The 52,820-nt window shown below is 47.3% G+C and overlaps 1 protein-coding gene and 1 long non-coding RNA gene across 4 annotated transcripts; one reads left to right on the forward strand and one right to left on the reverse strand.

Annotated features, from left to right (window-relative positions):
• Window positions 1-15,908: 15,908 nt before the first annotated feature.
• LOC309973799 lies at window positions 15,909-22,533 on the reverse strand. The gene is made up of 3 exons (XR_014326841.1): window positions 22,408-22,533; window positions 20,950-21,098; window positions 15,909-16,943 (listed from the first exon to the last, which is right to left on the reverse strand). It is a non-coding gene; the product is annotated as an uncharacterized lncRNA (long non-coding RNA).
• A 144-nt stretch (window positions 22,534-22,677) lies between these two features.
• Window positions 22,678-49,515, forward strand: MANBAL (mannosidase beta like). 3 transcript variants are annotated; one of them, XM_082858240.1, is made up of 3 exons: window positions 22,678-22,715; window positions 32,732-32,940; window positions 48,559-49,515. In XM_082858240.1, the coding sequence occupies exons 2-3, from the start codon at window positions 32,791-32,793 to the stop codon at window positions 48,664-48,666; spliced, it is 258 nt and encodes an 85-aa protein (XP_082714366.1). In that variant the 5' UTR covers window positions 22,678-22,715; window positions 32,732-32,790; the 3' UTR covers window positions 48,667-49,515. The 3 variants fall into 3 exon arrangements, with proteins under 3 accessions (XP_082714366.1, XP_082714367.1, XP_082714365.1); XM_082858241.1 differs by having other exon boundaries at window positions 22,715-22,779; XM_082858239.1 differs by lacking the exon at window positions 22,678-22,715 and adding an exon at window positions 26,145-26,232.
• Window positions 49,516-52,820: the final 3,305 nt, after the last annotated feature.

Raw genomic sequence — 52,820 nt, forward strand, 5'->3', positions numbered from 1 at the left:
AAGGCTACTCTGCTGACCTCACAGGGTTGAACATAAAATGAATGATAATGGTGAAACTGCCCCTCCTTGTAAGGCCTTATACATGGGATTCAGGCCTCAGCAAGGAATAGGGGAGGAGCAAGCACCTTCCCCCAGTCACCTAAGTCACCCACCAGCCCAGTGTGGCACTGACGGTATTGAACAGGGCTAACAGCTCAGGCTCTGAGTCAGACAAATCTGAGTTCACATCTGGGCTCTGCCATCAGTAGCTGTGCATCCAGGACTAGTGGCTTCTCCTTTCTGGACCTCAGTTTCTCTATCCATCAAATGGAGTCAATAACTACACCTACTGCATAGGGTCCTTGTGAGTATGAGGTGAGATGAGGCACCTGAAGTGAGCGCATGGCACGTGGGCAATTCTCCACACACCTCTGCTCCGACAGCCTAATGCTCAGGGAGCAGGCTGTCCTGATTTTGTGAGGAGTTGGAGGAAAGGGAGGAAGGCTATACATCTTGCTCCAGATGCTTAGATTTTGCCCTGGAAGAGACCAGGGAGCCTAGGGAGCCCGTGAGGCAGAATCATCTCATAGATCATGTAATTGTTCTTCATTGGGGCCTGCTGACACCGTGCTCGGCAATTAGGGGAAGAACAGTCTACAGGGAGAGAGCTGCCTCGGCTGGGGCGGGGCCCCTACTGTCAGACCACAGTGTGGAAATGGCTGGCCTCGGAGTGACTCAGCCATCTCAGATTTGGGTCTTCTCATCTCCCAGCGGCACCCCCTCTCAGCAGGATGTGCACTCCATGGGGATACAGACCCCTCCGGAGGCTCAGCCAGCCCCTGGGAGGGCAGGACCCCTCATGTTCCACCATCTCCCCGCATCACTCCATGTCCAGCTGGTCCTGCTGAGGAGGGGTTTCCGGCAGGCAGGGCCAGCCCTGAGGGGATCCACTTCCTTTCCCGGGCTCACTTGCCCTCTCGGGGCATCACCCCTCTTCTCCCAGACACTGGGGTCTCGACTAACCCAGGGGTGCCCTGAGACTCCAGGAAGCACCCTGGGGACTGCTCAATGCTGCCCGAGACCCCTGCACCTCCAGAGCTGGAGGGAGCAGCCAGCCAGGCCTCAATCATCAGCCCCTCTTTGACGTGCACCCCTTCATCCTCCCCGTCCAAAGACAATGCTCCAGTTTCAGCTCAAACACTTGCTGCTGCTGAGTGACAGGGAGCTCACTAGCTCTAAGCCAGTCTGTCTTATTTCCAGGCAGCTCTTCCTTTTAGGAAGTTTTTCTCGTTGCACCAAGTCCAAGTCCCCTTATCCTGCAAATACTTGTTAAGCGTTTACTATTCTGCTAAGGATTGGGGCTAGAGAAAAGATGAGACGGCGGTGTCGGCCCCACGGGCTGCCCCTTTGACATCCACCTGCCGTGCCTCCCAGACCTTCTGCGCCTTCATCAACACGACAAGCCCTTTAGGTGCGTTTTGCATCTGACTTAGAACTTGACACCCCAGACCAAGGATCTTTAGTCTTCTGTCCTCATCACACACTATCACACCTGGCCCCCCTTTCCCGACCTCCACTGCTGGAGTTTCCTAAGTAAGGAGATCTTTGGAGGGGTCTCCTTGACATGACCACTGTTCTTCTGTCTCCCAGCTGCATCCTGGGATTTCTCGCGTTCTTTCCTGCTGATCTTGTAATGACCTGAGCACATCCAGGCCCCCAGTCACCTCACTCACCCCTCCGAAGCCCGTGACACCTCACCCCCTCCAGAGCGAAGCCCTAACCCCTGTTTTTGGCCTAAGCTCCACGTCAGCCTCCCCACCCGCTGCCCCTTCTCCCAGGGCTGGCACAAGTGATTCCCAGCCCCTGTGCCCAGCCGGCCCGCACAGCCCACCCTCACACTCGCCCTCGGGAGCAGGTATCACGACCTCCAATTTTACAGCCAAGGAAATGAGCCCAGAGAGGAGAAGGGCCTTTCTCCATGGTCCTCCATCAAATTAGTTTCGGACTGGGCACTTCAGAACGGGCCTCCTGATCCGCGCGGCGGCCTCTCAGAAACAAGCCCTTATTCACAAGACTCCCTATTCATGGGGTGCTTCAGAATTCATCACCTGCACGTGGGAAACGGTTCTGAGAAGACTGAAAGCTTTTGCTCTTTGTTACTGGGTCTCTGGGGAAGAAACAAGGGGGACAGACAGGAACACCTGCTTGGTTGGCGTGTCCCTGTGCACATCCGATGGTTTTAGGGAGTTGAAAATAACCCGATAGTGGCAGACTTTGGGGGGCAAGTCATAGTAAATCCAGTAACCCGTGGTCATGCAGAAGGAGACTGGGCAACCGCATAATCTGGCCAACCAAGAGGCACAAGATTTGCCATAAACCTCTTGCCCCAGGGATGGGTCAAGCCACCACTGTAACCTCTGGGGTATGAGAACCTAATCCATGGAGTGGCAAAAATCCCATTAGACACAGAGGGAAAGCAGCAAGAATTACTCAGTTTCTGGTGTGATGAGAATAGAGGTTGTGTCACTAGGACTAAAATAGCTGTTGGCAGGCATCTTCCACCTGGCCAGTCTAAGGAGCTAGAAGTCACTGAATTAAATCGAGCATGAGTCCAAGAGCACCACTAACACCCCCTTGATGGCTCCGAAGGCATTTTAGGGTTTATCATCTATCATGATGAGTATCAGTTAGCTCTCCGCGGTGCTTACAAACTAATTCTGTGATGAGATATATTTGAGGTCGTCTGGATTCAGGATAAATGGGCATTTGATTTACATCAGTTGACACTTCTTGCCAGACTTCATGCCAGGATTGCTAAAGGAATTGTGCAGACGAACCTTCAGCTAACAGCAGAGGTCAGGTCTCAAGTGCCAAACTAGCAAGGCCATGTTTGAGCTCCTGGAAAAAAATCTTTTACCTTTCTTAAATATTCTGCTGTGTAATTGAAGAACCCCAAAGCATTGGCGTCCTGATTCAGTTTGTAAACTGTTTCACTGATAGGGTTCCGAGTCGAAGGAGATCTAAGTTTTTCATGAGGAAGCATCTTGAATGGTCATTCAAAAGAGTGACACCCCATCTCCTTCCAGAAAGGGTTTGAGATGGTTTATGGTAAAAGATACAAATACTTCAGGACCATTAAAGCCCGGGTCGAGAGACAAGCGTGGGGGTAATGGAGTGCTCCAAGGGTAGATAGTTGTGTCTAAACCCTAGAGTAAGGAGCGCGGCTGCAATTGAGCAAGAAAGCAAAACGTTATCAATTTCCAGGCAATTATGCTGAATCGGTTCTGAGCGATCGGTACGCGGTATTGATTTGCACAGCCACTTGATTCCTTTCTGGTCCATGGCAGAATCCCGTGCTTGACCGGAGAATCTAGCCAGGTGATGTCTTGCCCCAGAAGCCCACCTGCACACCCTCGAAGGAGCACTGCACGAGACCTCATCTGCCCCAGACAGACACCTGGCACGTGTCTGCTGCCACCTCTCCAGGGACTGAGGTTCACGCATTCGAGATAACCTCAAAATGACACCCACCGTCAAAAGCATATTCCAGAGCCCCTAGCGAGGGGCCTAAAATGTACTCACCAGTCCACGGGCAAAGAGGATGGCAGTGGCCTCTTGGATGTGGTGTCTCTGAGTTGCTCTCAACTTTCGCACCCCCATCCAGCCCAGCCCCCGGGGCCGCCCCCCTCTCACCTCCGAGGTGGTGGGTCTCCCTCTGCTCTGAGACGTTGCTCCAGCTCCACGGGCCCCCGCGCTCGGCGTTTGCTCCAGCGGCTGCGTGGCGCTCCCATCATTTATACCTTCATTTTCCCCAGCGTTGTCAGCGTCAGAGAATCAATTACTCACAAGTCCACCAAAGGATCATTTTTAGCATCACACTGACGAACCCTAATAGGGGAAAGAGGTTTTGCCCCTTGCAAATTAAGGCTTGTAATGAACTTTCCCTTTATCTTTGATAGAACAGACAGAGCGGAAAGTTATATTATTCCAAGAGGAATAGAGAGTCTAATACTGCTCCTCTAATAATCGGAGTACTCCTCACAGTGAAACACCAAGGGTTCATTTACTCTCTGAGATAAATGAGCCTTTTTAAAAGTTCATATAATCTTGTTTTGTCCGTGTGCAACTTTATTTCACTTCAGGGCAGTCAACTTTACAGACTAAGTGTTTTGTGTTTTTCTCCCCTTAGTGAGGAGAGTTGTTTGCAATTTCCCTTATCCAATTATCAGGATTTTCCTCTATTTGACTTAACCCACTGTGGTCACAGACTGGTGTAGGCAGCTAGCCCGGGGGGCATCCGTAGTCGCGTGTCGGAGCAGCCAAACGTAGATAGTTGCCTCAGAGGTGTGTGAAGTGAGAGGGAAGAGATGGAAATCTTGGGACAGCGGTGTTTCCAGATTTCTCTAGCCTATAGCTAAAGAACCTTCAAGAACGGCATGAAAGTGCGCGAGGCAGAAGCTCTGGTTTCCCATACGGCTGTTGTCGAGGAGTGGAAATAGCCCTAAGGTAAGAGTCCAGACACCTGCTGTCCCTCCTATGCCTGTCCATCACGACCTCGGTGACCCTCAGCAAGCTACTTCTACCCTCCAAGCCTCAGCTTCTATACCCTCAATTCCCACTTGCACCCCCAGCGAAACAGCAGAGAACAGTAGCTTTCAAACTTTTAAAAGAGTTTGAAACGTGGATTTTCTTCAGAAATCTTCTATGAAAGTGCAGTATATAAAACAGATTTTTTTTAAACAGGGCTGCTCTGGTCGAAGAATGGAGACTGGAAACTGTCTTTGCCTGCCCCTGGACAACTCTACCGTTCACATTTAGAACCAGTAATGTCTGAAGGAACCTCCTAGCAGTGACATTTGTGATCCAGTTTCTTAGCTTGCACTGAGCCATGTTCTTGACAAACATGGGTTGTTCCCCAGAGAAGCAGGGACTGAGTGTCATGTCGCCCTGAAGGCCCGGACACAAAGTGGTCAGGTCAGGCCAGATCCCCAGGGACTAAGAATAGGCTGACAGGTCACAGCAGCAGGTGGTAGATGGAGGAGTTGGGAGCCCCCAGGGCGATGGGCTCTCATACAGTCAGAAGGTGTGGGGTTATCTCAGCCAGCACAAGGTGGGGACCACAGAGAGCTGGGCGCCCAGAATGGACACAAGGTCAGGGGACAGATATAGGACACACAGAATTGGCTGAAGAAACCATGGGACTCAGAATTCAACCCCAGCTGAAGCTCTGCGCCAGAGATTGAGCTAAAGACTTCATGCTTGATCTCAGTTTCCTAATCTGTAAAGTGGGAGTGAAGCTCATGAGGCTGTTGGGTGAGGATTAAATGTGACAGTGGATAAGGTACAGGCCTGGAATAGAGTAAGTCTCATAAATTAGCTCTTACCACTGCTGTCGTTGTTGTTGTTATAAATGAGGAAACAGGCACAAAGAGGCTGCCCACTTTCCCACAGTCACACAGCTGGGCAGTGGTAGAGCCAGGACTCAAAGATTTCTGACTTGCAAATTCAGTGCTCCACAACAAGCTAATGTTTCATGGTCCACCAATTCTTATTTTCCTACTTTTTTTTTTTTTAAAGAACTTTAATGGTTTTACTGAAGTACAATTCACACATCATAAAAGTCATCTGTTTGAAGTCTACGGTTCAATGAGTTTTCATAAGTTTATCCAGTTGTGCCACCATCTCCTCAGGCAGGTAGACCTAGAGAGGGACACACTAAGTGTTTAACTGCTCTGAGCCTCAGTTACCACATCTGTACAATGGGCACCATAATACCTGCCTCCCCAGGTTGTTGTGAGGATCAGAAATATGCTTGTAAAGTGTCTGGTACACTTGGCCAGTGTCAGCTGTTACTGTAGTTCTTATGATCAGAGCTGAGCTCTGAAAGCCGGGCAGGGAGAGCTGGGAGCCATCCTGGGTGATGAGCTTAACTTGCTGTAAATTCTTAAACCCATCAAGGAAGAGGCTGAAGGGAGGAAGCCAGGACGAGCCTTGAGACTGAGAGCCCAGCCCCCTCCACCAGTTCCGTCCTCATCCTCCGAGAGGGGTGGGAACAGCTCGCTCACCACCGGCTCTCTTCCCAGGACGGGTTTTCATCCAGCGTTAATTAGCGAGATCGGGCCTGTGTGTAAGGGTTGGGGGCTTGAGCTGTGGAAAGAAAGCGCCCCAGAGAAAGGCTGGCTTTAAAAGGCTCCAAAAGGCTGGGGCAGTGAGGCTCCACTGAGAGACAAGCCGTGCATTTGTGTTGCAAATTTGCAGTGTGCTGGAGCCAGCCATTCAAAGAGGGTGATGCTGAAGGCGAGGGGCTTGGGGGTGGGGAGGACAGAGGAAGTCGACAAAGGGGGCCTGTCCGAGGGCCTCAGACCCTGCTTTGTAAAAGCTGCTTTCATTGCCCTCCCTGGATGATGGCAGCGTTCCCAGCCCGAGGCCACCGTGCAGGGACGGAAGGCCTGGACCCCAGACCCCCAGATTCCCTTGACGCCCCCTGCCCCCCACTCCGCGCCTTCTGGGACTGTTTTTATGGAGTCAGCGGCAGCAGATGGCACAGGAGTGCTCATGAATGCTATGTCAGAGTGAGGGGCTAGTGGTTGGCGTTGCTGGGTGGCCTCAGGCAACGTGACGCGACTTCCCTGAGCCTCAGTTTCCCCTTCTGTGAAACAGGGCCAGTGGGGTCCTTTCTCCTACTTCACGTCCTACCCAAGCAGAAGGGCCTGTGATTGGAGGGTGATCCAATCACCGTTAGAAGTTCATCTCTTTCTGGAAAAGTCTGCATTTGGCAAGGTCATTGGAAGAGTTCTTTTTAAGAGGTAAAGTTGATTATACTTAGCAAATCAGTTAAGTGACTCTGGGTTGCTCAGAAATGTTACTCGCATGAGTATTTTAAACAGTCACCTTGCTTGGAATCTTTGGGCCTGCCCAAGTCAGTTATTATGGCTGTTAGGTTGGTTTTCTGGGTTGGTAGACACAGTGCAGGTGCCAGGCATGAGGCACAGGAAGGCTGTTCCCAGCTGATCCTTCAGGCAAGCTCTCCCTGGTGAAGATCTATGTGACCACCCTTCAAAGCACCCTTTGGATCCCGCCTCTGCAAGAAGCATTCCCTACTGGTCTTGCCTTGTGATTCATAGATTTTTTATGTGGTAAAGCAACTCCTTCTCTGAGACCCTTGGGATGTCTGGGACCAGATCTGATTCATATCTGAACCCCCCCAAAGCTTTTAATTTCTTCCAGCTTTATTGAGATATAGTTGACATATATAAAACTTTCTAATCAAAGTGCCGTCCCTAGACCAGGGGTATCAGCAGCTTGTTAGAAATGCAGAATCTTAGGCTCCACCATAGACGACTGAATCAGAGGCCAAATTCCCTTTTGTTCCAGGATTCTAAAGGCATCTGGCACCTAAGATGGTCTCGGAACGCCCTGGGGTTCTCCAACCAGGGAGGAGGGCCATGGCCTCAGGCAACCAGGAGATGTCGCTCTTCCCTAGTCATTGGCCGTGTCGGGCTTTGCGAAGAAAGCCAGAGGCCCCAAAGCCAGGGCTTTGTCCGTTTTGAAAGCCTGGGAGAACCGAGGGGTCCAGGTCAATTACATCCACCAGGCCATCCTCTCCTCAGCCACCCAGGCTCCCCATCTTTCTCTGCCCAGTTCCTGCCCTGGGTTCTCACCTGTGTTTCCAGTTAGGAGAGGCTGTGTGATGCCCAAGCCCAGCCCCTGCCCCAGGATCCCCAGGAGGAAGCCCAAAGGAGCAAACGCAGCCCTTGGAGCCTCCCTAGGGCCTGGCTCATCAGGCAAGAACGTGGCCGGGTGAGGACGAAGACATCTTTTGGGAGGCCCCTTCTCACTTGGAGTCTGAGTTGCTGCATCTCAGTGACAACAGGACTTGCAGACACAGAGAGAGAAAGTCGAGTGTCTATAGGAAAAACCCAAGGCCCGCCTGGCACTCTAGTTTCCAGTTTCCCATCTGAAATCGGTGCCCAGTACCAGGGGCGGGGTTATGGCTTCACTTCCCCTCTGTGGTTATAGTGCAGTTAAGGGAGCTCCATTAGCCGTGGATGCAGCAAACCTGGCCAAAGAGCCCTTACTCCAGACTGGAAGCAGAATTGCTGGGGTTTCCCTCTGGGGCCAAACCTCCCCATCTGGCCATATCCTCCTGGCCTTCCCTCATCCTGCATCATTTTTCTCTGAGCATCCAGGCTACAGAGCAGAAGGAAGATCTGTATCCATACTCAGCATCACCCTTGGAGCTGGAATTCTCCTCTAACCTGGGAATCCATCCCTAATGGATGGCGGAGACTTGGCTTCCTAACGCCTGTCATTCCAGCCTCTGGGTCAGCCCCACTCAGCGCCACCCAATCGTTTACAGGAATCTAGTTGTCCTGGGTCACAGCAGCATAGGAGTATCATCTCTTGATGCTCACTATGTGCTAGTCATGTAACAGACGTGATCTTCAATAACCTTAAGGATTAGGAAGATAAAGTGATCTCATTTTATGGTGGAAGAAGCCATTGGGCTTGGAGCCATTGGGTAAATTGTCCAACCTCACACAGACAGTAAATGGGGAAGCCAGGGCTAGAAGCGGCACCCGTCTCCCTCCAGACAAGCCTTACCGCCCTCGCTCCAGCAGTGCTACCGGCTACCCCAGCCTCAGCATTTTTTTGGGACCATGCTGTGTGGCTTGTGGGAATCTTAGTTCCCCGACCAGGGATCGAACCCGGGTCCTTGGCAGTGAAAATGCAGAGTCCTAACCACTGGACCTCCAGGGAATTTTCCAGACTCAGCATCTGAAGGCTGATTTCTGCCAGCTCCTCGTGACAGATATCAGATTTCCTTTGAGCAGTATCAGTAGGCTCTCTGTGGACCCTGTGAGGTGGAATGATAAGTGTGATAAGTGAGGATTTCCTATGGCTGATGCCAGGGAAGTTGTGATGGGAGATGGCCCTGTACTTTTCACATGGCACTCATCATGGTGACAGTGACATTTCTGATTAATATCAGAACTTTGGTGATTTCAGCAGTGAACCTGGAACCAAAAGTCCTGGGCTCACATCGGACCCGATTCACACGTCCTTTAGGTTAGAGATGGTCTCAGGCACACACAGGCTTTCCAGAATACTAATCAACGATGAAAATTCATCATTAGTTTATTTACATATTTCATCATTCATTTCAGGCTCTCATCTTTCCTTTGATAATTCATCCATCAGACATCATTGTAGTAAAACCTTGCCGGGAGCTAAGCATTATGTTTGAGATCCAGGAGCCAAGAAATAGTAAGATACAATTTAAATTAATTAATATTTATCAAGTGCCTGCTGGGTGCCATTCACTGTGCCGGGGGCTCCAGGCATTCTGGGGACTTGCTTTGGTGGAGATTTCATTCTAGCTGGGAAGGCAGGCAGGCAGCAAACACGTAATTACATACAGTGTGATACACACGGTCTACAACAGAGGTGTGTGCCTGGTGCTATAGGAGCAGAGTGGGTGGGGAATTCACTCTGCTGGGGAGGAGGAGAGGCTTTGCAGAGGAGATGACATTTAGGCTAGGCCTTGGAGAGACGGGAAGCGTTGATACAGCATGAACAGAGGCCTGGAGGCACGATCCAGGCAAGCAGCTTGCTGTGGCTAGAGTGAGGTTGCTCAGCTTTTGTGTGCTTTGGGCCTAGACCCCCCGATGCAGTTGTCTGGGGTAGGGCCCAGGGTTCTGCATTTTCCACCAAGGCCCCAGATGATTATGGTGCAGAGGTAAGAGATGGCAGTCTGAGAAACCCAGGCCTAGTGCTTCCTCTGCAGGGAATGCAGAGGACGATTCTGGAACCATAAGTGGAGGCCAAGCTGTGCAGGGTGTCAAATACCTTGCTAAGGAATTTGGGCCTTTTCTCTTCTCAGCGGAGAGAGCCCATGGGAGGCCTTCAAGCCCAAGAGTGGTGGTTTTGGAAGGAGCATCTTGCCAGCAGCCTGAATGGGGGACTGAAAGCAGAGAGGCCCCGGGGAAGGAGCCCGGGTAGGAAGCTTTTAGAGCTGGCCAGGTCTGCGGGCCTGAGGCCCTGAGCCAAGGCCCACCGAGGAGGTGGGTGGGGCACCTGAGGTAGATTTGAGAGGGCTCTCTGGAAGATGGGACCACGGGCCTGAGGTAGACGGGATGAGGGAGGGGGAGGAGGGGGAGGGGCTGGGGGCCTTGAGGGCTGATCGGATGCTTTGGGGGGCAGATTGGGAGGAAGAGCAATGAGTTCCAATTTACAAATGTTGAGTTTTTCCGGACTCAAGGCGCCTCCAGGAGGAAGTGGGTAACAGGCTCTTGGATCCAGTCTGGAGCTCCATCTGGGCTGGGGGTGCGGGGAGCCAGCACAGAGGAGGCAGTGGGGGTGGTGGGAGGAACCGCTAAGCACCAAGGGGGGTTCCTGGAGAGAAGACACATTTTCAGGGCAGGTGGAGGCAGAATTGGAAACAGTGGAGGAAAAGAACAAATTAGAAAAGTAGGCTCTTTGTTGTCAATGTATTATCTCCACTTTGCAGATGGAAAAACTAGAACTAAGACAGACACTTAAATGCCTTGTCCTTGGTCCCTGTGCTCATCAGGGTGGGGCTGGGATTTGAATCTAAGCCTCTTTGGCTCCAGCACCTATATATTCTCTTCTCTGCTGCGACCCCAGGAGGCAAATCCCATCCCCAGATATGAGATAAACAGATTCATAGATTGGGGGAGGGGCAGATGCAGCAAAAAACCAACTTGCGAGAGAAAGGCAGTGGAGAACAGTGTATTAAGGGAGCGTGTTTTTCTTGACCTCTCCCCACAAGAGTATTTTGAAGCAAATCCCAGACTTCATATCACGTAATCCATAAATATTTCAGTCTGTATCTCAACAAGATAAGGGCTCTTTCTTTAACAGCGTCACAATACCATTATCACACTCAAAGAAAAATCTAACGGTAATTCCTATTAAGTGAACCTACTGAGGGCAATTTGACAAGACCTCAGAATGTGCTTATCCTGAGCCAGTATTGTCACAAAGCCACGATAAGGAATTTAAATTTTCCCAAGATAATTACAGTGAGGGCTGAACAGGGGGTTGGAAACGCAGGAGATTTGAGAAGCTTTGGGGGCCCTGGAAAGGAAATGTTATAAAGGAAAAAAAAAAAAAAGTCTGGAAAGGTTTGCAGAATACAAACGAAAAGAATCTTCTTCCTGACTTCCTTTTCCTCACCCAAGGGCCTGTAGTCTTAAATGTGAAATAGAAACCGGGTCTAAAGTTAAACCAAACGGATAAAAATAATACAACAAGTAGCTGTTAAACGTAAGGAGACAGATTCATTGGGCCGGTTTCCCACCTAGCCTCTCCAGACCGCTCACTTCTTAGATAAGGACTGTCTTGCTGCTGCTGTAAGAACGTTAGCTTCCTGGGAGGTCACGTATATTGTTTATTACCTGGTGCATTAACTGGACTCTGCCTTTCCACTGAGCTTCAGGAAACCTGGTTTATAGGCCCAGCTCCTCTACAAACTTGCTCTGTAACCTTGGCCAAGTTACTTCACCTCTCTGAGCTGATGTGCATCATGAGAGCGTTAGACCCCAGGATCTCAAAATTGCCTTTTAAGTTCTTAATTCTGTGATTCAATGAACAACTAATAAATGGCGCTCATCCCCTGGAGTTTAGAAAGTGCTACCAGGGTTTGGTTCCATGTTACCTCATGTCTGCAAAATGCTTGGCTAACCTAGATGAAGGATGCCATGGAGACACCACGCTTTTATCATACAGGTTCATGCTCCAGAATCACCTGGGGCTGCACTTGGCTGAGCCCCTGGAGGAAATCCAAAAGGCACCTCCATATGAGCTCTCAGGAAACCAGCGGTGGATGGAGACCAGATAGAAACTGCACAGAGCCATCCACAGATGGAGCTGGTTGCCTGAGACCCAGGAAGCAAATTGTAGAAATAAGTTTAAATGACAGCCCAGTGGGTTTTTTTTATGGCAGGTAAAGGGGTTGATGGATGGCAACCAGGGATTTGGGGCTGAGATGGAGCTAAAGGGAAGGGGCCAGTGAGAAGCTGTCAGCTCACATTGCCATATGTTGCTGGGATTCTGGACCTTGGCCTGGGGAACTGCATTCAAGCAGAATCTTAAGACCTGGGGTCGGAGGGGAGCCAAAGTAAGATACATGAGGACGTGAGCCGGAAAGGGTAGGGGAGAAACAAAACAGACCTCATCCTGGGCCCGAATAGCAGCCCTTTCCAGAAACCCTGCCCCCGACCCAGCTCCTTGCCATTCTGCTGGGAAGGAGAGGATGTGTAGCGCTCAGCTCCAGCTGCCCTGATTTCTTTCCTTTGGTTCCTCCAGTGTGCTCTGCTCTTTCCCATGAAGACCTTCTGCCGGAGCTGTGTCCTCTGCCTGGAAGGCAACTCTCCTCCTCTGGTCAACTTTCACTTAGACCTCAGTTCAAACCTGCCGCCTCCAGGAAGCCCTCCTTGACCTCCCTATCTAAGACAAACCACTCTGTCTTTAGGTCCTTACACCACTACATACTTAAAAAAAAAAAAGCACTCTTCACTGTTTATAATTTGTCATGTATTTATGTGAGCCTTTAAAAATTTTTTTGTTTATTCACTTATTTATAATGAAATTATGGTCTAAATATTTACGACATATAGGAAAACAGAGGATACGTTTATACAAAGCCAGCCTGCAAAGTATTCAAAGGTGCAAAAATGACAGTTCAGTATCTCAAACTACTACTGGTTCAGCAGACCAGCTCCTTCACTTCCACACATCAATATTCGACACAAAAAAGTTCTTTTGGAAAAATCTGTAATGCTAAGAGAAAGGACAAGTTGCAATTTCAGAATGTGATCCTTTTTTAAATTTCTAATTTTGAAATAATTTCAAGCTTTCAGAAAAATAAGAATGATACAAAGAACTCCCTCCCGTATACTTTTTGGCCCAGAGTAAACAATTAACATTTTGTCACATTTGCTGTATCATTTTCTGTGTGTGTGTGTGTGTGTGTGTGTGTGTGTGTGTGTTAAATATAATCATACATGTATAGATAATATATTGATTGTTATTTTTTTCTGAGCTTCTTGAGAATAAGTTGCAGACATCTTGCCCCTTTACCCTTATATACTTAAGCATTATTTCCTAAGTACAAAATCATTCACTTATGTAACCACAGCACAATTAAACCATCTGATTCTCTGAACCGTCTGTTTCCTTTTACTTAAATGTAGGCTCCATGAGGGCAGGGGCCACTCTTGCCCACCGCCCATGTGTGCAGCGCCCAGCAGAGTGTCTGGTGCTCTAAAAATATTTGTTGAATGTACAAGAAATCCTGAATTTGAAGGGACTTGTCACAAGTATTGCATCCTGCCCCAGCCGTGAACTTTCTCACTTGGGATGCCGTGTGCGTTGGATGGGGTTGGGTGTTTGGATTTGTCTACTTGCCTCCATTTCTGTGGGGAATCAGAATCCCACTGCGGTAAATTATAGTGCCTGAAGATTTGGCTTCTGTCATTTTCAAATCCTCTCCCACCAGCTCTGGCCCTTGCTCAGCCACAGTCTTGACTGACTCCTCTGGCTCAGTGGCACCTGTTGGCCATCACACCCAGTTAACTGGCCCCACGAGAGAGTTCTGGCAAAGACAGCCGGAGTGCTGGCCCATCTTCCCAAGCAATTGCTCGTATGCGGTGCTGGCTTCGGCTTTGGAAACTGCCCTCTAAGCCCTTGGCCCACCAGGTGCTTTGGGCTACCTTACAACCCACGTGGGTCCTCTGTCAGGATGTTGTAACTCCTTAGTTAATAGAGGAGCTGATAGAGGGGCTGGATGTGCTTTACCCCTAAATACTTAAGCAGTATCCATTTCAGGGCGAGCGGGAGCTGGAGCCCGCAGCTCATGGAATCTTGAGTTGGACAGGCCTTTAGAGATCATTAGGGTGGTGGTCCCCAAACGTCGGTTTCCATACCTCCTGGGAACTTGTTCGAAATGCCCCAGCCCAGACCTATTGAATCTGAATCTCCGGGGATGGGTGGAGCATTTTAACCGGCCTTCCAGATGATTTGGCTACACGCTCAGGTTTGCAACCCACTGCTCTAGGCTGACCCCGCCAGTTTTCAAGGGGGGACCTCAAGCTCCAGGAAGGTCACCTTGACACCTCCTCTCATGCAGGTACCTTCTCTGCTCACTGCTGCATATCTGCAGCTTGCTGGTGGGTTTTTTTTTTTTTAATGTTTTCAGAATCATAAATAAGCTTACCACTGGCTATTACATTACCATGGCAACCTGGCAGCTGGCTAGAAAGAAGCAGGTAGCACAGCTGCCTTGGGGTCTCGGCGGCACTAAAGTAATTGTGGATTTTTTTCTCTGTTGGCCTCTGCCTGGCCTCTTCGTTTTTCTCCTCATTTCCTCCTCCTTTCTTCTCCGTTTGGCCCTTATTCCTCCCTCATCTCATTAGGAACAACATGTGCTCTAATTGTTTTAGATTTTCCAAGGGCTGCCAAATCTAACCTCTCCTTTGAAACTAACAATAATACCACCAATGGGCCCATGTGAGCCTGGCTATTTGACTGCTTTTTTATCCCCATCAAAATGTTGTATTAAAATGTCCTTGAATTTGTTTTGATAAGGTACATGCACAGAGTGCAAAATTCTAAAGGTACAAAGTGGCACACATTAAGAGTAAGTTGGACTTCCCTGGTGGTCCAGTGGTTAAGACTTCATGCTTCCAATGCAGGGGCCATGGGTTCGATCCCTGGTCAGGGAACTAAGAACCCACATGTGGCGCGACCAAAAAAAAAAAAGACAAAAAAAAGTAAGTCACCCGACTCCCTGGGGTCTAGGTCTTAGCGATCCTTCTCCAGCATTTAGAGTTGCCTCATGCCTTTTAATAGCTGCATATTCCAGGGTGTAGATGTACCACCACTTCTTTAAGTGGTCCCCTGTTGATGGATATTTGGGTTACTTCCAGTCTTTTGCTATTTTTCATCCCCATTTTACAGCTGGGAAAGCTGTGATTCAGAGAGGGAAGTGGTTTCTGGAAACTCCCAACGCAATTGTGGGCCTCTGTAGGCATTGCTTAGCTACAGAATCTAAGAAAAAAGGAAGAGATGACTGACTCCTGAATTGCAGACAAGAAAGAACCATCCAGAGACCTGATTTCTTTTCTTGCCCTGCTGAGGTCTTAGCTAGTTCAGTTAAATTCTGCTAACATTGACTGATGCCTGGTATGTAATTAAATGATTGTGGAAGTGTTTCACATCTGTCTTCCCTGCTAGATGATAATCTTTGTTAGGGCAAAGATCATGTTTCCTTCCCTACTGCATCCCTAGCAAGTACTATACTCCTGGCAAGCACTGGGTGTACCATAGGTGCTCAATTAATACTTGTTGAATGAATGAATGAATGTGCCAGGATTGTGTGTGGTTAAGACAATGGGCTTAGAGGCCTGGGTTTGAATCCTGACTAATTAGTTGTGTAATCCAAGACCCATTACTCAGCTTCTCCGTGCCTGAGTTTCCTCAGCTGTGAAATGGGAACACACCCTCAGTGCTGTTAGATCCAGTGAGTGAATGCTGTCAACTCCCCGTCACAGAGCTCTGTACACAGTGAGCGCTCAGCCGTTTCTCTCAGCTTCTTCCACGGTCATGTATGGCAGGGAAATTCTGATGGGGGAACCAAAAGATCTTTTAAGATGAGGTAATTTGAGCTGGGCTCCGCGGGAGGAGTAAGACTCCAGTTTATGCGGCTGGGGCCAGATCTCTTTACTGAGTCCATGCAACTATAAAATGGAGATGACGACACCCAGTTTCTGGCTCCCTCTGGGAAGATGGTCCCACCTAAAGTCCCCCAGGAGGAAGACAGCACGCAATTAAAGGGCAGCATCATTATTCAGCTGGAAAACCACCTTCACAGGACAAGTGAACTGAACCCCACCAAATATGATTCGCTTGTGCTGTGTGTAGCTGAATATTTAGTGTGGATTTAACCCAGGGAGCCAACTATGCTGTTGGTTTGAGTCAAGTTTAATGAGGCACTTCATAAACGTGGAGGTAATTAGTACCATCCAGATGCTGGTTGCGTGTGAAGCTTTTGCTGCTTCCATGGCTGAAGCAGGGAGATGAAGTTCTGGACTCTGGACTCCTCAGGGGGATTTGGAAGTATGAGCTCCGGCCTGGACCTTTGCTTCAGTTGTAATCTCCTCCTATAGATTGAATGTCACCTACTCTGGGAAGCCTTCCATGATTGCCAAAGGCAGAGTCTGATGCTTCTCCCGGGTTCTTATGTCATTCTGCACACACTTCCTTTGTAGAACTCAAAATATCCTACTGTGTTAGTGTCTATGTCTGTCTCTCCCACCAGAGCCCAAGATCTTGTCTCCAGTGTTTCCCTGACATACAGTTGGCACTTAATGGATGTCTGCTGGATAAAGCTTTTCAGATTTCAAAACTGTGGGAAACCTTGGGTCTCAAGAACAAGTTATAGCATTTGAATTTTCCTGGGAAGGGCAAACCCTCTGTGGTGTTGACGTGGAATCTACCTTCTGATGGAAATTCTGTTTGATGACCTCTCTAATGAGCCCAGCATTGAAATGTGAACCGCACCTCCTTTGTAGCAGACCTGCTCCTGGAAGATCCTACAGCACAGGAATAGGACCTGGGTACCATGGGTTTATAGACACCCAAGTGTGGAATCCAGCCCTTAGTTCACACCTTGTAGAAAGCAAGAGGACAGGTCTTGAACTATCAAAGTTGGTTATCTGCTAGAAGGCTCCTGGAGGCCCAGAAAAAGAGTCCAGAATGCGGTGAGCCTCCACTGTTGTTTGGGCTCTGCTGGTTCTGAAATGAATGTATTGCTGGCCTTTCTGGCATGTAGAAGATGTCCTCACCATTTGTAGGAAAGCGGCCCCTCGTTTTGGTCCTGCATTCTGGATTCATCAGGATGTACCATGCTCAGCATTCCTGGTTTCTCCCTGGAGCTGAACCTGAGGGCAGAGAAGGAGTTGATGGAACACTGCAGAACTGGGCTCAGGCAAGAACCCCACCCAAGGCCAGGTGTGGCCAAGATCCCTGCTCTGAACAAGGTCCTGGACTCGGAACTCACCACAGTCTCTGGCTGACCCTTGCAGCTGGCATTGCTGCCTGGGGTGGGGGCTTCTGATGGGTCATGGTTAAGTTCAGCATCTTTGCTCCAGCAGGGACTGAGGAGAGGGTGTGTGCATCCTATCCATCTACCTCTTCCTACCTCTTGGGATTCCCACAAATGGGGGTTCAGATTTCGGGCAGCCGAAGTGACAAATACCAGCTTTTCCCCTATTCTGTGAATTCCATGTTGTCTTCTAGTACTCTTCAGAAAGGCTCCATCTCCTAGTCCCAGTTAGTCACTCAACAAACATTCATTTGAGCCTACATGTACCAGGCAGTGTGCTAGGTGCTGAGAGGCAGGAGTGAACAAAGGAAATAGAGTTTACATTCTAGAGGGGGAGAAACTGATGATAAACAGGCAAATAAGACAATTACAGATTGTGATAATGTTATAAAAGAAACAGGCAGGAAGCTGTGATAAAAAGTAAGGAAGGTCTACTTAGAAAGAGAATTTCTGTAATCTATACCCCAAAACTTAGTGGCTTAAAATACCCATTTATTTAGATCATGATTTTGTGGGTCAGTTATTTGGGAAAGACTGGGCTGGGAGGTTCAACTCTGTTCCATGTGGTATCAGTTGAGGTGTCTGGGGCTGCGGAGTCCACTTCCAAGATGGTTTCTTTTTTGCCCACAACTTTGTAGTGAAAAATTTCAAACATACAAAAAAAGTTGAAAGAATGATACAGCACATGCTATACCTACCACCTAGATTCTACAGTTAACATTCTACCACCTTTGCTTTATCACACACCTGTCCATCTTTCCACCTCTCCAAGATGGCTTCTTCACTCCCGGGTCTGGTATCTGATGCTCCTCTGATTCCCTTCCTCCCCACGCGGCTTGGGGTCCTCCCAGCTCAGCGGTCTCAGGCTGGTCGCACTTCTTACATGGTGACTGACTTCCAGGCCAGTTAAGTGCCATGCCTGAAACGGACACAACATCTCTTCCACTGTACGCTATGGGTCCAAGCAGTCATGGGGCAGAAGAGCCCCTGTGGGATGGGCAATACTGCTGGAGCCATTTCTAGAAAAAGCAATTAGCTAGAAAGGACGATCACGGAAGCCCTTTCTGAAAAGTAGTATTTGGGCAGAGCCCTGAGGTATGAGAATGAGCCTGTCTTGTAAAGAGCTGGGAGAAGACAGCATTCCAGACAAAGACACCAACAAAGGCAAAGGCTAGGAGGTGAAAAAGCAAGTCTTGCGCCTCTACTTTCCTTTGCCCATATCCAAATCCAGCCCATCATCTGGGACCCACATCGAGCCACCTCCCTCATGAAGCCTTCCCAGATACCTCATTCTCTGCTAACGCTTCCCTTCATCCTAGAGCACTCATGCCTGGAGTGCTCATCTGGCTTGAACAGCTTAGCTGGGTAGTACAGTGGTTATGCATGCAGTCTCTGTGGGGACTTGGGGAAGTTGCTTAACTTTTCCGGCCCTAGGTTTCTTCATCTGTAGATGGGAATAATACCTGCCTTACAGGTTTGCTGGGGGAGAATATTGATATATGTAAAGTGCTGCGCGCCTGATGAATACTCAGTAGATGGCAGCTATAATTAATCATTTCAAACTGGTTCACCCTGTCGTGTTAATCTAGTTTAGAAAATTTTCTCAGAGCAGACACCATGCCTTTTTCAACTTTTTCTCTTTCATCGTGCAAGCAGTGTGCCTCGCATAGATATTATGGATAGGAACAAGCACGCCACAGAGCGCTCCACCATGCTGTGGTGCTAATGAAGCCATGCAGGGCACAGAGATGAGTAAGACTCAGCTGGATCCCTCCAGAAGCTTCCAGAGAGTAAGAAAGTAGCTGTGCTTGCAGCAGCCATGCTGGGGATTTTTCACATTTGGATACAGATAGTAACAGGTTTCAAAGCACCTGCACATCTGTATTAGTTTGCTATGGCTGCCATAACGCAGTACCACAAACTGGGTGGCTTAAATAACAGATAATTATTTTCCCACAGTTCTGGAGGCTAGGAATCAGAAATCAAGGCTGAGGACTGTGGGGAGGAATCTGTTCCATGTCTCTCCCGTAGCTTCCAGTGGTTTGCTGCAATTTTTGGCTTCCCTGGCTTGTAAAAGCGTCACCCTGAGCTCTGCTTTCATTTTTACATGGCATTCTCCCTTACGTGTGCATCGTGTCCAAATTTCCCTGTTTAATGAAGACACCAGTCATATTGGATTAGGGCCCATCCTAATAACCTCATTTTAATTTGACTACCTCTGCAAAGACCCTGTCTCCATACATGATCACATTCTGAGGTACTCGGGTTAGTTCTCCAACAAATCTTTTTTGGGGGACACAATTCAACATATAAGACATCTCTGTTTCCTATGACCCTCCTCACTCACACCCCACAGTGAGCCCCTCCAGGACAAGTACCAAGTCCTGTCCTAAATATCTGTATCTTTCCTTCCTTCTTTCTTTCTCTCTCTCTCCCTCCCACCCTTTCTTCCTTCCTTGCTTCCTTTTTTCTTTCTCTCTCTCTTCCTTTCTTTTTTTCTTTCTTTCCTTTCTTCCTTTTCTTTCTTCCTTTCTTTCACTCTTCCTTCCTTTCTTTCTCTCTCCCTGCCTCCCTTCTTTCCTTGCTTCCTTTCTTTCTTTCTCTGTCTCTCTCTCTTTATTTTTCTTCCTTCCCTTCCTTCCTTCCTTCCTTCCTTTCCTTCCTTCCTTCCTCCCTCCCTTGCTTCCTTCCTCTCTCTCTCTCTTTCCTCCCTCCTTCCTTTCTTTTTTTTTGACTGTGGCGAGTGCAGCTTGTGGGATCTCAGTTCCCCAACCAGGGATGGAACCTGGGCCCGGGCCTACAGCAGTGAAAGCACTGAGTCCTAACCACTGGACTGACAGGGAAGTTGCCTAAATATTTGTACCTCTCAGGCCTCAGCTTCTCCCCACTGTCTTATGCGCCAAGGCTTTCCAACAGCCTTTCCACCTCCCACCATGCTTATTCCTTTTGTGCCTAGCAAATTCCTATTCATTCTTTGTTTCTAAGTTTAAATGTTACCTCCACAGAGAGGCCTTCCCCGATCACCTTTTCTTGATTGTATCTCCCATGTTATTTATTCTCTCATGGTTTCCTCTTATTTCCTCCCTACACACCTCATGGTTCATAAATATACATTTCTTTGTGATTGATTAATGAGGGTGTCAGATAACCCCTGGTCTGTAAACACAGTGAGGGTAGGGACCCAATTACTCACTATTGCCTTCCTGATTCCATAGTGTATGATCCAGAACAGAAACTCCATAAATATTCGTTGAATGAATGAATAAATAATACATCTTTGGATCCTCCATATCATCTCACATAGTATGGGATTAGTGGATGTTGAGTGAATTATAATTATTTCTGTCTGTGTCCTCCAGGAGAGAGTGAGCTCCTTGAGGCTAAGATTAGGTCTCATTCTTTTTTTGTTGTTTTTTTGCGGTACGCGGGCCTCTCACTGTTGTGGCCTCTCCCGTTGCGGAGCACAGGCTCTGGATGCGCAGGCTCAGCGGCCATGGCTCACGGGCCCAGCCGCTCCGCGGCATGTGGGATCTTCGCGGACCGGGGCACGAACCCATGTCCCCTGCATCAGCAGGCAGTCTCTCAACCACTGCGCCACCAGGGAAGCCCTAGGTCTCATTCTTTTTTGAATCTTTAGCATCCAACCCCTCCTCCTTGATCTTCTCTGTACTAGTTATCTATGCTGAAAAAAAATTACCTTGAAACTTAGGAGCTTAAAATAGTAATATTTATTATTTCACAACTTCTATGGGTCAGGAATTCAAGAGTGATTTTGTTGACTGTTTCTGGCTCAAGGTCTCTCATGAGATTATATTCAAGATTTTGGCCAGGGCTGCAGTTACCTGAAGGTTTGACTGAGGCTGGAGGATCCACTCCCAAGATGGCTCACACACATGGCTGGCAAGTTGGAGGTGGTTGTTGGCAAGAGGCTTGGTTATTATTCATGCAAGCCTCTCCCCAGGGCTGCTTAGTGTCCTCACAACATGGATCCCTGATGAATGATCAAGAGAGAGCAATGAGGAAGAACAATGTTTTTTATGTCTTCATCTTGAAACTCATACTCCATGATTTCCACAATATCCTATTGACTATATCTGTCAGCCCTATTCAATGTGGGAAGGGGCTATACAAAGGCATGGATACCAGGAGTCAAGAATCACTCAGGTTCATAGTGAAGGCTGATTACCAAGTCCTATTAGATCTCCTTTCTCCCCATTACTTGCCCCACCAATACTCAGTCAGGAGCTCTGTACTGCCATCCAAACACTTACCACATTATATGATAATATGTTCAAACTTAAGCTCCACAAAGGCAGAGACTCCATCTGTCTGGTTCAACAACCAGCACAAGCCATAGAGTAGGTACTCGGTGAATGTTTTGAATGAATTTTAATAATTTGCTTCTGTCTGAATTACAAAACTGTGCTTGTCTGTCTCCTCTCTGCATTTCATTGTAGGCTCTTAGCTCAGGGCCTGGCATAGAATTAAGTCTTCTATACAATGTAAATCAAAACTACAATGAGGCATCACCTCACACTGGCCAGAATGGCCATCATCAAAAAGTGTACAAATAATAAATGCTGGAGAGGGTGTGGAGAAAAGGGAACCCTCCTACGCTGTTGGTGGGAATGTAAATTGATACAGCCACTATGGAGAACAGTATGGAGGTTCCTTAAAAAACCACAGTTACCATATGATCCAACAATCTCACTCCTGGGCATATGTCCAGAAAAGATGAAAACTCTAATTCAAAAAGACACATGCACTCCAATGTTCACAACAGCACTGTTTACAATACCAAGACATGAAAGCAGCCTAAATGTCCACTGACAGATGAATGGATAAAGAAGATGTGGTACATATATACCATCTACTCTGCCATAAAAAAGAACAAAATAATGCCATTTGCAGCAACATGGATGGACCTACAGATTATACTAAGTGAAGTAAGTCAGAGAAAGACAAATATCATATGATATCACCTCTTTGTTGAATTTAAAAAAGTGATACAAATGAACTTACTTACAAAATAGACTCACAGATATAGAAAATAAATTTATGGTTACCAAAGGGGAAGAGGGGAAGGGATAAGTTAGGAATTGGGGATTAACTGATACACACTACTATATATAAAATAAATAAACAACAAGGACCTACTGTATAGCATAGGAAGCTATATTCAATATCTTATAACCACCTATAATGGAAAAGAATCTGAAAAAGAATATATATATATATACATATATATGTATATATGTATATGTATATAACAGAATCTCTGCCGTACACCTGAAACTTACACAACATTGTAGATCTACTTCAAAACAAAAAAAGGCTTCTATAAATGTGTATAAACATTTGCTGAAATGGGCTGTGATAAAGGGGCTTGAAGAATCGACGGTGTCTGGATCTCACTTCCGTAGTCCTCTCCGTCCAGCTCAAACCCACTGGGTTGGGACAAAGGTCTGACAAAACCCAGCGGCCCGGATCCACCAACCGTAGCAACGAGGGCGGTCGGAGCTGAGCCCGCTGGTTGCTCAGGAGCGTCACTTCCGGGACCGAGGTCGCAAGGAACCACTTCCGGGGGCGCGGTGCGGCGGCGCTGGAGGTGAGTGCGGTGACGCCGTGGCCGGTCCCGGGCTTCGGGGCGGGGTAGAGTAGCAGATGCTGAGGTACGGAGAGGGGCTTAAGCTCGGGCGCCGCGGGCGGCGCTGTTCTGCCGGCCCGGGGGCCACTCCGTGCGCGGCGAAAATAACTTCCTGGGTCGCTCTTTCGGAAGTTACTTGGGAGGGGAGTTTGAGTCCCAGGGGGGCGGAGAGCCTGTCTTGCTGTCCCTCAGTGCTTTAGTTCTGAGCAGGGTCAGAACCCGGTGCTCCTCACAGTTGTGACTTGGCCTTTCTTCCCACTGACGGAGCTTTAGGAGGAGCCAGAGTCTTGGAGTCAGTCTGGCTGGGGTTTGACCCCTGAGTGTCCCCCGATTGCTATGTAACCGTGGGCGAGCTCTGGTTGCCTCTCTGGTGCTCAGTTTCCTCCTCTGTAAAATGGGCGCATAGGGTTAATCTGAGGATTAAATGAGTTGGTGAATGCAAGGCGCTTAGTAAATGCACAGTGCGTGTTCGCTGATTTATTTCTTTTTAAGGGAAGTGGGAAATGAGTATGTGAAACCTCACTTTTTAAGTGGTGGCAACAAATTCGGATTTAATAATTACATTTTGTAGGACATCTGCCCACCAGCTTCAGCCTACTGGCTGCCAGTTTTGACTGCTCTAGGAGATGGCTTATCTTTTCATAGGACAAAATTCTAACCCAGTTTTGAGCAGTTTTGGGGAATTTGTTGTAATGGGGCGGGTCTGGGTATACAGCCCATGGCTGTAAGGCAGTAATTCCTGACACTGATTTTCTGTACCCCAGTCTGTTTCCTTTGAGTTCTCAGGACAGAATTTTGTGTGTGTGTGTGATACGCGGGCCTCTCACTATTGTGGCCTCTCCTGTTGCGGAGCACAGGCTCCGGACGCACAGGCTCAGCGGCCATGGCTCACGGGCCCAGCCGCTCCACGGCATGTGGGATCTTCCTGGATCGGGGCACGAACCCGTGTCCCCTGCATCGGCAGGCGGACTCTCAACCACTGCGCCACCAGGGAAGCCCCAGGACAGAATTTTTGAATCACTTCATTAGAAGCCAATGATCCCCTACCAGCATCCTTGGAATCTGTTTCTTTAAATCTAAGAGAAGACTTAGTTTCTATTTGCTAAGTCTGGACAGCTATACATGTCTCAGGGGTTATTTATTTATTTTGAAATAGTGACTTTTTTTTCTAATAAACTTTTTATTTGAGAACTATTTTATTTATTTATTATTAATTAATTTATTTTTATTTTTGGGGGGGCTGTGTTGAGGCTACGTGTGGGCTTTCTCTAGTTGCGGCGAGTGGGGGCTACTCTTCTTTGTGGTGCGCGGGCATCTCATTGCGGTGGCTTCTCTTGTTGTGGAGCACGGGCTCTAGGCGCGCGGGCTTAGTTGCTCCGCGGCATGTGGGATCTTCCCGGACCAGGGCTCGAACCCATGTTCCCTGCGTTGGCAGGCGGATTCTTAACCTCTGTGCCACCAGGGAAGTCCCGAGAACAATTTTAGATTTACAAAATTATTGTGAAGATGCTGCAGTGAGTTCCCATATATCTCCCACACAGTTTTCCCTATTATTAACATTTTACATTAGTATAATACTTTTGTCACAATTAATGAACTGATATCAGTAAATTATTATTAACTAAAGTCCATGGGCTCTTCAGATTTGCTCAGTTTTCTCCTAATGTCCTTTGTCTGCTCCAGGATCCCACATTACATCTAGTCGTGTCTCCTTGGGCTTCTAGGACTGTGATAGTTCCTCAGACTTATCTCGTTTAGATAAACTTGACAGTTTTGAGTATTACTGGTCAGATATCTTGTAAAATGACCCTCAGCTGGGATTTGTCTGGTGTTTTTCTTATGATGAGATTGGAGTTATAGGTTTGGGGGAGGAAGACCACAGAGGTAAAGTGCCATTCTCATCATATCACATCAAGGGTATATACTTTCAATATAAGTTACCACAGTTGATGTTAACCCAGATCACTAGCTTGAGGTAGTCAAGTTCTTCCACTGTAAAGTTACTCCCCTTCCCCCACTTTTCCATATTGTACTCTTGGAAGGAAGTCATTATGCACAGCCCATGCTTAAGGAGTGTGGAATTATATGTCATACTTTAAGACAGATTATCTACATAAATTATTTGAAATTCTCCATGGGAAATTTGTGTATTTATTAAATCATTTATAGCAGTATAGTCTTGGATATTTCTTTTCATACTTTGGGTTATAATCCAGCACTACTTAATTTATTTTGTTGTCCAAATTGTTCTGGCTTTGGCGATTGGGAGCTCTTTGAAGTGGCTTCTATATCCCTTTGACATACCCCGATCAATGTGTTTTGGGTTTTTTTGAACACTTTCTTACTTTCTGTTACAGGTTTATCTTGTGTATTTCCTGCTTCAGTCCTAGAGTTAACCATTTCTCCCAGGAGCCCTGGTTCCTTTTATTGGAGAATGGTATCAGACACCAAGATCTGGGTGCTAGGTGTGCTCATTGCTACTGGTATGCCCTGTTTCTGGGCTCTCAGCAAAAGAGCAAGAGATGTATGTGTGTAGACTAATCTCCCTCTTCTTCTCCTCTCCCTCTCTACATATATATATATATATATATATATATATATATACACACACACACACACACATTTATATATATAAATATGTAGCCTTCTGTATCTATATTAATCTAAATATGAGTTTATACTGATGTCTGCAACACTCTTCCATTTCACATGGATCATTCTAGCCTCCTCTGTCTTAACTGTAACCTTCTACTCCAACTGTAACAAACCTAGCTCCCACCATCTACCATCCATTTACTTAATTGTTCAATTCCAGTGTACATGTATAGTTGTTTTAGAATTGGTAACCTGTATCCCATGTGGGAAACAACTTTATTAACTAGAGTACAGTGACATATACAGTTCCTTTTGCCTTTAGTCTTACAAACTCCATCCATTTCCAAGTTACTGAGGTCAGCACCTGATTCCCCCTACCCCTTCAGTGAAATCGCTTCATCCATTTCTAATACATTTAGATTCAGAATGTCACATTCTGCATTCCATCCTGGATACCTAAATGATTTTTTTTTAAATTCATGTACATTAAAGTTTACTCTTTGTGCTGTAAAGTTTGCTGGGTCTTAGTTGCAGCACACAGGCTGTTCGTTGTGGTGTACAGGCTTCTCTAGTTGTGGCGCGCAGGCTTAGTTGCCCTGCGGCATGTGGGATCTTAGTTCCCCGACCAGGGATCGAACCCGCGTCCCCTGCATTGGAAGGCAGATTCTTAACCACTGGACCCCAGGGAAGTCCAGTTCTATGGGTTTTGACAAATGCTTAATGTCTTGTATTCACCATTACAGTATCATACAGAATAGTTTCACCTTCAGGTCTTATTTTTAATTTCTCTCTTTCAGATTTCATCTCAGAAATCTTGTTGGCCCTCTCTTCAAAATATATCTACAACCTGAGAATTTACCGCCTCTACTGCTACCTGGTGCAAGTGTGTCTTTTTGACTATTATATAGTAGCCTCCTAACTGGTTTCCCTATTTCCACTCTTGCCCCTCTGCATTCTGTTCTCAACACAGCAGCCACAGGGACCATTTAAAAATGAGTCAGATCATGTCGTTTCTTTGCTAAGAACCTTCCAGTGGCTCCCCTTTGACCCAGCGTTCTACTGATCCTACACAGCTGCTCACTCTACTCTCTTCTCCTTGGTCATAAAGTTCATTCCTGCCTCAGGACCTTATCCTTTGCTGTTTCTTCACCTTGGGGTACCTAACAGGAATTGAATTGACTTGTTCTTTCACTTTTTTCTTGCCTCTGCTGAAATGACACCTTCTCAGAGAGGCCTTTCCCTGACTGCCTCATATAAAATAGCACCCCTTATCTCCCTATTTATATTTCTGATAATACTGCTGCCATTACATATCTATATGTGTGTGTTTGAGTGCCTCCGATTGGATGAAAACTCCATGGCAGGACCTAGAATGATGCTCAGTAAATATGTGTCCAGTGAATGAATGCTTCAGACCACTGGTATCTGGCATTCACAGATGAGCCTCAAGGGGTCTGATAACCTTATGAAATTATTTGCCATGTTTGAGAATAAATGGCTCTGTACTTTTTATGAAATTCTGGTGGGGGTATGAGTTTCCCCCCATGTGTAAAAACCTTTGCTCTTAAGCAGGTCTGGAGCATCACAGGGTTAGAGACCTAGCGGGCTGTTCAGCGTTGCCCTGACTCACTGGTAGAGCCTAAGCAAGCAGCGTGCCTCTCTGCTCCCCCTCCTCCTTGTTAAATGAGGCTGTTGGTTGGGGCATCTGCTCTTACTTTAAAGGTGGGAAACAACCATAGGTTTCATCAGTTACCAAATATCTGAGTCAGGCCCTGGAAGAAACTCAAGATGGACCCTGGGTCCCTGCTGTCCAGGAGCTTATAGTGGAGCAAGTAAAAACATTAGACTGTGTAGTATTTCTCAAACAATAAGAAATACATTTTGAATTTTGACCCAGAACATCCTTGCTTGGATGTAGATGGATATAACTAGTTAAAAAAAAAAAGCTTCAGGACACAATACTCACCCTTACTGATATGATATTTTCTATTGTCATTTACTTAATTAATTAAAGTACTGGTTAATAAAATTAAAGAGGAACAAATGTCAGCTGCAGCCCCCTTAATGGTTTCCATGGCTCACAAATTGGCCACAGCCTGCACTTTGAAAACCATTGACCACCAGCTAAGTTTCAGTCGTACCCACCAGCCAGTTTGAATCCTAACTTTGCCACTTCTCAGCCAAGTAATCCCAGGGTAGGCCATGTAACCTCTCCCAAGCCTCGGTTTCCTCATCCTCATTAGTAATACCCACCTCCCAGAGTGGTTGTGAAATGAATGAGATGCTGACTGTAAAGTGCCGTGCACATCTGGCAAATGATTTGCTTACCGCTACTGCTGTGACAGTGTCGGGGGTGGGGTGGGAGGAGCAAAGCCTGTCAAGGAGTCTGAGGGATAAGAGCCTCCTTGTTGGGAGCTGAAGGATGAGTAGGACTCTTGTGACTTCAGTATTCAGGAAAGGAAAACCCAGAAATCCTGGCAGGCAGACTGGGAAGTAAAGCATAGGGGTACAGAGAAAATTAGACAGGAGTTCTAAAGCAGACACAAGATGTATAGAGCATTTTATGTTTTCCAGAACTTTATTACAACCACCCTCTGGTTGTACCTGTGCTGTCCAATGTGGGAGTCTTCTAGCCACATGCAACTATTTATAAATAAAGTAAAATGAAAATGAAAAATTCAGTTCCTTAAGCCTCATTTAAGTGCTTAATAGCCACATGGGGCTGGTGGCTACCATATTGGAGAACATTTCCATCATTGCAGAAAGTTCTCTTGGGCAGCATTTCATTAGACCCTATAAAAGCCTTGTGAGAGGAGTAGATAGGCATGGATTTTTCTTTTAGATTGTATTCAGTTTTTTCAATGATATTCCCCCCACAATTAAAACTTATGAGCCCTTCACTTTAACAGCAACTATTTACATTTTCTTATGGCCTCTTCTGATCTTTAGCCAGTGAGATCATAGTTTATACATGGCTGCAAGTCAGTGTTTATGTAATTATTTTCTTTTTTCATTTAATATAATTTTGCAAAGATTTTCTGCTGACCTGATACACCACATATGTACTTGCCATTTTAGCCAGCAGGGAATATCCCGGGATGTATCATAATTGGGTTAACTGCTTCTTTAGTGTTGGACACTTTAGTTCCTTCCTGCTTTTCAGTATTATGAATAGCACTGCCATGAACTTGTTTTGTACCTGAAGCCTTTTTCTTCTTTTGAATTGTTTCCTTACTGTAGATTCTAGGAAGTGAGTTATTCAGTCAAAGGATATAATCACTTTTATGGCTCTTGTTATATTGCCTAATTGCCATTAAAAAAAAAAAGCCTAAATGCATTATAGCTTTGAATAGATATTATTGTTGTTGTTTGGCTCCTGAGAACGTCAAGTCTGTAGGAGGTCAAGAGATTGGCCCAAAGTGTAGCTAACTGCTGATAGAAGCAGGGTTTGTGCCCCGCCCCCACTCTTGGCCCCATGTTTTTATTGTACTACAAATATTCTTAACAATGTTGCTGTGAGTAACACTAATAAATCTAAGTATCGATAAGCCCACTCGGCTTGTTACAGCCTTAAATGTAAAGTTTAGGGCCAAGGGCATTTTAAAAAAGTATATATTTATGAGGTGCAACTGTGAAGAAATGAGAGAACATTTTTATACCTTGCTATTCACATGGTGTAAGGATATAGTGTCCTGTCTGGGCTGTACGTTTCCTCCAGTAAAGCTGTTCTTGCAACAGCCTTGGAATTCACTTCAGGGCCAGTTTCTGAGCCACCGCAAACAATCTGCCTAGGGTCTGAGCGTCATAACCTTGTATTTGACCAAAAATGGTATTCCTGGGCTTGAGGCTCCACCTGATTCACCACACTTGGATCCAGATGCTGTTGGGCTCCTTCCAGAAATCACATCCTTCCTGGGAGGATGAAGATCTGCCAGCTCTGAGGATTTTGGGGGGGGAAAAAAAGTGAGCCTCAGGCTTTGAAAGCCATTCACAAAGGAGACAGAAGTGGGAAACAGTGGCCACCTTGTCAGCTCGGGCACATCACCTTCCGAAGTGACTAGGTTGAAAGGTAGACAAATGCGCATTTGCACAAACCCCAGTCTGTTCACTTGGAAGGTTGTTTCTGTCATCCTTTAGTCACTCCTCCTTCATGTTGGGAAAATGTTGCAAAGCAGTGAAGCCGCAGTGCCAAAGTGAAGGAAGGTTTTAGGATAGTCTCTAACCCAGAGCCATCCATAGGAATATAATGCAGGCCGTGTGTGTAATTTAAAACTTTCTAGTAGCCACAATTAGAAAGTAAAAAGAAACAGGTACAATCTGTGTGTGTGCGTGGTAAAATATCCGTAACATAAAATTTACCATTTTAACCATTTTTAAGTGTACAGTGTGTGTAACCATCACCACTGTTTCCAGAACTTTTTCATTATTCCAGACTGAAACTCTGTACTCATTAAACAATGACTCCCTATTGCCCCTCTTCCAGCCCCTGTAACCTATATTCTAGTTTCTGTCTCTACGAATTTACCAATTCTAGGTACCTAATGAGTGGGATCATACAATACTCGTCCTTTTCTGTCAGGCTTATTTCATTTAGCATGTTTTCAAGGTTCATCCATATAGCATGTATCAGAATTTCATTCATTTTAGTAGCTGAATGTCCTTTGTCCTTTGTCTATACCACATTTTGTTTATCCATTCATCTGTTGATAGACTCTTGGTTGTTTCCATCTTCTGGCTATTGTGAATAGTGTAGCTGTGAACATTCGTGTACAAGTATCTGAGTCCATGCTTTCAGTTCTGTTGGGTATATACCTAGGGGTGGAATTGCTGGATCATATGGTAATTCTACGTTTAACTTTTTTAGAAATTGCCAAACTGTTTTCCAGTATGTCTTTTCACTCTCTTGATAGTGCCCTTTGATGCACAAAAGTTTTTAATTCTGACGAAGTCCAATTTATTTTTTCTTTTGTTGCCTGTGGTTTGGTGTCACATCTAAGAAGTCATTGCCAAATTCAATGTCGTGAAGACTCCTCCTATATTTTCTTCTATAAGTTTAATAGTTTTAGCTCTTTAGTTCTTTGATCCATTTTGAGTTAATTTTTGTATACGGTGTAAGCTAAGGGTTCAGTTCATTCTTTTGCGTGTGGATATCCAATTTTCCCAGCACTATTTCTTGACAAGACTATCCTTCCCCATTGGATGGTCTTGGCACCCTTGTTCAGAAATCAGTTGACTATATATGTGAGGATTTACTTCTGGGCTCTTCATTCCGTTCCATTGGCCTAGATCCTTATGCCAGTATCAGACTGTTTTGATTATTGTAGCTTTATAGTAAGTTTTGAAATCAGAAAATGAATCCTCCAGCTTAGTTCTTTTTCAGCATCAGATGAAATTAATAATTTATTTAACCCAGTATATTATTTCAACATGCAGTTAGTATAAAACACTGTTAATGAGATATTTTATTGATATGTTCTTTTTTTTAAAATTAATTTATTTATTTTTGGCTGCATTGGGTCTTTGTTGCCACGCACGGACTTTCTGTATTTGCGGCGAGCAGGGGCTACTCTTCATTGCACTGCACAGGCTTCTCATTGCGGTGGCTTCTCTTTTTGCGGAGCATGGGCTCTAGGCGTGTGGGCTTCAGTAGTTGTGGCATGCGGCTCTAGAGTGCAGGCTCAGTAGTTGTGGCGCACGGGCTTAGTTGCTCCATGGCATGTGGGATCTTCCCGGTCCAGGGCTCGAATCCGTTCCCCTGCATTGTCAGGCGGATTCTTAACCACTGTGCCACCAGGGAAGCCCTATTGATACATTCTTATGTTTATACTACCTTCTAAATTGAGTGTGGACCTAACTGAACAGCCATCTCAGTTTGGACTAGCTGTGTTTCAACTCTCCACAGCCACATGGGGCTCAGGGTCACCATATTGGACAGCTCAGATTTAGTGGAAAGTTGCCTTGTGGCACAGATCTCTGAAGACACAAAGGGCTTTGGAGTCAGGTGGGCCTGGTTCCCAAGTAAGTTTTCCCCTTTCTCATTGGGGTGGGCCAAAGGAAGCCACTCGTGGGTGCTGTGGTAGAGGGGGAGCAGTTCAGTCCTACCAGGGTAGGAGGAGGGCAGTAAGAAAGACATGCTGGGGAGCGGGGGCACGAGCTCAGCCTTGGAGGTAGAGTAGGGGCTTCGCCAAGCAGTCGTAATGGGAAAGGGCATTCTTGGTAGAGTGTGCCACTTGGGTAGAGGCCCAGGATTTGAAAGAGCTCAGTGCTCTTGGAGAATTACAGGCAGGTCTTTCAGCTCTACCAGGGTATTAGGAGTGGGAGACTCTGGTGAAGTGAGAGACTAGAGAGGTGGGTTGAGACCGGACCTGCTACCACTGCCCCTGTCGTCCATGTCCCGAGCATCTCTTATTTGGGTTACTGGTAGTAGCTCCCTCACTGGTCTCCCTATGTCCACTCTGCACCCCCCCACCCCGTTTAAAATGTAAATCAGGGAATTCCCTGGTGGTCCAGTGGTTAGGACTCTGCTTCCACTGCCAGGGGCCCGGGTTCAGTCCCTGGTCGGGGAACTAAGATCCCACAAGCCATGTGGTGTGGCCAAAAAAAAAAGTGTAAATCAGATTATGTCACTTTTTTGCCCAAAACCCTTCTGTGGCTTTACATTTTGCTCAATCAAATCAGAAGTGTTAGGGTCCTACAAGGTCAGTCGCCACTCCTTCTGATTTCACCTTCTTCTACTCTCCCTCCTGTACGCCCCTCTGACCATTTTGGACTCATATCCCTGCCCTGAGGCCTCTACACTTGCTTTTCTCTCTGCCTGGAATATGCTTCCCTGAGATTCTCCACTGGCTCAGTCTCATACTTCCTATCTCTGTCACTTCATTCCTGTCCCTTCTTCAGAGAGACCCTTCCTGTCACCCTATACAAAGTAAAATGATGCCCTTCTGAAGCTTTTTTCAAAACAGTTATCACTAGATGGCATGTCCTATCTGGATGTGTGCTTTGTCCGCCGCTGCCCCGAGAGAGCAGGGATCTGTCTGTTTTACTCTTCAGTGCTTGGTGTTCAATAAGTATTTGTTGAATGAATGACTGGATGTATAAATGAACAAATAAATAAAACCTGAAACAGAGCAGGCCTTCAGCAAATGTATGTTGATTTGAGATTTTTGTTGAAATGTTTGCATTTATTTATTTATCTCCTGTAACTTCATTTTTGGAAAAATTTCAAACATACAAAAAAGTTGAAAGAATGGTCCAATGACTCTCCATGTTAACATTTCATCGCAGTTGCTTTATATATTCTTGCATGTATGTGGGTGTGTTGGTGGAAGTGAAACCATTTAAACGTCAGTTGTAGAAACATGACATTAACTCTTTGCATTTAGAAGTTGGCTCTGGAGAGTGGTGAATCGGAGGGGACCTCAGGCAGCAGGCAGCTGGGGCCATGGCCTCCGACCTGGACTTCTCCCCTCCCGAGGTGCCTGAACCCACATTCCTGGAGAACCTGCTGCGATATGGACTCTTCCTGGGGGCCATCTTCCAGCTCATCTGTGTACTGGCCATCATTGTACCCATTCCCAAGTCCCACGAGGCGGTGAGTCCTTCCCTGTGAGCCTCCGCTCCTCAGACTGGGTTCTAGGTACTGAAAATAGATATCACAGCAATGAAGGCTAGCAGGGATTACGCGGGGCTTTATTGATTTAGAGTGTCCCTAAATTCCCACCTGGCGGCATTGGGCCATATGGTTCATACCTTACTTGTTCACATGTGCATTAAGCAGATTTTTATTTAGCACATACTTACTGTGTGTCAGACTCTGCTGAAAGATGTGGTGTGTGCCCTCAAGGAACTTCTAGTCTTTGGGAGAAGGGCAGATATGAAACAAATACACATGTTTCCCTGAGAAGTACAGAGTACTGTGAGGGTGTATAACAAGGGGGAAGGACCTAATCTTACACTGGGGCAGGGGCTGGGTTGTCCCCCCTCCCCCAAGGAGAGGGAACTGCATGTGTAAGGACCCGAGGAATGAAGGAATGGTCTAGGAACTGAATGCAGGTGACTGTGGCCAGAGCACAGAAAGGACACGATGAGAACAGCCAGAGGAGTGGCGGGTCCCCAGGGGTTTTAAGGAAGAGAGTGACACGATCAGATTGGCTTTCTTCTTGTTTTGACTCTTGTTCTATAGGTCTCTGTATTCTGTAGCTCTGTACCCTCCTTCCACCACCCCACTCCCAATTTTCTCATGACCTTGGTTTGCTGGAGAAAGCAGGTCATTGTCGTGTGCCACATCCACATCCAGGATTTGGCTGATTGCTTCTCTGTGGTGTCATTTGACGTGTTCCCTTGTTCCGCATATCTCCTGTCAACAAGAAATTCAGTTTAGAGGCTTGATTCGATTCAGATCAAGTTATTTAGTGAGAGCACCTCATAGCTAGTGCTGTGTACTTCTTATTCCATGTCATCAGTCAGCACTTGGTGTCTGGTTGTCACACAGAGATTCTAAGATATCTGGGTTCAGGTGATAATAGCTGATCCCTCTGTTATAAAATCTTCATTTTATAACTCTTTCACCTAAATGGTTTTAGCATCCACTGATCGTTGCTTAGATCCATTATTTCCTTTGGCCTTTATTAGCTGGAATTCTTCAATGAAGAAGACCTTTTCCTCATCCCTATATGGTTACTCTGAAATGCTGTTCATAGTAAAAGGCAGGATAAATGCTTGGTTCTTTCCCTTTATTAGTGTTCAGAATAGTGAGTTTGGGCTCTAGCAACCTCCAATCTTGACCAATAAAGCTTTGATTTTCAGAGGGAACCCCATCAAGTTGTATGAAATATTGTCTACCAAGGAAACCCATTAGAGACTCATTGCCTAGGGTTTTATTGGGGACAGGTCACATAAGCACCCTCTGCCTAGCACAAACCAAAATTCAAGACTTCCAGCAAGAAAGCAGGATTCAGCATAAACCCTATTGTTTCCACAAACAGGTTAGGCATAGTGAGCCATTCTTTTTTTTTAGATTTTTTTTTTTTTGATGTGGACCATTTTTAAAGTCTTTATTGAATTTGTTACAGTTTTGCTTCTGTTTTATGTTTTGGTTTTTTGGCCACAAGGCATGTGGGATCTTAGCTCCCTGACCAGGGATCGAACCCACACCCCCTGCATTGGAAGGGGAAGTCTTAACCACTGGACTGCCAGGGAAGTCCCATAGTGAACCATTCTTATCAGTTCTGGGAATTGTGGGAACCACCCAAAATCCAGTTTCCCAGATGCCAGCCAAAGACCACCTTTGCAAGCTGGCTTTTCTACGGATAGCCGTTTTCTTTTCTTTCTTTCTTTTTTTTTTTTAATGTAAACTCTATTCTGCACATCTACAGCATACTTATTATAGTTTTCAAATAATTATGTGTTTTTTTCTCTACTAACAATAAGACACAGAGTGAAATTTATGATTTCTTTGTGGTTCTTTTTGGGCCCCAAAATAGGTCCCATAATTCAGGGTACTATGTTTAGTAAAGTCTTTTCTTCACATAAGTATACTCCCACCATCACATACATCAATTTGCCTCAATTTGTTTTTAATTTTTAGAGGTTTTTCTTTTTGATTTAATTTAAAAATTATATAAAACTTTTATATACAACATTTCCCAAAGTTAAAACTACATAACAGGATAGAGTCACAGAAGTTTCCTTTAATCTCGATATCTTCCACCCTTTTCCCTTTCTCCCTTGATAGGCAACCATTTTTATTTTGATTTCTCCCTCCTTTGTTTCTTTTTGAAGAAGTATGCAAATGGATATGTGTGCCTGATATTTATTTATTCATTTATTTTCTCCCTTTGATGCACAAAAGATAGCATCCTACTAAACACAGTTTTACATGTTTCTTTTTTTACTTAACGATATACAGTATATTCTAAAGATACCTATCTTGGAGATGACTGTGGCCCAGAGATCCTGCTGGTGTAACTGGGAGGAACCCTGGCAAAGGGGCAAGCTTGGGGTGGGGATGGGGAAGGAGCATGCTGGGTTCAGTTTTAAACAGGTGCCTTTAAGATGTCCAGGTGATTCTGTCAAGTAGGTAGTTGCATCTGCCGGTCTGTATCAGGAGGAGGGTCTGTGCTGAGTGTTGATCAACATTTGAGAGTCAATAAGCTGTAATTAAAGCCATGAGAGAGGATGAGGTCTCTTAAAAGGGAATGTGGAATAAGATGGGGAGAGCCTTGAGGAGCTCCAGCATTCAGGGAACCAGCAGGGAGGAACAGCCAGCAAAGGTGGGGAACACCTTGGTGAACATAGATAGGCACGTGGGCTCTGGATTGTTCTGTTCATCTGCATTTCTTATTTTGGGGTTTTGAGAAGGAGGTCGTGATTGGAGTTTTTCTGCCCACAATTGTATCACACTCTAAAGACGTAATCCTTGTGCCCTGTGGCTCTGTCCTCACAGATGCAGCGTGCTGCTGGGCATTATAAATAACAAACATTTTTATCGTCATTGGCCACTGATGAAGCCTGCCAAGAGTCCCGAGGGAGGGAGGTGGTGAATGTTCTTGTTTTACAGGCAGAGATGTAGTCAGAGGTGTGTGGCCTTACGGAGAGCCACAGCTCACCTCCTGTTGTATTCTTAACCCTCTGAGGCTAGCCATAGAGGCCCAGGTCCATTTATCAAACTTTCAGAAAAAGAGGTGCCCTTTACTGATCTCTGAGGATTTTAGTGACATCTTAGGTCAAGGTCTTTCAAGGCAGGGGGTTGACAGAGGGCTCCACAGTATGCTTCCCCCCTTCCCCCCCCAGCCAACCCTGCCGTTTAGACATTTAGAGGTTAATTTTGGACAACAACCTCATCTTTTATAATTTTTTTATTATTACTTTTTTATTGAAGTATAGTTGATGTACAATATTATATAAGTTACAAGGGTACAACATAGTGATTCACAGTGTTTAGAGGTTATACTCCATTTATAGTTATTATAAAATATTGGCTATATTCCCTGTGTTGTACAATATATCCTTGTAGCTAATTTATTTTATACATAATAGTTTGTACTTCTTAATCCGCTACCCCTAACTTGCCCCTCCCTTCTTCCCTCTTCCTACTGGTAACTGCTAGTTTGTTCTCTATATCTGTGGGTCTGCTTCTTTTCTGTTATATTCACTAATTTGTTTTATTTTTTAGATTCCATATATAAGTGATATCATATAGTATTTGTCTTTCTCTGTCTGATGTATTTCATTTAGCAAAATACCCTCCAGGTCTGTGCATGGCAAAATTTCATTCTTTCTCATGGCTGAGTAGTATTCCATCATATATATTTTATATACCACATCGTTATCCATTCATCTATTGATGGACAGTTAGGTTGCTTCCATATGGAAGCATCTATTGATGGACAGTTAGGTTGCTTCCATATGTTGGCAATTGTAAATAATACTGCTTTGAATACTGGGGTGTATGTATCTTTTCAAATTAATGTTTTTTTTGTTGGTTTTTTTTTGGATATATACCCAGGAGTGGCATTGCTGGGTTGTACGGTAGTACTGTTTTCATTTTCTTGAAAAAACCTCCATACTGTTTTCCACAGTGGCCAATTTACATTTCCATAGAGTGTACAAGTGTTCCCATTTTTCCATATCCTTGCCAACATTTGTCATTTGTGTCCTTTTTTTTTTCTTCTTTGTGTGTGTGTTCTTTTTGATGATAGCCATTCTGACAGGTGTGAGGTGATATCTCATTGCAGTTTTTTTTTTTTTTTGCGGTACGCGGGCCTCTCACTGTTTTTGGCCTCTCCCGTTGCGGAGCACAGGCTCTGGACACGCAGGCTCAGCGGCCATGGCTCACGGGCCCAGCCGCTCCGCGGCATGTGTGATCTTCCCGGACCAGGGCACAAACCCGTATCCCCTGCATCGGCAGGCGGACTCTCAACCACTGCACCACCAGGGAAGCCCCTCATTGCGGTTTTGATTTGCATTTCTGTGATTAGTGATGTTGAACATCTTTTAATGTGTCTGTTAGCCATCTGCATGTCCTCTTTGGAAAAACGTGCCCATTTTTTAATCGGGTTCTTTATTTTGTTGATGTTGAGTTGTATGAGCTGTTTATATATTTTGGATATTAACCCCTTATTGGTTATATCATTTGCAAATATTTTCTCCCATTCAGTAGGTTGTCTTTTCATTTTGTTGATGGTTTCCTTTGCTGTGCAAAAGCTTTTAAGTTTAATTAGGTCTCATTTGTTTATTTTTGCTTTTATTTCCTTTGCTTTAGGAGACAGATGTAAAAAAATATTGCTATAATTTATGTCAAAGAATGTTCTGTCTGTGTTTTCCTCTAGAAGTTTTACGGTTTCCAATGTTACATTTAGGTCTTTCAGCCATTTTTAGTTTATTTTTGTATATGGAGTTAGAGAATGCTCTAATTTCATTCTTTTACATGTAGCTGCCCAGTTTTCCCAGCAGCATTTATTGAAGAAATTGTCTTGTCTCCTGTATATATTCTTGCCTCCTTTGTCGTAAATTAATTGACCATAAGAGTGTGGGTATATTTCTAGGCTGTCTGTTCTGTTCCATTGATCTATGTGGCTCTTTTTGTGCCATTACCATACTGTGTTTTGTTGGGGGTTTTTTTGTGGTATGTGGGCCTCTCACTGTTGTGGCCTCTCCCATTGTGGAGCACAGGCTCTGGACGCGCAGGCTCAGCGGCCATGGCTCACAGGCCCAGCCGCTCCGCGGCATGTGGGATCTTCCCGGACCGGGGCATGAACCCGTGTCCCCTGCATTGGCAGGCAGACTCTCAACCACTGCGCCACCAGGGAAGCCCCCATACTGTTTTGATTACTGCAATTTTGTAGTATAGTCTGAAGTCAGGGAGTGTGATTCCTCCAGCTCTGTTCTTTTTTCTCAAGATTGTTTTGGCTTTTTGGGGTCTTTTGTGTTGCCATGCAAGTTTTAAAATTATTTGTTCTAGTTCTGTGAAAAATGCCCTTGGTAGTTTGATTTCATTGATTCTGTAGATTGCCTTGGGTAATATGATCATTTTAACAACATTAATTCTTCCAATCCAAGAGCATGGGATATCTTTCCATCAGTTTCAGTCATCTTCCATCTCTTTTATCAGTGTCTTATAGTTTTCCAAGTACAGGTCTTTTACCTCCTTAGGTAGGTTTATTCTTAGATACTTTATTCTTTTTGATGTGATGGGAAATGGGATAACAATCCTTAATTTCTCTTTCTGATAGTTCATTGTTAGTGTATAGAAATACAACAGATTTCTGTGTATTAATTTTGTATCTGCAACTTTATCAGATTCATTGATGAGCTCTAGCAGTTTTCTGGTGGTGTCTTTAGGATTTTTCTATCTGTAGTATCATGTCATCTGCAAACAGTGACAGTTTTACTTCTTCTTTTCCAATGTGGATTCCTTTGATTTCTTTTTCTAGTCTGATTGCTGTAGCTAGGACTTCCAATACTGTGTTGGATAAAAGTGGCGAGAGTGGGCATCCTTGTCTTGTTCCTGATCTTAGAGGAAATGCTTTCAGCTTTTCACCGTTGAGTATGACATTAGCTGTGGGTTTGTCATATATGGCCTTTATGAGGTTGAGTTATGTTCCCTCTGTGCCCACTTTCTGGAGAGTTTTTTGTCATATATGGATGTTGAATTTTGTCAAAAGCTTTCTCTGCATCTATTGAGATGATCATATGGTTTTTCTCCTTCAATTTGTTAATATGGGTTATCACATTGATTGATTTGCAGATATTGAAAAATCCTTGCATCCCTGGGATAAATCCCACTTGATTGTGGTGTGTGATGCTTTTAATGTATTGTTGGATTCGGTTTGCTAATATTTTGTTGAGGATTTTTGCATCTATATTCATCAGTGATATAGGCCTGTAATTTTCTTTATTTGTGATATCTTTGTCTGGTTTTGGTATCAACAACCTCATCTTTTAAAATATAAGTGTGGTACAGACTATCTCATTTTCATTTATCTTGAAGTTTAGAGGAGTAAGGCTCACACAAGTGAATTGTCTTTGTAACTGAAGGTTACTGTATTACATTTTTTTGTTTTTGTTTCTGTTTTTGTTTGTTAGTTTTTCAATGGATCAGTAACAAAAAATATAGTACCATTAATTTAACTTCTTATTGATGCACCATGCCAGCAAATGGTCCTCAATTATTCAGAGATTCTACTGCCAGCTTTCCTCTGCATGCCCCCTTTTCTTACTCCCCGAACTATTAAATAAATGGAAAGGAAAAACAGTATTCTGTGTGTATAAACAGTCTTACAAAGAGAGAGTGAGTGCTAAGACTGTGCTTAGAGGTTGTGCTTAGTAGCAAGCTGGGATTTGGAATTTGGATGGGGAGGGAAAAAGAAAGGGATTTTAACTTGGGGCTGGGGAGCTCTTCTGGCAGAGGGGGACAGTTGTGGGGACTCTAGGCAGCCTTAGGGCAGGAGGGAGGTCCCTGAAAGTGGAAGGTGGCAAGGAGGTGGGAGGAGGTGGACCCAGAGAACAATCTTGCTCTCTGTCACTTCACTTAGGGCAAAATCACCCCTCTTGCTTAGCCTATAGAAGCAAGGTTTATTAGTGGCTTTTTGGGTCAGAAGATAATATTTTTGGCTCCAGATGATGGGAAAGGCTTTGAAAAGCAAAAGAATGTCTTTCCTGTTGTTCTAGTGAGCTGATTTTTTGCAACTAGTTTATGACTTCAGTATTTCAATACTTAGCAGATTATTTGAAAGCTCTTTTGGGGGTAATCAGGGAGGAAAAAAAGGAACACATAGAAATGCTTCCCACCCCACCGCCTTTCTTTTCCATAGTAGGAGCAAGAACTAATTCATAAAATTAAAACCAAAGTCCCTAGAATCCTAAGCCAAATGAGAACGTTTTCTCATTGACGCCTCATTAAACTAAAACCCGAGAAGAACATTTGTTTGAGCCTGATTGAGGCCTGGGTCACACTTAATCCAAGCATTTTCCTGTAGGCTAGGTTCTAAAATATAAGAAGGTAGATCCTTGTACTGTTTCTGTCTATTCCAGGATGCAGCTGTGTTTCATCTCTCATGCCCAGTCTGATTGTTTGTATGGTGGCCATGGTGGAAAGGATTCTGGGGCTGCTTCTAGGCTCCAGAGTAAAGAAATTATTCATTGATGTCTGCCTTGAGCAAGGGACTGGGGAGTGGTAGCGTGAATTGCCTGTCCTTGGGCTGGTGCATGTTTCTCTATCTGGCTGCACCCACCTGGGGAATTTTCAAAGGCCTGGGCTGTACCTATAGAGATTCTGATTCAGTTGTTCTCTGAAGCCTTGGATCAGTGTTTTCTTAAAGTGCCCAGGTGATTCTGTTACGTAGCCACTGTTCTGGTCCTTAGACCGTTTCCTTGAAGCACAAACCAATTTGGGGAGGACAGGAGGTGTTCAGTTCTACGTGTGTTAAGTTTGTAATAATAGCATGACATCCAAATGGGAAAGAAAGAGCCAGTGAGAATTTAGGGAGGGAGACCTGGGAATTATTTTAACCAACATAGTATTATTTCTTGAAACCCTAAGAATGAGTTGCTAAGCTTTTCAAGGGAAATGAAGATTCAGGGAAGGCCTGAACTTGGGGCATGCCCAACCTTGAGGTAGTTTCTGTGCAATGTAGAGGTACTGAAAAGATGTGGGTGCTCTCCCAGAGCAGGGATGCAACTGGGCCTCTGGAAGGAGTGGGCCCCATCACTCACTGTCTGCATCCCCTCTGCCTCCCCTTCTGTTCATCTCCTGTCTCTCACTTCTCTTGCCCTGCTTCCTCTGCTCACTGTCCCTGGGGTAAGATGAAACATGGCCACTAACAGCTCCCAAAGTTTCCATCTTTCAGCTGCAGCATCTGGAGGCTGCCTTTCTGCTTTGTCCCAGTTCCAAATTCCTTAGAGAAGGAACTGTAGCTGACCCAGCTTGGGACTGCTCTGGCCAGTGTGAGGGAGGGGAGCATCCTGTGGTGTGACCTCTAGGGGTGGAGGGGAAGGTCATTTCCCAAAGGAACAGGAGTGCTGTGCAGACAAAGCTGGGGGTCTCCATTCCTTTAGCTCTCTTGGAGGTGGGCAGACTAGTGGGCAGAGGGCTAGGAGACTGTGGTCTCCCTGAAAACCCCCGAGTGGTTCAAGGAGGGCACAGAGATTGGGCAGCAACGGCTGAGTGATGGAGGAAAGGCTGCTCAATGTGACAGTGATGCTGTATTCAGGCTGCTCTTCTTCAAAGTTTGGTTTCAGGAGAACTAAATTCTTACTAGGGAGTTCCCAGATCCCTAGGGCATCTCTAGGGCATCCCTAGATAAAGACTGCAGAAGTCTGTGAGCTCCCTGCAGTTGTGTGCAAAAATGTGATGTTTTCATGCTTAGGCATATTTTCTGGGAGGATAGTCTATTGCTTTTCTCAAAGTGGAGAGCAGCAATTTTAATGAGGTGGGAGCCAAATTCCAGGAGTGAAAGAGTAGGTAGTGAGAAAGTAAAGGTCGGGAGCCCTTCTACCCCTTCCCCACAGCCTGCCTGAGCTTCCTCCCAAGCCTCTTTTGTATCTTTTTCTGCCCAGAATGTTGATCCAGTCAACGCTAAGCAAGCGGGTGTTGACTTTTAGTGCAGTGACTCACGTAGCAGGTAGTATTAGTTCATCGGGCAATTAGTTGTTCCTAGTAGTTTAAATGCTGACTATTCTCATGTCTTCATATGTTTATGTCACATCTGCCCAGCCAGATGCCAGCCCCTGGGCAGGAAGCTTCACTTCCACCCTGCCGTCTTTGCGTGATTGCCTCAGTCTCTTCTGTTGAAAGCTCAGAAACTGGGTTCCATCAGTTTCCTTAGAAAGAGACTGTTTTGGCTCTTAGAACTGGGAATTTCAAGGCACACCTGGGTTCAGAAGGTCGCAAGTTCTTCAGAGCTCGGTCTCTCCATCTCCTGGCTCTCTAGGAGTGTCGGGTTCATTCTGAGGCCCTTGCCACGTGTCAGGAGGATACAGCAGCCCCAGTCTGTGTCCATATCGCTCATGATTTACAAGCAAGAGAAGCCATTTCTCTGCCTATGCTCACTTTCCAGATCTCATGGAAAGCCTCTGCTTGGCTCTGGCTTGGCCACATGTCTGTACTTTGCCCCATAGGTGGGAAGGGGCATTGGGTCCATTTCTGGCCAGACCACATTAAACTGGCCACTCCTGTGGTCACAGTGACTCAGAGTCCCCCAGAACCACATGGGACAGGGCATGGCCCCGATGGAGAGTGGGTGCTGGGCAGACAAAGACAGCTGATGCCCAGCACTGTGGCCCGGCAGAGGAGAGTTCACCAGAATTGATGGGAGGAGTGGTGGCTTTCTATGTGATGCCCACATAGACTTCACTGTCAACCAGAAAGCCCTGCAGTGTTTGGAGCCCTGAAAGGGATGGAGCCTTCCCGGGGGCAGCGGGGCAGTGACCTAGATGTTCAGGGGGTCTTGATTTTAAACTAGACCCCCGATTGCCAGCGAAGGCTGCCGTAGTAAATAATTAACTTGGGCAGGTGTACACCCATTCTCAATACCTCAGGAGACAGTCTCGCAGAACCAACTTTTCAGTTCTGCCCTGTTTTTTTTTTTTAAGCTCGGGAGGCGCTTGCAGTTGCATTGGGCGGCAGGGTGTTTTTTGCTTAACAAGCAGTTCTTGAGAGACTGCTGTGCGGTGGGCAGGGCAAAGGTCTAAACATGGTCTCGAGATGTGTACCGGCTCATGGGAGAGACGGCGGAATACACATGGAGCCGCAGACCAGCCGGTGGGCAGGGCCTGCGGTAGTGCTGAATCGTGTCTGGAATGAGCTCCCTGGGCTGTTCTCTCTAATCACAGTTCTCCTCGCCTGCCAAGCACATCCTGGACTCTGTCTCCGTTCGCCTTGTGGAACCCACATGGACGGCCTCCCCCGCTTGGTTTCAGCTAGTCCTGTCCTCCTCTCAAGGCCAGTGCTAGTCCCAGCCCCACAAGGTCTCCCAGCCCCCACCCTGCCCAGGGCCTCGGGCAAGAGTGTGCAGCAGGAGGAGCCAGAGCTTCAGCACTGGGCGCCTTCCCCTCCCTGAGCCCGTGTCCCAAGCTGGAATAGGAGGGCATTCATGCCCAGCCCACGCCATTCTTGAGGATCAAGTGAGGCAAGGTGCGTGAGGCTACCTGAGCATAGCACAGTCGTCTTCTTTCCCTGGACCATTTTAGAGGAAAGAAGAGTTTCAGTCTGTGTAGAATGACATTTTGTCCTGATTTATTAGACTAAATACACACTGAGCTGTATAGTGGAAATCATAAAATTCTGTGCGCTTTCCCTGCTGGAGGAGATTTGGTGCATTGTGGCACATATTCGATTCTTTGATTCTGATGAATAGCAGCAATTTTCTGGCCTTGTAAGTGGCTGTGGAGCTGCTTCATTATTGATGAGGCCTGTGTCACAGAGAGCACCTCCGCAGACCCAGGAACCACCTGGTGGGCTGGGGAGTGGGGGGTGGTTTCTTTTACTCCCCAAAGTGAGATTGCTGAGGGAACTGAAAATTTGCTTCAGAGGAAGCGCGACTGAAAGGTGGGGCCGTAGTGTTCAGGGTCTGCCGTCTGCCTGGCTTGTACCAGCAGCGTGCATTTGAAGAGAAATTAAGTCAGCCATTTATTGAGTCATTCTTACCAGCTAAGAATTAGGAGCTACACCTCTGTGTGGCTAGGACCTCAGCATCCGAATCACGTGTGTAACCGCTGCCTTTGCTTCCCTGTCCCTTGGGGGGAAGGCGGATGTGCCCCACTGGGTTAGTTGGGATGTCTTGGTGAACCTCAGTTTCCTTGCCTGTAAAATGGGGCTCATGGAGATGGGCTTATCAGGGTGATGGGAGGCTGAGCAGCTGATGTTTGTGAAGCACCCACGTGGTGCAGATCATGTAGTGTGCGTCCTTTTCTTCATTACCCTGCACTGCCCGGCACAGAGGCTGCATGCACTGGGCACAGATAGATTGGTGACAGGTGCTGAGCACCTGTGCAGAGCATGAACGAGAACAGAGCATTTGGGAGATACTGGCTGGCCAGTAGCCCAGAAGTGACAGGGTGGGCTGCATGAGAGGGCATGCCCGGGGACGGGGACAGGGCCAAGGCTGCAGTAGAATGGCTCTCGAGACCACTCGGGGGTTCTTGGAATCTGATTTATACAAATAGGGACACCTGGAGGCTCTTGGAATCTGTCTTATACCAAGAGGGAACCAGCAACACGTTTAAAGGAGAAAACAGACTGGTCAGGACGGTCGTCTTAGAACAATAGGCTCTGAAAGCAGTGTGGTGGGTGGTGAGGAAAACCTTGGGAGGGGGAGGCAGGAGACTGGGGGCTCTGAACCAGCTCAGTAGTGTGTGTCCAGAGGGGGACCGGGCAGAGTTGAGAGCTGCATGGAAAGCAGAGTGGACCGGCCGTGGGGACAGATCGGATGTGGAGGCACACAGGGAATGGCGAGAACTCAGAGATGGCTCGGCGGTGTCTAGCTTGGGTAACTGGGTGGGTGACGATGCCAGAAACTGAGCTGGGGGAGAGAGGAGGAGGTCTGGGTTGAGGAGGAGACAGATAATGTGCTCAGATGATTCAGTGACTGTACTCTGTCCACGCGCCCACAGAGAGCTGCTCTCAACTGTAGGAGCAAAGCCTGACTCGAGGAGTGCTAACCCACTTCCCTGACTCCTGCCACAAGCAAGGGGTTCTGAATGACCCATTGGCAGGATCCGGAACAAACTGTTATTGTCATTCCACAGTCACCTGTGCTTCTAGGCGCTGCTAACTAGAGAGAAAGTAGATGTCACAGTTAACTCTAATTCTTGGTTGCCATCAGCGCCGAGGTCCCTAAGAAACCCAGGAGAGGCTATACCATACAGCCACTGAGAGCTTAGGTTCATCCTGGCCCTGCCGCTCGCCAGCTGAGACCTTAGGCAGGTCACATAACCTCTCTGAGTGTCTCTTCTTTCGTCTGTCAAATGGGGCTCGTTATGGCCCTTTGTGAGGCAAAAATAAGATATATCCAGGCCTCAGAACACGGGGCCTGGCATGTTGTAAATAATACTAGCAGCTGTTGTGGCTGTTATTATTAGTATTCTTATTGGTGGCTGTATCTAGCCATGCTTTAGGATATGAATATTGGGTTTGAAATCTGCTTGTGTCCTCTCTACTTATGGGAAAAGTGAGGCTTAGTCTAAAGTGTTACATCTTCATGATGATGAACAGCAGTGACGTTCCCATGCTTATGGAAGATCTTGTGTTTTCTTTCATTTCATTCGTTCATTCAGGAACAATTGAAGCTGTCCAAGGACTAGTAGGGGAGACCATCATGAGCACATGTAGCTTAGTGCTAAATGAGTGGCATTGTAAGGTTCCTGGGTGCCTGGGGCGTAGGGGTGGAGGAGGGGATGCATCTGCTGGAGGAAGAGGAGCAGAGGAGGAAGGCTACACAGTGAGTAGCAGCCCTTGGGCTGGGCCAAACCATGGGGAAAGGTTTACTGGGTGGCCAAGGAAAGGAGGGTGCTCCTCTTGTTTAGGGGTGAGCAGCAGAAGCCCTGGGGCCTGGCCCAGTGTGAGGGGTGGAGGAGAGCTCAGGGGAGGCTGGAGAGGTGGTCTCCTTAAGCTGCCATCCCAGAAGCAGGACATGAGACTGTGGGTGATGGAAGCCACTGGAAGGTGTAAGGTGGGGGGATCTGCATTTTAGAAAAATTCTTTTGGCAGTGCACAAGGCATGGCATAGAGAGAGCAGGGAGGCTGGTTGGCAGTGAGGGAACTGAAGTAGGGCCTTTGATGCTCAAGAGAGTGGCCAGGTCAAGGTGGAGGAGGTCTTATCAGCAGGACTTGGTGACTGATTGGACGGAGGGGAGGAGGGGGAGGGTGGGGTTGCCAGGACCCTGGTTGCTATGACCATGGGTGGGGAGGAGGGCCAGGCCAGATGGAGATGGGGCCATGCTCTGTCTGGGACAGTTGAGTTGTAGGTGCCTGGGAGGTGCCACTTCCAGTCATCTAACAGACAGCTGGGTCAGGAGAGAGGTCTGGGAGGTGACAGAAAGGATGAGGTGAATGAGAGAAGGTCTGTGGCGTAAGGGAAGTAAGGGAAGCACTGGGGACACAGCTGCGCGTCCTCATCTCTGGATTCTGAACTGGCCCCACTGAAACCAGAGGAGACGCCCAGCTTGAGCTCAGAGGGGTGCTCCATCCCTGGAGATCCTGGTGGGCCTCGGCAAGTTCCCTGTGCATAAACGCTTTGTCTAATCAGGCCCTGTTTGCCCAGGGCATGCAGGGACTGACTGGTTTCCACTGGCCGCACAGGTACTGCTCTGGGGATGGTTTCCAGCTCCCAAAGTCTGCAAAGGCATTGTGCCCTGTGGGGTTTGCCTTAAACAGTAGCCTTCCTGCTGGGCTCTGCAGCCATCAGCCTGTGCACTTGACACACTGGCTCTTCTGAGGTTTTGTTTTGTCTGTTTGTTTTTCTAATGGGCTAACTTTTTACTTTTCTTTCTTTCTTTTTTTTTTTTGCCAAGTTACAAAAACAGTATCAGCACAAGGGGACAGGCTGGGGAAGTCCAGAGCGCAATCAGAGACCTGGCCAGGGGAGGGGCCGGTCCCCTGGTTATCTTGGGAAGATCCCCCATGGGTGCCTGGGACTGGGCTGGGCCTTTACACCTGGTGTCTCAGCTGGTAGGCAGGCAAGGTGGAGAGCAGACAATGATGGCCGATAAGAGGGAGCTGACAGACCTTTGGACTGGGCCTTAGGTAGGGACCGCCCCGCCACAGCCATGGTCCTGCCTCTTCTGTCTGACGAGACTCGAGGCTGGGGCCAGGGGCTGACGGTGAGCAGGGAAGGACAGAGAGTAAGGCACGCTGGCAGCTCGGAGCTGGCCAATTAAACACGAAGAAATACTTTTCTAGAAACAGCGTGCTCCCTCCTCGTATTCTTAGTGTGCTATTTGTTTTCCCATTTTTAATAAAAGAACACAAGTACCGAAAACATTTCCTTACTATTAGTGCTGGGGACAGTGGGGGTGGGGGCCAGGGCACCTGAATAAAGGGGCAGCCACTGCTCAGCCCGTTTCTTCCATGAGGGGGTTCGGGGCCAGTGTCACTGGATGTTTAAAGTTTTTAAGGAAAGCAAGGACTCCAGATCGAATGGGAAATCTCCCAGTTGGCTCAAATTCTTAAAAATAAACACTGCAGGCCAAGTGAAGTCTGCCTGTGGGCCGGACGAGGCCTGTGGACTGTGGTTCGTGTTCTCTGGGCTCGATGGACTCTGTTAACATCCTGCCTGGCCGTGGCACAGTGTGATTTATCACCCAGGGAGGAGGGGACACCCGACGGGACTGAGGCCACTCCAGAGTCTCCTGTGACATGAGCCTGTGAGGCTGTGACAGGCCGAGTCCCTTCCCCAGAGTCCACTTTCTTTATCAGCTCAGTGAAGGCCAGGGCTGGCTCTGTGGTTTTGAACCTTTTTTCAGCAGCAGAACCTTTGTTTAAACCAAATCTTACAGGGAACAAATCACAATGTACATGACAGATAAAAACCAGGGCTGTCCCAGATGTAGGGAGGGTCTGGAGTTCTGCCCTGAGGCTGCCCTCTCCCCTTTCCCACAGGGCACCTCTGCCAGGCGCCGCAGAACTCTGTGTGGTGGCCGCCCGGCTGCGCTTTCCACCCTTCCCTGCCCCAGCATCTGTGCTTGAATGGGCGGAGGAGAGTAGCAGGGCCAGCAGGAGAGCAAGCCACAGTAGGTCTGCCCAGAGCCGGCTCCCCGCCCGCATTCTGCCCAGTCCCTGCCCACCATGGCCCGCCGGTCGCAGGGTGCATTTGCACTTACTGGGGGCTTTCCATGCATTTTTGCCTCCTCACATCAGCCCTCCAAGTTGCGCACCACTGTTTCCATATCACAGGTGGGTAAGCCAAGACTTAGAAAGGGGAAGGGCATTGCCCACAAGGTCACTTGACTGGAGCTGGGGGAGCCTCGATTCCCCCAGGACTGTGAGACTCCAAAGGCTGCCTCCTCCCCTCGGGCCTCCTCCCTTATCCTTCACCTGCTCCCCGGGGACAGTCCCAAAACATGTGGATCCTGGGGCCTGGCAGTGACGGTTTCCATCCCTTGTGTCTCTGCGGCACGCTTCCGTTTGCAAAGTCCCCTCAGACATGATCTCATTTTGCTGGTGTCAGGCTTGATTTGTCTAAGCAGGACTCTCCTTTCTGTTACCACACAGGAGGCAGAACCATCTGAGCCCCGAAGTGCGGAGGTGACGAGGAAGCCCAAGGCCACTGCTCCTTCTGCAAACAAGAGACCCAAGAAGGAGGCCAAGAAGAAGCGGTAGAAGAGGCGGCCTGTGGAGCCCGGTGGGCGGGCAAGGGCCTTGGGGGCAGCCCTCCCGGGGCTCAACGTTCTGTTCCCTCACTTTATCCCGGGCTCAGGGTCTGAGGTGGCTGGGACGCCCTCTGACCACAGAGATCTGGACAGTCACGATGGTTCCCAGGGCCCGGTGGGCAGACCACCACTTCCTCTTTCTTCTGCTTCCATGATGGTTTAGGGCCAAGGGGACTAAAACACCCTGTGAGCAGAGACCGTCTTGGAAGTCTCTTCAGAAATTGGGTCAGCTCACAGAGTTGCATTTTCCTACTGAATCCTCGTGTCCTGCCTTTAGTCACCCACGTTGTAGATTTACACTGCATTTTCGAGTCATTATCTGATGCTGACAAGCCCCGCCCATCTCCCATTATCTGTGCCCCGCAGATCAGATCTGCTAATCAGTCACCTTTGTCTCTGCTTGTGCAGATGGACCTGGGCCAGGCCTCCCGTTTGTTTAGGTCAAGGCGCCAAAGCCACTGCAGTGCTAGGGGTCCCACTAGTACAACAGCCAGGCCTGAAAGATGCCTGGAGTGAGAGCCAGTGGAAGACCCAGCCAGGGTGATGCCCCATCCTCCTCCGGCACATGGAAGGGATTTGGCTGAATGAGCGTGTTTTCTTGGGCCCAGACTTCCTGAGCATCTGAAATGGGGGAGGGCTTGTCAATCTCAGACCACCCTCTTTTCAGCCCATCATAGCACATTCAACGTGCACCTTTTGGCTTCTGTCTGTGCCCCCTCCCACACCCCCAGTTCTTTCAGGCCCTGACTGGTGAGGAAAAAGTCATTTGGGGAAGTAAACGTTAATAAACGGCCCCACACGCTGAGCTGCCTGTGTGTCGCCTGTGCTGATGGGGAGTGCTGGTCCCTCCCCTGTGGGGTGCGGGAAGGGCGCACCCCCAGAGAAGCGGGACAATGGGGCCGGGGATGGCCGGAGCGGGGTCCGTCTGGTCAGAGCAGCTCCGGGACGAATTTTAGGAAGGGTCCAGCCAACTGCTTCGTGTGGCCCTTAGTCACTGGAAATGTGGTGAACGTCCGTGCGTGTGTCAGAGTTTCCACCGGGGCCGGGCCCCTCTCAGTCCCTGGTTCCCGCTGCCTGAGGAAGACGCTGCTTGTCTTCAAAGCAGCGGGAGGAAAACTGAGTTGGAGGCCTTCCGTGGCATGGGGTGGGTCACACAGGTCCTGTCACATGCCCTGAATCAGCCACCAAGGAGAAGCCTCGATCTATGGTCCCTCTGAACGCCTGGCTGGTTTACAGTTTGCCGAACACTTTCCCAAATGTTGTCACAACTGATGAGGTGGAACTTAAGGGATGAGCATGTGTCATCTCCCTTTTAGAGACGGGAGACTGAAGTCCTGATGACTTGAGAATGCCAGAACTCGGACTTGGGCCCAGTCCTTGGCCCTTTTTTCAACATTTAACAAATATTCAGTGAGTGTCAGCAGGCTGGTGCTGTGATGGGCCAGCCTGCCACGGAGGGCCTGGCAGGATCCCAGCACCCCAGGTTTTAGGAGGAGCCCGGGGACTGGAGTGCCTGCACAACAAAGGGCCAGGCACAGCCAGATCCTAGCGGAAGGGGCTTCTGCTGAGTGTTTCTGTTCACAGACGTTTACTCAGTCTCTTAGATGTCTTATGCCACGCTAGGGCAGGGGATGCAGAAATAAGGAGGCCTCCCAGAAGCCCAGAGTGAGCCTGGACCAGTGGGAGACTGAGACATGTACACAGCCTGGGTGTGGAGAGCTGTCCAGCGAGGGAGCAGTGGGTGCTGTGGGAGCTGGGTGGGGGCCCCCAGCTTGGCCTTGAGGCGGGCAGCACAGCCGCCTGGCAGAATAGAGTAACTGAGCTGAGTCTTAAGGGCCCAGCTGGAGTTGAGACCGGAGGGGAATTATGCTGGGAGAGTAGGGGCCAGACCTCTAGAGCAGACCTGTCCAGCTAACGGGAGGGGAGACAGCTCTGGAATCACAGGAGCAGGGCCGCCTCGGTAGGTCTGACTCCCTTAAATTGTCTCCTGTAGAGGCTGTTTGCCAGAGAACAGCCCTAGGAAAGTAAAGGTGGTCACCCTCTGCTCCACCAACCCCTTACTCCACACTTGCTTTGGACAGAGCTTGCAGCATTTGGCGCTCCTGGCTTCCAGGACCCCACCCTCACCTGGTTTTCCTTCTACATCACTGGTTCCTCCTCATCAAAGGGGGCCCAGGTCTCAGTCCTTGATCTCTGCCCGCACTCCCTGGGAGATCTCATCCAGGCACATGGCTTTAAATACCACCAACATGCCTATGTCTCCCAAAGAAATCCCACCAGACCCCTCTCCTAAACTCCAGACTCATATATATCTGACCTCCTACTCGGTATCTCCATTTGGATACCCAACAGGCATCTCAAAGTAAAGTCCTGACACCAGCAGCCCCAAGTCTGTTTTTTGTGGTCTTCCCCTTCTTTTTAAAAAAATTTATTTATTTATTTATTTATTTATTTTTGGCTGCATTAGGTCTTCGTGGCTGCACGTGAGCTTTTCTCTAGTTGCAGCGAATGGAGGCTACTCTTCGTTGTGGTGCGCAGGCTTCTCATTGCGGTGGCTTCTCTTGTTGCGGAGCATGGGCTCTAGGCATGGGCTCTAGCTTCAGTGGTTGTGGCACGTGGGCTCTAGAGTGCAGGCTCAGTAGTTGTGGTGCATGGGCTTAGTTGCTCCGCGGCATGTGAGATCTTCCCAGACCAGGGATTGAACTCATGTCCTCTGCATTGGTAGGCGGATTCTTAACCACTGTGCCACCAGGGACGTCCCAGGTCTTCCCCTTCTTAAAGGGCATCTTAATCCTTTCAGTTGTTCAGGCCAAAAGCCTTGGAGCCATCCTTGACTCCCCTCTTTCTGTGACACTCCACTTTTGATCCTTAAGTGGTTCCTTGCAACTTGACCTTCAAAATCCAGAATGAGACCCATCTTACCACTTCTCTCTACTACCATGGTCCAGCCACCATCGTCTCAGGGATATTGCAGCAACCTGCTGATGGTTAGTCTGTTCTAGACACAGCAGCCAGGGGCATCCTTAAAACCCATAAGCTCATATCCCTCACCTGATCCCATCTCACTCAGGTAAAGGTCAGTCTTCACTGGGACCCATAAGGGCCTGTCAGAGCCATTTTACCTTCTTTACCTGTCTGATTTCGTGAGAGACCACTTCCCCCCTTGCCCACTCTATTGCATCCTCATTGATCTCCATCTTCCTCAAGCAAGTCTGGCAAGCCCTGCCTTAGGGCCTTTGAACTTGCTGTCCTTTAGATACTGTGCCTTATGTGGTGGACAGAATAATGGTTTCCTCAAAGATGTCCGCATCCTAATCCCCAGGACCTGTGACTGTGTCACCTTACGTGGCAAAAGGGACTTTGCAGGTGTGATTATGGATTTTGAGATGGGGAGATTATTTTGGATTATCCAGGTGGGCCCAGCATAATCTCAAGGGTCTTTATAAGGAAAAGAGCGAGGGAGGAAAGTCAAAGAGAAGGAGATGTGATAAGGGAGGCAGAGGTTGGAATGATGTGGGTCCATGAGCCGAGGAATGTGGGCAGTGTCTAGAAGCGGCAAAGGCAAGGCATGAGCTCTCCCCTGGAGCCTCCAGAAGGACGCGGCTCCGCCAACACCTTGATTTCAGCCCAGTGAGACCCATTTTGGGCTCCTGACCTCAAGAAACGTGAAATACTACACTTGTGTTGTTTTACGCCTCCACATTTGCGGTAATTCGCTACAGCAGCAAGAGGAAGTGAAAACATCACTCAGGGAAACCTTCTCTGGCCACCTAATTTGACATTCTAACCTTTCGGGACTTCCCTGGTGGTCCGGTGGTCCGCTCCCAGTGCAGGGGGCCCGGGTTCGATCCCTGGTCAGGCGACTAGATCCCACACGCGGCAACTAAGAGTTCGCATGCGACAACTAAAAAAATCCCGCATGCCGCAACTAAGACCCGGCACGGCCAAATAAATAAATCTTTAAAAAAATAACTAAATAAAATTCTAAACTTTCCCCCGAACTTCTCATCCCTCACCCTTTAGTTTTTCTCCTTAGTATTTACCACCATTTAACACATGTATTTTACTTACTTTATTTATTGTCTTCTACCCCAATTGGAATGT

The sequence above is a fragment of the Leucopleurus acutus genome (genome assembly GCF_964270905.1).
Source record: "Leucopleurus acutus genome assembly, chromosome: 16".
Classification (NCBI taxonomy): domain Eukaryota; kingdom Metazoa; phylum Chordata; class Mammalia; order Artiodactyla; family Delphinidae; genus Leucopleurus; species Leucopleurus acutus.

What these genes read in the sequence shown, in the direction of transcription:
- MANBAL (XM_082858240.1), top strand. Translation starts at nt 32,791, where the DNA reads ATGGCCTCCGACCTGGACTTCTCCCCTCCCGAGGTGCCTGAACCCACA. An exon ending in TTCCCAAGTCCCACGAGGCG is followed by an intron (nt 32,941 to 48,558) that starts GTGAGTCCTTCC and finishes GTTACCACACAG; the next exon opens with GAGGCAGAACCATCTGAGCC.